The sequence below is a fragment of the Oncorhynchus keta genome, chromosome 5 (assembly GCF_023373465.1).
Source record: "Oncorhynchus keta strain PuntledgeMale-10-30-2019 chromosome 5, Oket_V2, whole genome shotgun sequence".
Classification (NCBI taxonomy): Eukaryota; Metazoa; Chordata; class Actinopteri; order Salmoniformes; family Salmonidae; genus Oncorhynchus; species Oncorhynchus keta.
The window spans coordinates 27,116,976-27,178,119 of NC_068425.1; the positions used below are offsets into that span (position 1 = coordinate 27,116,976).

The 61,144-nt window shown below is 44.4% G+C and overlaps 2 protein-coding genes and 1 long non-coding RNA gene across 3 annotated transcripts; 1 reads left to right on the forward strand and 2 right to left on the reverse strand.

The window, feature by feature from the left end:
* Positions 1-4,315: 4,315 nt before the first annotated feature.
* On the reverse strand, positions 4,316-36,295 carry LOC118377828 (calcium-binding mitochondrial carrier protein SCaMC-3-like). Its single transcript, XM_035764769.2, has 10 exons — positions 35,284-36,295; positions 17,215-17,338; positions 16,413-16,500; positions 16,204-16,315; positions 15,740-15,898; positions 15,396-15,548; positions 14,821-14,934; positions 14,512-14,679; positions 13,521-13,671; positions 4,316-11,844 (listed from the first exon to the last, which is right to left on the reverse strand). Exons 1-10 carry the CDS (start codon positions 35,500-35,502, stop codon positions 11,663-11,665), a joined length of 1,470 nt encoding a protein of 489 aa, XP_035620662.1. The 5' UTR covers positions 35,503-36,295; the 3' UTR covers positions 4,316-11,662.
* LOC118377829 (uncharacterized) lies at positions 27,872-29,406 on the reverse strand. Its single transcript, XR_004824336.2, has 2 exons — positions 28,666-29,406; positions 27,872-28,417 (listed from the first exon to the last, which is right to left on the reverse strand). It is a non-coding gene; the product is annotated as an uncharacterized LOC118377829 (long non-coding RNA).
* LOC127930338 (uncharacterized) lies at positions 34,008-39,672 on the forward strand. Its single transcript, XM_052520008.1, has 3 exons — positions 34,008-34,136; positions 37,457-38,779; positions 39,321-39,672. Exons 2-3 carry the CDS (start codon positions 38,373-38,375, stop codon positions 39,670-39,672), a joined length of 759 nt encoding a protein of 252 aa, XP_052375968.1. The 5' UTR covers positions 34,008-34,136; positions 37,457-38,372.
* Positions 39,673-61,144: the final 21,472 nt, after the last annotated feature.

The window sequence follows — 61,144 nt, forward strand, 5'->3', positions numbered from 1 at the left end:
GTCTCCAACTTAACAAAACAATGTAAGTTAAAGACTACAATTAAGGCAGTGGCTCATATGTAACTGTCCAAGCATTAGATACATCTGTCAGGTATGTGTAGGTGGCTGCAAGGGAGTCAGGCGCAGGAGAGCAGGTATTTGGTAGCACACAGAGCCTTTTATTCAGGCAAACCAAAAGCACACGGCACAATGAACACGAAATATTAAAAAACGGGTATATATATGTAACGGTTTTCTAGGTGTGAAGGAGAGTCAGACCAAAATGCAGCGTGTAGATTGCGATCCATGTTTAATAAACAACGTAAACACAAATAAACAAACACTACAAAACAAAGAATGTAAATAACAAAAGGAAAACCGAAACAGCCTATACTTGTGTCAACTAACACAGCGACAGGAACAAAGACACTAAGGACAATCACCCACGACAAACTCAAAGAATATGGCTGCCTAAATATGGTTCCCAATCAGAGACAACGATAAACACCTGCCTCTGATTGAGAACCACTCCAGACAGCCATAGACTTTGCTAGATACCCACTAAGCTACAATCCCAATACCAACACCAAAACCCCAAGACAAAACACACCACAATACAAAAACCCATGCCACACCCTGGCCTGACCCAATACATAAAGATAAACACAAAATACTTCGACCAGGGCGTGACAGAACCATGGTGGCGGCTCTGGCGCGGGATGTGGACCCCACTCAGTCAATGTCTTAGTCCCCTCTCCTCGCGTCCCTGGATAGTCCACCCTCGCCGCCGACCATGGCCTAGTAGTCCTCACCCAGAACCCCACTGGACTGAAGGACAGCTCGGGACTGAGGCAGCTCGGGACTGAGGGGAAGCTCGGGAGTGAGAGAAAGCTCGGGAGTGAGAGAAAGCTCGGGAGTGAGAGAAAGCTCGGGAGTGAGAGAAAGCTCGGGAGTGAGAGAAAGCTCAGGAGTGAGAGAAAGCTCAGGAGTGAGAGGAAGCTCAAGAGTGAGAGGAAGCTCAGGAGTGAGAGGAAGCTCAGGAGTGAGAGGAAGCTCAGGAGTGAGAGGAAGCTCAGGAGTGAGAGGAAGCTCAGGAGTGAGAGGAAGCTCAGGCAGGTAGATAGATCTACCAGATCCTGGCTGGCTGGTGGTCTCAGCAGATCCTGGCTGACTGGCAGATCCTGGCTGACTGGCGGATCCTGGCCGACTGGCTGATCCTGGCCGACTGGCAGTTCTGGCAGATCTGGAAGAGTCTGGCTGACTGGCGGATCTGGAAGAGTCTGGCTGACTGGCAGATCTGGAAGAGGCTGGCTGACTGGCGGATCTGGAAGAGGCTGGCTGACTGGCGGATCCTGGCAGACTGAAAGATCTGGCTGCTCCATGCCGACTGGTGGCTCTGGCTGCTCCACGCTGACTGGCGGCTCTGGCTGCTCCATGTAGGCTGACGGCTCTGGCGGCTTCTTACAGACTAGCAGCTCTGGCGGCTCCGTGCAGACTGACAGCTCCTTGCAGACTGGCAGCTCCTTGCAGACTGGCAGCTCCTTGCAGACTGGCAGCTCCTTGCAGACTGACAGCTCCTTGCAGACTGACAGCTCTGGCTGCTTCATGCAGACTGACATCTCTGGCTGCTTCATGCAGACTGACATCTCTGGCTGCTCCATGCAGACTGACACCTCTGGCTGCTTCATGCAGACTGACATCTCTGTCTGCTCCATGCAGACTGACAGCTCTGTCTGCTCCATGCAGGCTGGCAGCTCTGGCTGCGCTGGACAGACAGGAGACTCCAGCAGCGCTGTAGAGGAGGAAGGCTCTGGCTGCGCTGAACAGGCGGGAGACTCCAGCAGCGCAGGAGAGGAGAAAGGCTCCGGCAGCGCTGGAGAGGCGAGGCGCACTGTAGGCCTGATGCGTGGTGCTGGCACTGGTGGTACTGAAACAAGGACACGCACAGGAAGCCTGGTGCGGGGAACTGCTACCGGAGGGCTGGGGTGTAGAGGTGGTACTGGAGCTCTTGAGCACCGAACCCGTCCAACCTTACCTGGTTGAATGCTCTCGGTCGCCCTGCCAGTGTGGCGAGGTGGAATAGCCCGCACTGGGCTATGCAGGCGAACCGGAGACACCGAGCGCAAGGCTGGTGCCATGTAAGCCGGCCCAAGGAGACGCACTGGGGACCAGATGCGTAGAGCCGGCTTCATGGCATTTGGCTCGACGCTTAATCTAGCCCGGCCGATACGCGGAGCTGGAATATACCGCACCGGGCTATGCACCAGCACTGGGGACACCGTGCGCACCACAGCATAACACGGTGCCTGCCCGGTCTCTCTAGCCCCCCGGTAAGCACAGGGAGTTTGCGCAGGTCTCTTACCTGGCATAGCCATACTCCCTGTGAGCCCCCCCACCAATACATTTTTGGGGCTGACTCTCAGGCTTCCATCCGCGTCGCCGTGCTTGCTTCGCCAACCTCATTCTCCTGTAACCTTCCGCGTACTGCTCCATCGAATCCCAGGCGGGCTCCGGCACGCTCCCTGGGTCGACCTTCCACCTGTCTATCTCCTCCCAAGAAGTATAGTCCATACTGTCCTCCTCTTTGGGCTGCTCCTGTTGCCTCTTCTCCTGCTGCACCTTTGGGCGGCTACACTCCCCTGGTTTAGCCCAGGGTCCTCTCCCGTCGAGGATTTCCTCCCATGTCCAGAAATCCTTATTGCGTATCTCCTCTTTGGGCTGCTCCTGCCTGTTGACACGCTGCTTGGTCCGTTTGTGGTGGGTGATTCTGTAACGGTTTTCTAGGTGTGAAGGAGAGTCGGACCAAAATGCAGCGTGTAGATTGCGATCCATGTTTAATAAACAACGTAAACACGAATAAACACAAACACTACAAAACAAAGAACGTAAATAACGAAATGAAAACCGAAACAGCCTATACTTGTGTCAACTAACACAGCGACAGGAACAAAGACACTAAGGACAATCACCCATGACAAACTCAAAGAATATGGCTGCCTAAATATGGTTCCCAATCAGAGACAACAATAAACACCTGCCTCTGATTGAGAACCTCTCCAGACAGCCATAGACTTTGCTAGATACCCCACTAAGCTACAATCCCAATACCAACACCAAAACCCCAAGACAAAACACACCACAATACAAAAACCCCATGCCACACCCTGGCCTGACCCAATACATAAAGATAAACACAAAATACTTCGACCAGGGCGTGACAATATAACCCAGCGCAGCCAGACTAACGTGAGTATACTTCAAAACAGATAAACAATACCACACAAAGACATGGGGGAAACAGAGGGTTAAATACACACAACACATAATGAGGGACAATGAGAACCAGGTGTGTGGGAAAACGAGAAAAAACAAATGGAAAATGAAAAATGGATCGGCGATAGCTAGAAGGCCGGTGACGTCGACCGCCGAACACTACCCGAACAAGGAGAGGCATCGACTTCGGTAGAAGTCGTGACAATCTCCTTTAAATGTTGATATATAGTTGCGTTTTCAACCTAACACAATTCGATATGACTTTTGTAATACAGACTAATGTAACTGTTTTAATTCAACCTTAAAATGAGTAACTCATCCATGGCCACATTTTGCAGGTACTATATCTATAAAAGTCTTATTATGTAATCATAGAATTTCAAGATGGCAGGCAAAGGTTGAAGGTGGAGATCCACAATATAAATATCTGCACTAAATCTCGAACAGCATTGATCCCTTGTAATTATGTACTTTTAATGTAACCTCAACTGCAATTCAGGTCATTTGGTTGTGCTATTAGATGAAGCACAGTGATATCACATTGCTGTATAAATACAAAATATCTGACATTGTGTTTCCATTTCAACTTTGTTGTCCCTTTAAATGGTTGAAAGTGCAGTGATAACACATTTAGATGACAACTAAACCAAAAATCCCACATTGTTTTTCCATTAGAATTTGGTTGTGCTTCTAGATGGTTGAATGCATAGTGATAACACATTGTGAATTCAACAAACTTCTGGCTCTCTTTTTGAGTGGGACAATAATGGTTGAAATCTCATTGATCTCATCCAAAAATTACCCAAATTTTCCACGTTGAAATGACTCAGTGTTGTTGTTCGTGTCGCACTGCCTTGCTTTACCTTGACCAGGTTGCAGTTGTAAATGACAACTTGTTCTCAACTGGCCTACCTGATTAAATAAATACATAAATTAAGTGGTTTGCCCAGTGGGTGAGCACATACAGCAGGTTTTAACATTCTTGTTACATCAATAGAATAAAGCCTATAAGTGGGAAAGGTTTCACAGACAGTGAATGGAAAATGAAAACTGCAAAGAAAAATGACTTGAAAATAGCTTTATTTGTAGCAATTTCAGAATTACAGTATCTGTACCTGTAAGAGTATGTACATCTTATTGGCATATAATGCAGATATACAGTCAGAGATGCACAGGCATCACCTCATGCAATAAAATCCTGAAATTATGTATTTATTTGTAGATATACCATTTGGGCCAACCCAATCCACCACATTCACCAGACAAGGTAAATAGCAATTTCCTTGAAAATAAAAGTGCCATGCGAGCAACCATGCCATGGCTATGCATTTCTATAGACAACAACTACAGTTCTGTATCATTTTCTACACATACACAATAGATCATTTTAGGAATAATACTGATCATAATACTTGTAGAGTATATGTAACGCAGAATTCAATAAACACATTGTAGCAACCCTGAGATACACATACTACGGCCACTGCCAAGAGGGCTAGTCCTCTTGGCACTGCAGCTACAGTAGTGTACATGCCCAGCATGGGAGTTGCTGGTTTCATACCAGACAGAACCAACAACCCCCTGATTTCTATACAATACAGTAGCCCTCAAAATATCAAGCAATGAAAAAAGAAAAAGAAAAGTGCTTTCGCTAGTCTCCCATTTTTTACTTCTTGATACAATCTACGCCCGCATCGATGTCTGTTATGAAGACGACGATTAGATAGTGAATATTATTACTTAGAATAAAAAGGCAGGTAGGGGGTGGTAGGGGGTGGTAGCAGTTATATTCAAAACATATATCCAGCAAATATTTGATATGTTTGTAGAGGAAGTAAATATAATATAGATTCAGGAAGCACAAACTTGTGAACGGAGCAGCAGCCTTAATCACAGCAAGAGCTCCAGAGAACATTAACAACGACAGACTATCTGTCATTAAGCAATTACAACTCATGCAATAAAAACAGAGTGACGGCTAATTTTACTTCATGGCTGTTCGTAAAGTGCAGAGAGAGAACAAATGGATGTTACTGAACAGGAATGACTGTCGACGAGTCAGTGAATGGAAAGGGTTTTCCACCAGTAGCCTTTATAAATGGCATATATTATCATATTATAAAGAAGAGGGTTAGACTGTACAGTTGTATAAAGGGTGTTAATAAGTATAATTATTATGAAAGAGCAATCTAAAGAGCAGTCTAAAGAGCAGTCTATAGACATAAAATACAGTTTGAGTCTAATGTTTTTTTAAATATACTAGCATGCACTAATCATGCCCTACGATGACATATTCTGCAAATTCAAGGCATCCCAACACTAAGAAGCATTCAAGCAAGAATTCAAAGTATTTTGAAAGAAAATATGATCTTAAAATACTCCATGAAGCAAACATTCACAAGCATAGCTTGCAATGTTAATAACATATATTTTTTTTTAAACAATATTACATTTGTTTACTATGGAGGTTACGCTCAAGTCATTTCTTATCTAAAATACAGGAGTTGCTTTCAGTATTTTTCAAGTAAATGCATCACTCATCTGTCATCTCTTAATAACTTCTCTCATCTACCCTTTTCATTCCCTTTTCCCTTTCAATTTCATTTCAAGGAACTACTATCTAAAACTCCTCCCTTTCACGTATTTCCCAACCTGTTAAAAAGTGATACAAGTCTGGCCAAAGAGCCAGCAAAGATATAAAGGCTTAGACAAGATATTTAAAAATGAATCACCAGTTAGTTAGGCAAATAAATGGCTTTCAATAGTCATGATGGACATGATGGTGGAAATCTCATCAGGGAAAGCAAGTCATTGGTTTCCAAATGACAAATAACACGTGTGACATATGAATCAATATGAATCTACGTCAGCAGCAATGTCTGATAGAATCTATGTAATGGTCTTTGCTCATCAGTATGTAACAACACTTAAGCAGCTTATTCAATTTCCTGCTCTAATTTAAACCTATTGACATCCATCAGAGACCATTACTGTATCCCAATACAACGAGGGCAGAGTATGGGTAGCACAATTATATTAATCATATAACTTAACATAGCTTAACATATAACTTAACATAGAATTAAAGGTTAAACTACTTTCTCATTCTAACCCTATATTAAACTACAGCAAAAGTGAATTGTGCCTGGACTATTAAATTATAATGATGATGATGTGCATTTCATAGAATTACATGTAGATGTTTGCATTAGGGTGTCATGGAAAGGTTTGCGGCACTGTCAGATACCTCGATTCATCCTACTGCTTTCAGTATACGCTATTATGAGGTCCACACTATAGTGAGGATTTAGTTAGTTAGGAAACAAACTACTGTAGTGCAAAACCTACTAAATAAATACACAACACAATGGTGTCATGGAGGACAAACATACTTTCTTAATATCCACAACAAAATGGGTTGGCCAAGCCTTAAACTGAGCCCATTCTTTCAGGTCTGATCTTTATCTAACTACCACACATGATGCAGGAGCCATTCTACACAGAACATGGACTAAACGTGCACTCCAGACTGGGAGATAACCTACAGCACATTCACTTCCACCAAGAGCATGGAATTCCTGATTATGACACATTTATTTATTTAAAATCTCTGGCTGCAGGGGCAGTATTGAGTAGCTTGGATGAAAGGTGCCCAAAGGTGCCCAGAGTAAATGGCCTGCTCCTCAGTCTCAGTTGCTTATATATGCATATTCTTATTAGTATTGGATAGAAAACACTCTGAAGTTTCTAAAACTGTTTGAATGATGTCTGTGAGTATAACAGAACTCATATGGCAGGCAAAAACCTGAGAAGAAATCCAAACAGGAAGTGAGAAATCTGAGGTTGGTCGATTTTCAACCCAGGCCCTATTGAATTCACAGTGGGATATGAATGAAGTTGCACTTCCTAGGGCTTCCACTAGATATCAACCGTCTTTAGAAACTTGAATGAGGCTTCTACTGTGTTGTGGGGCTGAATAAGAGCTGAATGAGCCATTCCACATGATATCGAACTCTAGACACAAAGGAATTCTCGGGTTGGAACTTTATTGAAGATTTATGATAAAAACATCCTAATGATTGATTCTATACTAGTTTGAAATGTTTCTCCGACCTGTAATATAACTTTTTGAAGTTTTTGTCCGAAGTAATGCTCGACCTGCACGAGCGTTTGGATTTGTATACCTAACGCGCTAACAAAAGTAGCTACTTGGACATAAATAACAGACATTATCGAATAAATCAAGCATTCATCAAAGGTAAGGGAATATTTATAATGTGATTTCTGGTTTCTGTTGACCCCAACATGGCGGCTAATTAGATTATTTTTCTGAGCGCCATCTCAGATTATTGCATGGTTTGCTTTTTCCGTAAAGTTTTTTTGAAATCTGACATAGCGGTTGCATCAAGGAGAGGTATATCTATTTCTGTTGAATCGATGTGGCTATGCAAAATCACTGGATGTTTTTGGAACTAGTGAACGTAACGCGCCAATGTAAACTCAGATTCTTTTTCTATAAATATGAACTTTATCAAACAAATCATACATGTATTGTGTAACATGAAGTCCTATGAGTGTCATCTGATGAAGATCATCAAAGGTTAGGGATGTACTTTTTGTGACTCCTCTCTTTGGCTAGAAAAATGGCTGTGTTTTTCTGTGGCTTGGTGGTGACCTAACATAGTCGTTTATGGTGCTTTCGCTGTCAAGCCTATTTGAAATCGGACACTGTGGTGGGATTAACAACAAGATTACCTTTAAAACGGTATAAAATACATGCATGTTTGAGGAATTTTAATTATGAGATTTCTGTTGTTTTGAATTTGGCGCCCTGCAGTTTCACTGGCTGTTGTCATATTATCCCGTTAATGGGATTGCAGCCATAAGAAGTTTTAACTAGGCAAGACAGTTAAGAACAAATTCTTATTTACAATGACGGCCTACCCCGGCCAAACCCGTATGACACTGAGCCAATTGTGCACCGCCCAATCACAGCTGGCTGTGATACAGCCTGGAATCCAACCAGGGTCTGTAGTAACACCTCTAGCACTGAGATGCAGTGCCTTAGACTGCTGAGCCACACGGGAACCCATCATAGATGGGTAACTTTCCTTCTAATCAGTAGTGGTGTAAAGTAATTAAGTAAAAATACTTTAAAGTGCTACTTAAGTATTTTTAGGTATCTTAACTTTACTTTACTATTTACATTTTTTACAACTTTTACTTCACTACATTCCTAAAGAAAATGATGTACTTTTTACTCCATACATTTTCCCTAACACACAAAAGCAGGACAGGAAAATTGTCTAATTCACACACTTATCAAGAGAATATCCCTACTGCCTCTGATCTGGTGGACTCACTAAGCACATGCTTTGTTCAGTAATGATGTCTGAGTGTTGGAGCATGCCCCTGGCTATCCATTAAAAAGAAAAGAAAAATGACACCGTCTGATTTGCTTTATATAAGCAATTTAAATTATTTATACTTTAAATTTGATACTTAAGTATATTTAAAACCAAATACATTTGGACTTTTACTCAAGTAGTATTTTACTGGGTGATTTTCACTATACTTTTACTCAAGTATGAAAATTGGGTACTTTTTCCACCACTGCTAATCAGGGACTGATTCAGACCTAGGAAACCAGGTGGGTGAGCTATTGATCTATTAACTACCAGGACAAGATAACTGGCAATAATCCTGATTTTGAGGCCAGGAAGTGTGAATCCCCCAGGACCAGCAGAAGCAAAATAGCCCCATAACATGAAAGACCCACTACCACATTTTAAGTAGGTATGGGGTTATTTTCTGCATATGCATATTTCTTTCAATGCAAAACCCACCACTGGTGTGCGTGGCCAAAGATCTCTATTTTCAAGTCATCTGACCATAGCACTGGTTCAAATCCAAGTGCCAATGCCATTTAACAAACTCCAGGCTATCACGCCCTGACCTTAGTTATCTTTGTTTTCTTTATTATGTTGGTCAGGGTGTGACGAGGGTGGTATGTGTGTTTTTGTCTTGTCTAGGTTTTTTTGTATATCTATAGGGTTTTGGTTTGTCTAGGTAAATGTAGGTCTATGGTGGCCTGAATTGGTTCCCAATCAGAGGCAGCTGTTTATTGTTGTCTCTGATTGGGGATCCTATTTAGGTTGCCATTTTCCATTTTTGGTTTTGTGGATTATTGTCTATGTGTAGTTGCATGTCAGCGTCACGATCGGTTTGTTTAGTGTTCTTTGTTTATTAAAGAAGAATGTATTCTTATCACGCTGCATCTTGTTCTCCTCGTTATGACGAATGTGACACAGGCGTTTACATTTGATGGACGACATGAGAATATAACTCTTTAGCCATGCACACCAGTGCTCGATTTTGCGTGGAAAGAAAGAATGCATATGCAGAAAATAACCCCATACCTACTGTAAAATATGGTGGTGGATATTTCATGTTATGGGGCAATGTTGTTACCAATGGTCCTGGGGCCCTTGTTAAGGTCAACGACATCATGAATTCTACCCAGTACCAGGACATTTTAGCCAAAAACGTGGTTGCCTCTGCTAGGAGGCTGAAACCTAGCTGCAAGTGGATATTCCAGCAAGACGATAACCCCAAGCATACATCAAAAGCCACAAAGAAATGGTTAATTGACCACAAAATCAACATTTTGCAATGACCCTCTCAGTCTCCAGACATGAACCCCATTGAAAACCAGTGGTATGGAGGAATGGTCTAAGATCCCTCCCAATGTGTTCTCCAATCTCATAAAACATTTTGAGAAAAAGGCTCAGTGCCTGAAAGGTAATGAAAACAGGGGTGGCAGTAAATTTGACCCCTTTTTAAAATGTTTTTTTTTTACTTGTTAAAGCAAGAATCCTTAGTTGCTACATCCATTTTTGGACTTATAAATTAATGAGATATACCCATTGATTATTGAAGAATATAATTTATGAATGCCTCATGAGCTTAGTTCAACTGTCGTTCCCCATCAGAACCCAAAATATAAGCTTGTTTTACTCCAATGTTTGTAAACAATGTAAATGTAGAGCCTCAAAACATGGTTAAAACTATCACTTTCATATCATTGATGGTCAGTCCTGACATCCGTAGCTCTGTCTATGAATTTGAGAGTGGTTACATTTCTCCAGGCCCTTCCCCCAGCTTTTTACCAAAAAAGTGTTTGGTTGACCGCTTTGTTATTTAAGGATTCTATCTTTAGACAAAATCTAGTAAAATCGAGTAATTGTCTTAGTATAAAATTATATAATGTTCACATTTTTCGGAGCAGACAATATAGGTCAAAATGTGCATTATTTAGTATGTTTTGCTCATCTTTATCAAGGATCCAATAATTTTGGACCTGATTGAGAGCCACTTGAAATAGGGGAGAAACATTCCCTTTCTAAAAAGTGCAAAGCCATTCATGGACTAGGTTGGAGGAACAGCTCTGTATAAGACCCTGTTTAAGTATCTCTTACAAATGTGTTCAGAATCTTTCCCTTACAAAATACATACTGTATCAATATACAGTACATCATGTAAATGTCAAAGTTTCCTCGTTTAAGAACTTTAGAAAGTCCCCCATTAGAATGTACGTTTTTGAGAATAGCAACTGAAGACAAACAGTGCATGTAATCCAATTCTAATCTCTTGAGATATTGAAATAAAGAGTGGGGTTAGTACTTTGGATTGGTCGTGTTCTAGCAACAGCACACTGTGGAACAACCCCACACATTCTGCTGTGTAGTAAAGAGAGAATACAGAGTACATGTCAAGGTCATTGGAGGAAGATCACTTTATATTCACAAAACATGAAACTGACCTTAGATAAGTGCCTACATATAGGTATACAAACTATACTGTGTGCTTCACTGTGTTTGGTTGGAGGGCAACACGCAGACTTATTGTGGACATGTGACTATAATGGGGTTTACAGCTCATAAACAAAGAGGAAGAATGGCCCAGATTCTGCCGAGACACACACACTCCCTCTCTCTCTCTCTCTCTCTCTCTCTCTCTCTCTCTCTCTCTCTCTCTCTCTCTTCCACTTTCTCTCTCGCTCTCATTCCTCTCTCGCTCTCATTCCTCTCTCTTGCTCTCACACCTCCTCCTCCTAATCTGTCTCGGACACAGACGTTTCTTACAGACATCAGCTCAGCCTGATAGCAGACTCTTCCCTCTTTCTTAATGACGGTACAGCATCATTGAGGGGCTGAGGGGCAGAGAGATTCAAACAGTGAGTATATCTGTCTAGCTAGGTGTAAACGGGAAGCTTCCTGAATGTGTATGAAAAGGGTGGACTATCTGTCTTCTGTCCCTCAATCCTCTGCTGTCTTCCTCTCCATCTTGAAATCCAAGAGCTGCACTCTATATCCCTCCCTCTCTTTCTTCTGCCTCTCACTTCCTCTCTCTACGATTTCACACCCAGAGCCTTCTTCATGTGTTCGTATACCACGTACGAGATGCTGACAGCAGGAATGACCTTCAGGAAGTTGGGGGCGATGCCGCGGTAGAGCCCAGGTACCCCGTCATGTGATATGATGTGCTTGAACTGACCGACCATGGACAGCTTGGGCCCGCCCTCAGTGGAGGCTGGTGGAAAGAGTGAAAGACAGCGAAAACGTCTGTTGTTCAGTTCAGTTATATCTGTTAGATAGCTATTAATAGATAGGGGAAAGGGGGATACCTAGTCAGTTATACAACTGAATGAATTCAACTCTGTTTGGAACAGTAATACAGTGCCTTCGGAAAGTATTTTTTCCACATTTTGTTACGTTACAGCCTTATCCTCAAATTGATTCAGTTGTATTTTTCCCTCATCAATCTACACACAATACCCCAGAATGACAAAGCAAAAACAGGTTTTTAGAAATTGTTGCTAATTTATACAAATAGAAAACAAAAATATCACATTTACATTAGTATTCAGACCCTTTACTCAGGACTTTGTTGAAACACCTTTGGCAGCGATTACAGTATTGTGTCTTCTTGGGTATGATGCTACAAGCTTGGCACACCTGTATTTGGGGAGTTTCTCCCATTCTTCTCTGCAGATGCTCTCAAGCTCTGTTAGGTTGGATGGGGAGCTTTGCTAAACAGCTATTTTCAGGTCTCTCCAGAGATGTTAGATCGGATTCAAATCCGGGCTCTGACTGGGCCACTCAAGGCCATTCAGAGACTTGTCCCGAAGCCACTCCTGCGTTGTCTTGGCTGTGTGCTTAGGGTCGTTGTCCTGTTAGTAGGTAAACCTTCGCCCCAGTCTGAGGTCCTGAGAGTTCTGAAACAGGTTTTCATCAAGGATCTCATGAAGGTACGTGGTCAAGGTACTCTGTTAATCTTTTCCTGGATCCTGATTAGTCTCCCAGTCCCTGCAGCTGAAAAACAAAGATCCCCACAGCATGATGCTGCCACCACCATGCTTCACCGTAGGGATGGTGTCAGGTTTCCTCCAGACATGACGCTTGGCATTCAGGCCAAAGAGTTCAATCTTGGTTTCATCAGACAAGATAATCTTGTTTCTCATTGTCTGAGAGACTTTAGGTGCCTTTTGGCAAACTCCAAGCGGGCTGTCATGTGCCTTTTACTGAGGAGTGGCTTCCATCTGGCCAGTCTACCATAAAGGCGTGATTGGTGGAGTGCTGTAGAGATGGTTGTCCTTCTGGAAGGATCTCCCATTGCCACAGAGGAACTCTGGAGCTCTGTCGTAGTGACTATCGGGTTCTTGGTCACCTCCCACAGACATACACTGTCAACTGTGGGATCTTATATAGACAGGCATGTTCCTTTCCAAATCATGTCCAATCAATTGAATTTACCACAGGTGGACCAATCAAGTTGTAGAAACATCTCAAGGATTATCAATGGAAACATGATGCCCCTGAGCTCAACATCGAGTCTCATAGCAGAGGGTCTGTATACTTATGTAAATAAGGTATTTCTGTGTTTATTTTTAATACGTGCAAAAATGTCTAACAACCTGTTTTTGCTTTGTCATTATGGGGTACTGTGTGTAGATTGCTGAAGATAATTTTTTATTAAATCCATTTTAGAAGGCTGTAACGTAACAAACTGGATAAAGTCAAGGGGTCTGAATACTTTCCGAAGGCACTGTAGATATAGGGTAATAGGTTGACATAGTAGGTAGTAATTCATTTGTTATAGATGATGTTATAGAATGTAATAGAATCTATATTATCTATTGTAATATCATCTATGTTATGTAGTAAGGTAGAAGGTATAATTGCAGTTCAGTTGTACACCAGTCTCACCCTGGGCCTGCATGCGTGTTCTAATGAGAGCCAGGGGGTAGGAGGCCAGTTGTCCACAGGTACTAGACACAGTACCACAGCCCAGCAGTACCAACACCCCCGGGTCAGCAGAGCCCTTACTGTACCGCTGGAGCCAGGCATTCTTCAGAGTCTGAGATGGAAAGGGGGAGGGGACGAGAGAGAAGAGGAGGGGAAAGAAAAAATAAACAGAGAGGAGAAAGAAGAGGTGTAGAGGGGTGAGAGTGGAAACGAGAGAGGACTACGGGAAGGGATAGATTGGCCACATTGTTAATTTGACAGATATTTTATTCCATAAAAAAATGAGGACGTAGTAAAAGTGAAACTCAAAGTTCACTTAAACACATAAAAGTCATTTTTACGAGAGAGCTGAGCAACAGTAACAGCAGCATACATACTGACTGGCATTCCCCTGAGTACAAGGGACAGGGCCAGTGATGAGGTTTAGCCTTCCCAGAAAACATCAAACACAGCTGGCAGGCACGCAGGTAGGCAGGCAGACACACACACACACACACACACACACATAGGCCCCATTTAGTTGACTGGTCGATAGCTTGGTCGATAGGCTGTTGGTCGACATGTATTTTTTTTATGGCAGACGAGACACTTGACTGACTCGTGCCTGTCTCAGTGGACTAAAACATCCTATTACTGGCAATTTCAGGAGTGTACCGGCAGAATCTACGAAGGCTAGCAGCAGCAGGAGGAGGGTCGAGAACAGATTTTTTTCTTCTGGTTATCTTGATCTCTGGCTCCCTCTTGAGTGATTTGTGTGTCTTAATTATTTCATCAAGCAGTGCGCTTAAAGCATCAGACAAGCTCAGTGCATATAGTTGATTTTATTAAAACATATAAAGGTGTGTCTATATATGGAAATATACGTTTAAAAATGTACAGTCAAGCAAGATTTTTTATTTTTTTTCCAGGGACAGCCCTACTCTCTCACACACACACACTTTCTCACACACACCTCATAGACGGCCAGGTCTATGCCAGCATACGGTATGATGCCAAGTGTGTTGGGCACGTAGCCCCTGTAGAAGGCTCGCACCCCCTCCTTCCTCAGGATCTGATGGGCACAGTCTACAATGCCAGAGTACTGGCCAGTCTTCCTCAGGGTCAGACGAGTCTTCAGCACCTGGGAAGTGAGAGAGGGAGGAGAAAGGGGAAATAGAGTGGGTGTACAAGGAAGAGAAGGCAAATAAGGGTAAAGTCCTATGTTTCTTTATTCAATAAAAAGTCTGTCTATCTTTCTGTCGGTCTGTCTCCCCTCACTCACCTCCATAGGGTAGATGATGGTTTGTGCAGTGGCTCCAGCCAGAGAGCCAGCGATGAACCTCTCCTGCACCCGCAGAGTACCTGCTTCATTTCTGCCCCGGATCAACCACTTGATCTAAGATGGAGGAGTCAGGGGAGACAGGGGGAGAGGAGAGACAGGCAGGTGGAAGAGAGGCAGGGATATATAGGGATTAAGGGGTGAGGGGGATAGATTGTGGGAGGTGGGAGAGGCAGGGATAAAAAGTGAGGGGGAGGTTGGGGGGAGATGGGGGTGAGGGGGGAATATGTGAGTCACACTGGGGTGGAGGAGAGTCAGAGACACAACACGTAGAGGTGTGGGTGTGTCTGACAGGGTGAGAAACAGAGTGTGTGTGTGAGCAACATTTCACACCTCAGTGTGGGTGTGTGACTCCTTCATTCCTATGCTTCACTAATGACTACCCCATACACCAGAAATTATTTACAGATGTGTGGATCAGTGTTCTCCTTACATTGGTCCATAATAAATCCAAATCAACCTCTGGGACCTCTTACAGCCACATTTGTGTACAGGTGCGTACAGTCCTCTTCCTTCACCTGTTCGTAGGCCATGAACTTGATGGCAGACTCTGGGGCTATTTTGAGAACGTTGATGCCGTTGCCCCTCCAGAGGGCTCGTACACCCCCCTCCTGGACCATCCCCCTCAGCCCCGTCCACAGGTTGATCCCCCTAGAGCTGGAGCCATGCACCTAGAGAGACAGCATTGTCAGTAACTCTAATAACATTCAGTACATCAGGGGTGGCTAACCCTCCTCCTGGAGAGCTACTGGATGTGCAGGCTTTTGTTCCAGCCCTGCTCTAGCACACCTAATTCCACTAATCAGCACTGCACTGACCTCTAACCTCTGAGCCTGTAGTAAACACAACAGTAACCCTTCACCTGTAGGAAGACCTTGAGACGGTCGAGGGGGGCGGTTCCTGTACGTGAAACCGCCCCTGCCATCGCCCCGGCAACCAGCTGCCTCCACACTACCCCCGACTGGCGCTCTTGTTGGGAAAACTCTGGAGGCACTGTCATGTGCTCTCCGATGTCAAACATCTGAGAAATCACAGAGAAACACAGGTCAGTGAAATAAACTTGATTGACATCCAGAACTATCTGTATATTACATGATCCCTTCTCTAAGGTTTCCAAACTAAAATTCCTGGATAAAGCATCAGAAACAATGTAAACTATATAACATAGTACGAGAAAACAGTCACAGTTGTAATGAATTAGTTTCTATAGCTAATCTGTAATAATTGAAAATTCCATGTAATGATATCTGTGCTACTTCATGTCAAGCAAAGATCTAAACCGTCAAGTGTAGAGATAGAAGTCATATATAGGCAGTACTGACTGACCAGAGAATGTTTCCAGTAGTGGGCGATGCCCTCTATGTTGTGAAGAGGGTTAAACAGGAAGTGATCTCGCCACTCATTCCAGTTGATAGTCATAGTGCCGTCCCTGTCCATACTGAGAGATCACACAGAGCAGTGTCAACACATGCACGCACGCACACACACACACACAACATAAACACACACACACACACATGCTTACAAACACACACCTCTGTAGTATTTTGATGGCGTGTTCTGTGGACACCTCCAGTCCCAGGTTGTGCAGCGACTGTTGAATCTCCCCGACATCAATGCGCCCTGCGTAAACAGTGAATCTCATCAGTGCCCACAATATGTAATATGTACCTCCAGGCATACAGTACAGTTAGAGCACAGTGATGTGTGTGTGTGGCTACTTTGTGAACTCCATGCATTAATTTGGTATGATACTAAATACCATTTATGCAGTCATACCACACATTCAGATAAATTACCATACCAGTGCAATGTGACATAGAATGCTCTGTGCATGTATGAACAATTTAAACAGTGTTTTGCGAGTGAAAGGACATTGTATCCAAATGGCCCCCCTACATATGTCTACTTATGTGTGTTTAGATCAAACTTGGTTCAAATACATGATTATCTAAGCAATAAGGCCCGAGGGGGTGTGGTATATGGCCAACATAACACAGCTAAGGGCTGTTCTTAGCACGACACAACACGGAGTGCCTGGATACAGCCCTTAGCCGTGGTATATTGGCCATCTACCACAAACCCCCCGAGATGCCTTACTACTATTTTAAACTGGTTACCAACTCAATTAGAGCAGTAAAAATAGACGTTTTGTCATACCAATCAGCATTCAGGCCTCGAACCACCCAGTTTATAATGTTATTTAAATACTTATTTTCTGTGTGTGTGAATGCATTAACTGTAAGTCGCTCTGGATAAGAATGTCTGCTAAATGACTAAAATGTCAAATGTAAATGTGTATGCATGTGCGTGTGTGAGTGAGGTGGCCATGCCGACCGTCATGGTTGCGGTCCAGTGTGTGGAACATGAGCCGCAGTTCCTTCTCGTGGGCCCACAGGTACTGAGAGAACTCCTCAAAGTCCAGCAAGCCATCATGGTTGGTGTCACTCTCACGCACTATCTGCAGGAGTAGGATAAAAGGGGTAAAAGGGGTAAAAATAGCAGATAGGGAGGGGGTGAAGGGTCAAACAGTGTAGGGGACATGGGGTGAAGGGTCAAACAGTGTAGGGGACAGGGGGTGAGAGAGAGGTTGAGGGGGATGTGACAAGGTGAAAAGGTGTGGGGTGGGTTGGGGCCAGGGGTGAGATTTAGGTTAAGGTGATAGTTTGAGGGGGTGAGAGGTAAAGTGAAGGGAAGAAGCAGGAAGGAGTTTGTGAGAAATGACAACAAAGCCTATCATTATTTTACAAGGTCATAACCTGCAAACATAAAACAATCAGCAGAACTGTTCTATATTCATCCTCTCTAGTGCTTCCTCAAACAAGGAGAGGAAGAAAGGAAGAAAGAGAGAGGGAGAGAAAGAGAGAATAGAGTGAGAACAAGAGTGAGAAAGAAAGAGCGAGAGAATAGTATAGAGAGAGAGCAAGAGAGCGAGAGTGAGAGATATTATATTATTATTACTATTTTGACCTCGTCATAATCCGCTTCACTCCTGTGCCCAGTGTCCAGTTAATCTTCAGTAACAATCACATGCTACTGGAATCTGACCTGAACTAATGCACTTGACCAACACACACACACACACACACACACACACACACACACACACACACACACACACACACACACACACACACACACACACACACACACACACACACACACACACACACAGAAAGGAGAGATTTGCTCAATCTTGGCAGCAACGTTTTCAGAATCTTGTCTAAGCCTATCAGGGGGTTCTTTCTGAGTCTGTCCGTCTTGTATTTTTCATGAATAAATCCACGATGAATAAGCAGTTCAAGAATCCACATAATCCTTGACATTGTTAATGAGATAGCGGGGAGGATTTGCATATTCTCATGAAATTCAAATGAGACTATCCTACTTATCCTGCCACTTATCCTAACCATTTCAACTTTCTGTTAGGTATAAATGCTTGAATTGTAATTCTAAGTGTAGCTGATGGAAGCTGTCTGTATAACACATGACAAGCATAACTTTAAGTATGGCTTTGAATTGGCCCCCTCCTCCATGGCACAAATATAATCAGAGCAAAGTCTATTTAAGCATTGCCAGACAAATACATCCTGGTCTAGAGGGATATTGCCTGTGGTGTCTGAAAACTCCCAGAGGAGATTTGAAGGACAAGCACAGCTGTGGGTGATGATGCTTAGCTAAACTAGCCTACTATTTGAGTGTGGAGATAATGCTAAACTAATCTCCTGCATGGCTGGGGAGGGATGATGCTTAGCTAAACTAGCCTACTATTTGAGTGTGGAGATAATGCTAAACTAATCTGCTGCATGGCTGGGGAGGGATGATGCTTAGCTAAACTAGCCTACTATTTGAGTGTGGAGATAATGCTAAACTAATCTGCTGCATGGCTGGGGAGGGATGATGCTTAGCTAAACTAGCCTACTATTTGAGTGTGGAGATAATGCTAAACTAATCTGCTGCATGGCTGGGGAGGGATGATGCTATGTGAAAGGAGTGATGCTAAACTAAACTACTGACTGTGGTGGAGTGATCTCCTAAACTAATTTCCTTTATGCTAATCTAAATGACTGATTAGCTGTAACCTGAGGAGTGCTATCTGTGTGCTTCTGTGTGAGTGTTACTTAAAGCAAGTGCACTATCACCTACAGTGCCCTCAGAAAGTATTCATACCCCTTGACTTATTTTGTTGTGCTACAGCCTGAATTCAAAATGGATTCAATTGATTGTTTTCTCTCACGTATCTACATACAATACCCCATAATGACAAAGTAAAAACTCATCACTGAATCAATGCATGTTAGAATCCCCTTTGGCAGCGATTACAGCTGTGAGTCTTTCTGGGTAAGTCTCTAAGAGCTTTGCACCCTGGATTGTACAGTATTTGCTATAGATTTTCAAGCCGATTTAAGTCAAAACTGTAACTAAGCCACTCACAAACATTCAATGTTGTCTTAATAACCAACTCTAGTGTATATTTGGCTTTGTGTTTTAGGTTATTGTCCGGCTGAAAGGGGAATTTGCCTCCCAGTGTCTGTTGGAAAGTAGACTGAACCAGGTTTTCCTTTAGGATTCTGCCTGTGCTTAGCTCTTTAAAAAACAAACATTTTACTGAACCAGGAAAAGCCCATTGAGACCTAGAGTCTCTTTTTCAATGGAGACCTGGCCAAGAAGGCAGCAACAATCAATACATTACATAATTAAAACATACAACAACATGATCCAGCCTAATAAAAGCATTTACACTCCTCTGTAACAGTCTCCCATCAATATTTTAAATCCATTCAGTGGCACTAACATATCTAGATGAAACATGGATTGTAGACTATTCCATGCCTCTGGTGCACAAGAAGAGAAGGCAGAAGACTTGCCTAATACTGTGAATATCCTGGGGACTTTAAGTAGCAACCACCTAGCAGACCGGGTATGGTAACTGCTGGTGGTGAAGGAGACCAGACTACAGAGGTAAAGAGGGAGTTTACCCAAAAGGGCTTTGCAGATAAACACATACGAATGTATCTTTCTGCGCATGTAAATGAGGTCCAACCTACCATTTGGTACAAGGTGCAATGGTGGATGAGTGACTTGGCATTTGTAATAAAGCGCAAGGATGCATGATAAACAGAGGCCAGTCTCTGTAATGTATATACACCATAATCAATTATGGAGAAAAGAGAGAAAAGCGGCGTGAACAAGCATCTTTCTAGTCATAAGTGGGAAGTAAGCCTTATTACGAAAATAAAAACACAATTTCAATTTAAGCTTTGTCACAAGATTGTCCACATGAACTTTAAAGGACAACTTGTCATCCAACCAAATACCTAGGTGTTTGTAGGATGACACTAATTCAATGGATAAGCCACCAGATGTGACAATGCTAATGTTCTCTGGCAGAGTTCTAGCTCTGGTAAAGGTCATGAATTTTTTTTTTTTGTATATCCAAGACCAGTTTGAGACCATACAGGGAGGCCTGCAGTGGCTGAAAAGCAGTCTGGAGCTCTTCAACAGCCTGAACCAGAGAAGGAGCACATGAGTATATGACTGTATCATCTACATATAGATGTAACTTTGCTGGTTGCATCCCATTTCCCAAATCATTAATACAAATTCAGAACAACACAGGAGCTAAAATGGAACCCTGAGGCACACCTCTATTAATCTCAAGAAAGCTAGACTTGTGATTGTCAGTATATACACATTGTGTTCTGTCAGAAAGATAGTTCTAGCTAGCAACAGTTCATGGTCAACTGAATCAAATGCCTTTGATAAATCCACAAACAGAGCAGCACAACGTTGCTTTTTATCAAGTCCATTAATGATGTCGTTTGCCACTGCCATAGCTGCAGTTGTAGTGTTGTGCCCCGATCTAAAGCTCAGTAAGTTCTTTTCAATTAAGAAGTTTTTTAACTGTGAGTTCACTAGGGATTCATAGACTTTGGCCAGGATAGGGAGTTTAGAGATAGGACGATAGCATCTGATGGATCTCCACCCTTCAGCAGTAGGAGGACATAAGCTGATTCCAAATGCTGGGTATGGAATTGGTCAAGAGACAAGAGACTCAAGTTGAAATTGTGAGCCACAGGTTCAGTAATAACACCAGATTCTATCTTTAAGAGGTAGGGGTCCAGGTTGTCTGGACCGGCAGACTTTTTAGTGTCTATTGCCTTATAGACCTCAGTATAAGAAACAGACTCAAAGTTAAAATGATTCACATGAGGGCCTATATCATAGTTGACTGTAACAGAACTTACATTAGAGGCCTGGGCCCCATCATTATCAAACACTGAACCAGCAGATATGAAGTGCTTGTTAAAACCCCTACAATATGGGCTTTATCCTTCACTTCATTAGAATCCATCATTAAATGGTCAGGAAGGCCAGAGGATACGTTAGAACCTGACACTGATTTGATTCGCTTCCAGAACTTGGTAGGGTTGTTTAGGTTCTCTGTGACTGCATCTAAATAGTCATCTGATATTGACTTCCTGATCAATCCTGTGCATTTGTTTCTTAGCTTGAGCCCAAGAGATATTTCTCTTTCTAATTAATTCTGCCAAGTTATCTGAAAACCAGGGATTGTCCCTTCCACTGATTCTAACTTCTTCACAGGGGCATGCTTATCACAAATCGACACACATTTCATAGAAAAATTGTCCCAGACAGTGTCACCATCGGGAATCAGATTTACTTGCTTGCTCATCAAACTGTCTAAAATGTATTTTAAAAATATAACGGGGTTTGGCTTTGGTCCTTCTTGTATTTCTAACACAAGAAAATGCACAGTGATCACTGACATCATTACAGAATGCCCCAGTCGATGTGTATTTGTGAGGGCTCTATTCCATTTCATTTTATCTTAAAAAACTCCCCAGTCCTTGCCGATGACAAGCATTCCCATAACATAATGCAGCCACCACCATGCTTTAAAATGTGAAGAGTGGTACTCGGTTATGTGTTGTGTTGGATTTGTCCCAAACCTAATGCTTTTGTATTGAGGGCATAAAGTTGATTTCTTTGCAATTTTTTTTGCAGTTTAACTTTAGTGCCTTATTTCAAAAAGGATGCATTTTTTGTTCTATTTTTATTCTGTACAGGCTTCCTTCTTTTCACTCTGTCATTTAGGTTAGTATTGTAGAATAACTACAATGTTGTTGATCCATCCTCAGTTTACACCTGTCACAGCCATTAAACTCTGTCACTTTTTTAAATCACCACTTTTCTCATGGTGAAATCCATGAGTGGTTTCATTCCTCACGGCAACTAGGTTAGGAAAGACGCCTGTATCTTTGTTGTGACTGTCTGTATTGATACACCATCCAAAGGGTAATTAATAACTTCACCATGCTCAAAGTGTTATTAATAACTTCACCATGCTCAAAGTGTTATTCAATGTCTGCTTTGTTTTACCCATCTACCAATAGGTGCCCTTCTTTGCGAGGTATTGGAAAACCTCCCTGGTCTTGTGTTTGAGTCAATGTTTGAAATTCACTGCTCGACTGAGGGACCTTAGAGATAATTGTGTGTGTGGGGTATAGAGATGAGGTAATCATTCAAAAATCATGTTAAACACTATTTTTGCATACATAGTAAGTCCATGCAACTTATTATGTGACTTGTTAGGCACAGTTTTACTCTTGAACATTATGACATTATGGGGTATTGTGTGTGGGCCAGTGAAACAAAATCTTAATGTAACCATTTTAAATTCAGGCTGTAACAAAACAAAATGCGGAAAAAGTCTAGGGCTGTGAATACTTTCTGAAGGCACTGTATGTGTCACTGCCGGCCATGAAAGTCCAGTCGGTGTGGTAGGAAAGGGTCAGGCGTAGATGGAAAAATCTACCAGCCGCTCAAATGTTTTTACCAGCCAAATTATATTTGGGCCATAATTACACCATGACATAATTACAAAATGTTCACAATTATTTTCTCTCACTTTAGCTCAAATAATGGACACCATTGATTTCAAGAAATGTTGCATAATTTTTAATGTGGTTGCATCATATTTCTGTGCATACTTTGCAATGAAGCTTGCATCAATGCATACTTCAAATGATGTACAAACAGAGTACGTATTCGAGAAGTGACCTCTGTGCTTCGTTTCGCATAGTTTGATTTGGACTCATACTCCGACCCTCCCGTGCTCCAATTTACATGCTCAGTGCATGGTAGTACACATTTTGAGAAACACCCATTGAATCTGGCGAGGCTCTCTGGCTCTACTAGGCTATGTGGCTCTATTGGGCTATGTTGCTCTACTGGGCAATGTGGCTCTACTGGGCAATGTGGCTCTACTGGGCTCTGTGGCTCTACTGGGCTATGTGGCTCTATTGGGCTCTCTGGCTCTACTGGGCTATGTGGCTCTATTGGGCTCTGTGGCTCTACTGGGCTCTGTGGCTCTACTGGGCTCTGTGGCTCTACTAGGCTATGTGGCTCTATTGGGCTCCGTGGCGCTACTGGGCTCCGTGGCGCTACTGGGCTCTCTGGCTTTACTAGGCTCTGTGGCTCTACTGGGCTCTGTGGTTCTACTGGGCTCTGTGGTTCTACTGGGCTCTGGCTCTACTGGGCTCTGTGGTTCTACTGGGCTCTCTGGCTCTACTGGGCTATGTGGCTCTATTGGGCTCTGTGGCTCTACTGGGCTCTGTGGCTCTACTGGGCTCTGTGGGGAGTTTTCTAATCGGTTTACGCACACCACAGATTTTTTTTATGTAAAGAGAAATCCACAATCATTAACTACTATCATAACCATATTATCTGGACTGAATGGAAAATGTCCTGCAAAAGGGATGACTTCAGTAGTCATAAATCCAGCCATTCTGCCAGCCAGGCTGAGTTGAACTCATGACATTGTGCAGATGTGCATTAACACAGTAGTATCCCAAATCCCTGGTGATGACAGTTTAAGCTAGAGGACTGTTTCGCTAGCACAGACTGAATTATGTCTCGAGATTCATTTGATGGCATTGAGGAGTTTACCACATCAGTCACCGGCTTCATTAATGAGTGCATCGACAACATTTTCCCCACTTGACCGTATGTACATCGTCCTGTTTTAATGCCTTGCCTGTTTGATGGTTCATTGGAGGGCGTAGCAGGATTTCTTATAAGCGTCATGATTGGTGTCCCGCTCCTTGAAAGCGGCAGCTCTAGCCTTTAGCTCAGTGCAGATGTTGACTGTAATCCATGGCTTCCGGTCAGGATAAGTTTGAATCCTAGAAGAAAACCCAGTGACGCAAGCCTACCAGACTAGCTAACTATGCTCGCTTTGAGGCAAGCAACACTAAACTATGCATGAGTGTACCAGCTGTTCTGGATGACTGTGTGATCACACTCTCTGTAGCAGATGTAAGACCTTTAAACAGATTAACATTCACAAGGCCGCAGGGCCAGATGGATTACCAGGACACGTACTCAGAGCATGGGATGACCAGCTGGCAAGTGGCTTCACTGACATTTTCAACCTCTCCCTGACCCAGTCTGTAATACATCCATGTTTCAAGTGGACCCCCATAGCCCCTGTGCCCAGGAACTCCATTTTAACCTGTCTAAATTACTATCGCTCTGTAACACTCACATCTGTAGCCATAAAATGCTTTGAAAGGCTGGTCATGTCTCACATCAACACCATCATCCCAGACACCTTGGACCCCCTCCAATCCGTATACCACCCCAACAGATCCACAGCTCAGGCTGTCTCTATTGCACTTGACACTGCCCTTTCCCACCTGGACAAGAAGAACACCTATGTAAGAATGCTATAAATTGACTCCAGCTCAGCCTTCAACACCATAGTGCACTCCAAGCTCATCACTAAGCTAAGGACACTGTGACTGAACATCTGTCTCTGCAACTGGATCCTGGACTTCCTGAAGGGCCACCCCCGGGTGGTGAGGGTAGGCAACAACACATTCGCCACTCCCTGTTCACCCACGACTCCCACACCGCCATTAAGTCTGCCGATGACATGACGGTGATACCCAATGCCTGATCCCCAATGATCGCCTGATCACCAATGATGATGAGACTGCCTATAGGGAGGAGGTCAGAGACCTGGGAGTGTGGCGCCAGGACAACAACCTCTCCCTCAATGTCTACAAGACAAAGGAGCTGATCGTGGGCTTATGGAAATGGAGAGCCGAGCACGCCCCGTTCACATCGACAGGACTGTAGTGGAGCGAGTCGAAAGCTGCAAGTTCCTCGGTGTCCACGTCACTAAGGATCATGGTCCACACACACCAACACAGTTGTGAAGAGGGCACGACTACGCTTCTTCCCCCTCAGGAGGCTGAAAAGATTTGCCATGGGCAGTCAGATCCTCTGAAGGTTCTACAGCTGCACCATTTAGAGCATATTGACTGGCTGTATCACCGCTTGGTATGGCAACTGCTCAGCAACTGACCACAAGGCGCTAAAGAAGGTAGTGCGAACGGCCCAGTACATCACTGGGGCCGAGCTCCCTGCCATCCAGGACCTCTATACCAGGCGATGTCAGAGGAAGGCTGTAGAAGAAGGACTCCAGCCAACCGTCATAGACTGTTCTCTCTGCTACCGCATGGAAAGTGGTACTGATGCACCAAGTCTGGAACCAACAGGACCCTGAACAGCTTCTACCCACAAGCTATAAATAGTTAGTCCGGGTAGCTATTTGATGAACTATTTAACTATCTGCATTGACCCTTTTTGCACGAACTGTTTTGACACATCACATACGTTGCTGCTACTGTTTATTATCTATCACTTTTTTCCTAGTTACAGTAGATGTACACATCTACCTCAATGACCTCGTACCCCTGCACATCGACTCTGTACTGGTACCCCATGTACATAGCCAAGTTATCCTTACTCATTGTGTATTTATTACTACTTTTTCTTTCTCTCTGCATTGTTGGAAAAGGACCTGTAACTAAGCATTTCACAGTTAGTCTACACCTGTTGTTTACAAAGCATTTTACAAATAAAATTTGATTTGAAGACTGAGGGTAAGATGTGTGTGGTGTGTGTGTGTGTGTGTGTGTGTGTGTGTGTGTGCACGCCAGACACTGATATTAAGGTCAGGCGGGGTCAGGGCAGCACCAGGTTTGTGTTACAGTCATACCTTTAAAATATTCATTCAGGAAAGTGTTTCCTGTCATGTACTGGGACAAGCAGATCAGAAAAGCATGCATCAGTATTGTGTTTAAGCAACAGAGTTTTCAGATAGCACTGGTGACAGGCACCTTGAGTTGGAGGGATGTGTGAAAATAGCACTGGTTAATGTTGTGTTGTTTTGAGTTAGAGAGAGCAAGTGGAGTTTTGAAATAGGTCCCAGATGTCTGGGTAATGGAGCACTGATCCAGTGCTGCTGATCCAATCTCTGCTGTTCCGCCTGTGGCTATGGAAAACTGACCTATTCACTGGACGTGCTACCTTGTCCCGGACCTGCTGATTCGTCTCCCTCCCCCGCCCCCTCAACCTCTCTCAACCTCTAAATGCTCTGCTATGAAAAGCCAACTGACATTTATGCCTGAGGTTGCACCTTCTATAACCACTGCTCTCTCTTATTTGACCCTGCTGGTCATCTATGGGTTTCTGTATAAGCACTTTGTGACAACTGCTGATGTTAAAAGGGCTTTATAAATACATTTGAATGAGCACTCTCTTCCAAGGAACTCTTTTAATATCTGTAGTAAAATGCCTCTCACTGCCTGTAGAACACTCTGCCTGCTTCTCCTGTGACATCACAGGGTCAAAATAGAGCACTGAGACACCGGCTAGACTGGACCATAGCTCATAGTACAGGCAGTTGAAGACTTGATATGAGAGGCCTATACACTCGGAATAAGTGAAGCAGGTTATAGTTCCTGTTCATTGTACTAGTAGGCTACAAACAAATATACTTGTTTATAGTAAACACAGGAACTACACAGTTGCCTATGTCAGTGCTTCTCAAACTGGAGTCCACTAGGTACTGAAGGGGTCCACGACAAGATCAACCATTTATTTTACATCATTTTTTAATAAATATATATTTTTAAATCCCTAACTGAAAAACAATGTATTTTATATATTTTTTCCACAGTGCTGTTATTACAAAACTACCACTAACATCATCATCACAAAGGGAAAACAACATTTTGTTCAAATACTGTACCTAACGCAAAAATTCTGAAATGTTAGTAAGAGATATACATCTTTCAAATGATTTGCCACAGAGTGGCAAAGTGGTCTAAGGCACTGCATCTCAGTGCAAGAGGCGTTACTACAGTCTCTGTTTCGAATCCAGGCTGTATCACATCCGGCCGTGATTGGAAGTCTCATAGGGCGGCGCACAACTGGCCCAGCGTTGTCCAGGTTTGGCCGGGGTAGGCCGTCACTGTAAATAACAATTTGTTCTTAACTGACTTGCCTAGTTAAATAAAGGTTCAATTAAGACATGTATAATAATAAAGTGCTCTGTACGTCATTGAAAATGCCTTTGAATGACCGAAACATCACCCATAACATTTTGACACTATTAAAATGCTCAGAATTAAAGAAATTGTACCCTTTCTCCCATCTCTAACTATCAGGAAGCCCGACAGAACAGGCTGAGTGGGCGGGGAGCTTATATTATGAGCTCGCCTTGAATGACAGCTCTTTGAAACACCCTTATGGTCGTTGCCAGGTAACAAGGTAAACAATGGGCCACATGTCAATGATGACCAGGTAAACAATGGGCCACATGTCATTCTGACCCTAAATAGTATTCCTCAACCCATTTTCTCTGCAAAATGTTCTCAACAGAGCTGATAATGGACTGTTAGATATCAGTCAAACAGCAGCAATACACAATTGCATTTATATTGTTTCGTAACTAATCATTGTTCACTGATACACTTCTTCAGCAGAATTAGTCAAGTCTGAGTCCCCCTAGAAGCTTCGACATAAGGGAATGTACATGAAAACAGCATACAATAAGTGTACTGGACAATTGATTGGTGCCTCTGCATTAGCATTATAAATGACAATATGTTCAGAATTGTATGTATTGATCAAACATTTATTTGTTAATTTACATTAGGCAAGCATATCTGAAATATTGATCAACATGGACATTCATGAGAAATAATGGTGAGACATCATTTGACATAAAAAAATAAAAATAGAGCCATAAGCCGCAATATAGGCAACCGGCTGCCCTACAGTGTACAGGACCCCATTGATTCTTACAATTTGTAACTCTCATCTCCCGTCCAAATGTTAGAAAAAATTATATAAAAGAAAATGTGATATCATATAAATTACTTAGACTTTGGGAAATGCAACCAACTACAGAGATTGATGGGACGGGATCGGGAGAGAAGGGGGACCCATGTACCCCGCTTCAATCAAGCAGACTTCAGTCACCCACTTGTCTTCAGTCACCCCGAAGATTGAAGCTGGAGACAAAACCAGGTATGGCCTTCTCCTTGTCAGGCCTCTCACACTGGGCAGACGGGTTCTGGGATGGACAGCTCGCGCATCTTCCCCACATACGGCACTGGATCAAGGGTGACCTTGTTGAAGAGGAGATCCAGGAGCCTGTCTATGTAGCATGTAAGGGTTTTGAAAAGGGAAATGTTTGTTAAATGGGTAGTGAAATTCACTGTTCTGAGTTATGACGTTATCATTTTGTTGATGTAGTGATCTACTCATTCTACAATGTGTTTTCTGGTGTTTTTGAAGTACTAATTTTGAAATATGCAATGTTTAGTGAACTTTTCAATATTTGTATTTGGAATTTGTGTGTGCCTGAAATGTTCAATTGAATGGAATTGAATAATTATGACTTACAGTATTGTTGGGTGTGTCTTCACGGGCTTTACAGTATATCCCCCCTTCTTTGGTCTGTCTTCACTTGATCTGTCTTCATGGGCTTTACAGCATATCCCCCCTTCTTTGGTTTGTCTTCACTTGATCTGTCTTCACGGGCTTTACAGCATATCCCCCCTTCTTTGGTTTGTCTTCACGGGCTTTACAGCATATCCCCCCTGCTTTGGTTTGTCTTCACGGGCTTTACAGCATATCCCCCCTTCTTTGGTTTGTCTTCACTTGATCTGTCTTCATGGGCTTTACAGCATATCCCCCCTTCTTTGGTTTGTCTTCACTTGATTTGTCTTCATGGGCTTTACAGCATATCCCCCCTTCTTTGGTTTGTCTTCACTTGATCTGTCTTCATGGGCTTTACAGCATATCCCCCCTTCTTTGGTTTGTCTTCACTTGATTTGTCTTCAGGGGCTTTACAGTATATTCCCCCTTCTTTGGTCTGTCTTCAGTTGATCTGTCTTCACAGGCTTTACAGCGTAGCCCCCTTCTTTGGTTTGTCTTCACGGGCTTTACAGCATATCCCCCTTCTTTGGTCTGTCTTCACTTGATCTGTCTTCACGGGCTTTACAGCATATCCCCCCTGCTTTGGTTTGTCTTCACGGGCTTTACAGCATATCCCCCCTTCTTTGGTTTGTCTTCACTTGATCTGTCTTCATGGGCTTTACAGCATATCCCCCCTTCTTTGGTTTGTCTTCACGGGCTTTACAGCATATCTTTGGTTTGTCTTCACGGGCTTTACAGCATATCCCCCTTCTTTGGTTTGTTTTCACGGGCTTTACAGCATATCCCCCCTTCTTTGGTTTGTCTTCACTTGATCTGTCTTCATGGGCTTTACAGCATATCCCCCCTTCTTTGGTTTGTTTTCACGGGCTTTACAGCATATCCCCCCTTCTTTGGTTTGTCTTCACTTGATCTGTCTTCATGGGCTTTACAGCATATCCCCCCTTCTTTGGTTTGTTTTCACGGGCTTTACAGCATATCCCCCCTTCTTTGGTTTGTCTTCACTTGATCTGTCTTCATGGGCTTTACAGCATATCCCCCCTGCTTTGGTTTGTCTTCACGGGCTTTACAGCATATCCCCCCTTCTTTGGTTTGTCTTCACTTGATCTGTCTTCATGGGCTTTACAGCATATCCCCCCTTCTTTGGTTTGTTTTCACGGGCTTTACAGCATATCCCCCCTTCTTTGGTTTGTCTTCACTTGATCTGTCTTCATGGGCTTTACAGCATATCCCCCCTTCTTTGGTCTGTCTTCACTTGATCTGTCTTCACGGGCTTTACAGCATATCCCCCCTTCTTTGGTTTGTCTTCACGGGCTTTACAGCATATCCCCCCTTCTTTGGTTTGTCTTCACTTGATCTGTCTTCATGGGCTTTACAACATATCCCCCCTTCTTTGGTTTGTCTTCACTTGATCTGTCTTCATGGGCTTTACAACATATCCCCCCTTCTTTGGTTTGTCTTCACGGGCTTCACAGCATATCCCCCCTTCTTTGGTTTGTCTTCACTTGATCTGTCTTCATGGGCTTTACAGCATATCCCCCCTTCTTTGGTTTGTCTTCACGGGCTTTACAGCATATCCCCCCTTCTTTGGTTTGTCTTCACGGGCTTTACAGCATATCCCCCCTTCTTTGGTTTGTCATCACTTGATTTGTCTTCACGGGCTTTACAGCATATCCCCCCTTCTTTGGTTTGTCATCACTTGATTTGTCTTCACAGGCTTTACAGCATATCCCCCCTTCTTTGGTTTGTCTTCACGGGCTTTACAGCATAACCCCCTTCTTTGGTTTGTCTTCACTTGATCTGTCTTCACGGGCTTCACAGCATATCCCCCCTTCTTTGGTTTGTCTTCACTTGATCTGTCTTCATGGGCTTTACAGCATATCCCCCCTTCTTTGGTTTGTCTTCACGGGCTTTACAGCATATCCCCCTTCTTTGGTTTGTCTTCACGGGCTTTACAGCATATCCCCCCTTCTTTGGTTTGTCTTCACGGGCTTTACAGCATATCCCCCCTTCTTTGGTTTGTCATCACTTGATTTGTCTTCACAGGCTTTACAGCATATCCCCCCTTCTTTGGTTTGTCTTCACGGGCTTTACAGCATATCCCCCTTCTTTGGTTTGTCTTCACGGGCTTTACAGCATATCCCCCCTTCTTTGGTTTGTCTTCACGGGCTTTACAGCATATCCCCCCTTCTTTGGTTTGTCTTCACTTGATCTGTCTTCACGGGCTTCACAGCATATCCCCCCTTCTTTGGTTTGTCTTCACTTGATCTGTCTTCATGGGCTTTACAGCATATCCCCCCTTCTTTGGTCTGTCTTCACTTGATCTGTCTTCATGGGCTTTACAGCATATCCCCCCTTCTTTGGTTTGTCTTCACTTGATTTGTCTTCACGGGCTTTACAGCATATCCCCCCTTCTTTGGTCTGTCTTCACTTGATCTGTCTTCATGGGCTTTACAGCATATCCCCCCTTCTTTGGTTTGTCTTCACTTGATCTGTCTTCACAGGCTCTACAGCATATCCCCCCTTCTTTGGTCTGTCTTCACATGCTTTACATCATATCCCCCTTATGTGGTCTGTCTTCACAGGCTTTACAGCATATCCCCCCTTATTTGGTCTGTATTCACAGGCTTTACAGCATATCCCCCCTTCTTTGGTCTGTCTTCACATGCTTTACAGCATATCCCCCCTTATTTGGTCTGTCTTTACAGGCTTTACAGCATATCCACCCTTATTTGGTCGGTCTTTACAGCATATCCCCCCTTATTTGGTCTGTCTTCACAGGCTTTACAGCATATCCCCCCTTATTTGGTCTGTCTTCACAGGCTTTACAGCATATCCCCCTTCTTTGGTTTGTCTTCACGGGCTTTACAGCATATCCCCCCTTCTTTGGTTTGTCTTCACTTGATCTGTCTTCACGGGCTTTACAGCATATCCCCCCTTCTTTGGTTTGTCATCACTTGATTTGTCTTCACGGGCTTTACAGCATATCCCCCTTCTTTGGTTTGTCATCACTTGATCTGTCTTCACAGGCTTCACAGCATATCCCCCCTTCTTTGGTCTGTCTTCACTTGATCTGTCTTCACGGGCTTTACAGCATATCCCCCTTTCTTTGGTCTGTCTTCACTTGATCTGTCTTCACGGGCTTTACAGCATATCCCCCTTATTTGGTTTGTCTTCACGGGCTTTACAGCATATCCCCCCTTCTTTGGTTTGTCTTCACTTGATCTGTCTTCATGGGCTTTACAGCATATCCCCCCTTCTTTGGTTTGTCTTCACTTGATCTGTCTTCATGGGCTTTACAGCATATCCCCCCTTCTTTGGTTTGTCTTCACTTGATCTGTCTTCACAGGCTCTACAGCATATCCACCCTTCTTGTTTCTGTCTTCACTTGATCTATCTTCACGGGCTTCACGGCATATCCCCCCTTCTTTGGTCTGTCTTCACTTGATCTGTCTTCATGGGCTTTACAGCATATCCCCCCTTCTTTGGTTTGTCTTCACTTGATCTGTCTTCACGGGCTTTACAGCATATCCCCCTTTCTTTGGTCTGTCTTCACTTGATCTGTCTTCACGGGCTTTACAGCATATCCCCCTTATTTGGTTTGTATTCACGGGCTTTACAGCATATCCCCCCTTCTTTGGTTTGTCTTCACTTGATCTGTCTTCACAGGCTCTACAGCATATCCCCCCTTCTTGTTTCTGTCTTCACATGCTTTACAGCATATCCCCCCTTCTTTGGTCTGTCTTCACATGCTTTACAGCATATCCCCCCTTATTTGGTCTGTCTTTACAGGCTTTACAGCATATCCACCCTTATTTGGTCGGTCTTTACAGCATATCCCCCCTTATTTGGTCTGTCTTCACAGGCTTTACAGCATATCCCCCCTTATTTGGTCTGTCTTCACAGGCTTTACAGCATATCCCCCCTTATTTGGTCTGTCTTCACAGGCTTTACAACATATCCCCCCTTATTTGGTCTGTCTTCACAGGCTTTACAACATATCCCCCCTTATTTGGTCTGTCTTCACATGCTTTACAGCATATCCCCCCTTCTTTGGTCTGTCTTCGCATGCTTTACAGCATATCCCCCCTTATTTGGTCTGTCTTTACAGGCTTTACAGCATATCCCCCTTATGTGGTCTCTCTTTACAGGCTTTACAGCATATCCCCCCTTATTTGGTCTGTCTTTACAGGCTTTACAGCATATCCCCCCTTATTTGGTCTGTCTTCACATGCTTTACAACATATCCCCCCTTATTTGGTCTGTCTTCACATGCTTCACAGCATATCCCCCCTTCTTTGGTCTGTCTTCACATGCTTTACAGCATATCCCCCCTTATGTGGTCTGTCTTCACAGGCTTTACAGCATATCCCCCCTTATTTGGTCTGTCTTCACAGGCTTTACAGCATATCCCCCCTTATTTGGTCTGTCTTTACAGGCTTTACAGCATATCCACCCTTATTTGGTCAGTCTTTACAGCATATCCCCCCTTATTTGGTCTGTCTTCACAGGCTTTACAGCATATCCCCCCTTATTTGGTCTGTCTTCACATGCTTTACAGCATATCCCCCCTTCTTTGGTCTGTCTTCACATGCTTTACAGCATATCCCCCCTTATTTGGTCTGTCTTTACAGGCTTTACAGCATATCCCCCCTTATTTGGTCTGTCTTTACAGGCTTTACAGCATATCCCCCCTTATTTGGTCTGTCTTCACATGCTTTACAACATATCCCCCCTTATTTGGTCTGTCTTCACAGGCTTTACAACATATCCCCCCTTGCCTTGGGAAATCTGATTTTGTATCATGGCATTACTGCTGCGGTGGTTGTCTGGAAAGATGTGCAAACCGAGTAGATGTTGAATTTTCTAAAATGTAGATCATTAGAGCCCCAATGACACAAGCTACAGCAAATATAAGACATAATAATTGAATGGCAGAATATAATTTTCAGGGGTAAATTACAAATACTATACACACCAGAACTCCTTTTGTGGACAACATTCCTTCATTTCAGCTGTTTGCTGTCAGTTCTTAGACTCAATGTAGGGGGTTTAGGGATGGAAGAACAAAAACCATATAGTGACAATCAGCTGTGATGCAGAAAATATACCGTCAAAGTAGCCACAGTTACAGCCACCGTGTCAGACTCATACTTACATTATGGTCAGTGCTTGCAAGATAAACTGATCCACTGTCAATGATGGTTCAGCATCCATCTTCATGATTAGCTTCCTGGCAAGACACATCAAATGTTCTCCCCAATTTATAAAGCAACTTCGCTCTAAATGTGCACTGCACACGGGTGTTATGATCCTGTCCAGCAGAAATAAAAATCAGCCACTGCTTACGGATGTCTTCATTCTTCAGGAAATAGTGTAATGTTAAATTATCACTATGGCATCCAGTCACAACACGGTGTGTTTTTTCTGGCATTATGGTAAGTAGCTTGCTAGTTATAAGTTACAACACAGATGAAAAGTTGAGTTACCAGTATCGTTCTGCCACGTTCTACTTGAGCTATTTATGGTTTGTAAACAAAGCCGTATGATGCGAACATGTGATGGCGGTTTTAAGGAGTTACATATTTAAATTAGTTAAGATTATAAGACGCTACTGTATAACATTTACAGCCCTACTTAGCATTGCATAGGGGCAGCAGGTAGCCTAGTGGTTAAAGCGTTGGCCCGTAACCGAAAAGTTGCTGGATTGAATCCCCGAGTTGACAAGGTCGTTCTGTTCCTGAACAAGCCACTGTTCCCCGGTAGGCTGTCATTGTAAATTAGAATATGTTCTAAACTGACCTACCTAGTTAAATAAAGACAGAAATAATCCCCGAATTCAAGTGTTTGACATGAGGGAGGGGACCAGTAACTTCATGATCAACTTAGTTAATGTACAGTCATTTTTTCACTGGTTTCATCCAAATATCCTCAAATGTTATGAAACACACGATGTTCACTGTTCGGACCTTTAACAGAAAAACTATTTTTTTTATATGTGTTGTTTAAACGTTAAGAAATGTAGAGCAGATGTCACAACAACCGATTACACAAATTTACACAAATCTGGCCAAGGGGTCTGTGGAAGAAGTTGGTGCAATACAGTACAATACAATATTATTAATCCACAGTATACCCTTAGACACACAAACGGGCCTGGGAGGCTCACAGGGATCCACAGTACTCCATCAATTACCCAGTTTTCAACTAAAACTTATTGTATTCCATCCAATTGTTGTTTACATTTTACTTTCCATGACTGAAGTATTGGTTAGTCTGGCCATGCATGGAACTGCAGCAGTCATGAAACTTCTTGTATGCTATTTTTTACCTCACTCTAAAGTCTGAGTTGTGTTCGGATTTTGAGGGGGTCCCTGGTGAATTTGCTATCAGAAAAAAAAGTTTAGGAACCCCTGGCCTATGTCAGACATACTGTATGATCAGTTTGTGTTGTTTGACAGGACATAATCGTTTTACTCCTTACTCAGCCAAGAACACACACACACAATTAATGTGCCATGCAGGCTATAATTCAAGGGATACACATTTCTATTGGAATAACCCCAAAATCACTATTCCTCTCACCTCCTCCGCGTCACTGCGAAGTAAACCGCGGGCAGCGAGTCCTATCCTCAGCTCGTTGATGTCGACTTTACCGTCTTTATTGAGGTCCAGTTGGTCGAACAGTTCGGCCCATCTCTCTCGCGTTTCTGGTTCCCTCCCAGGGTCCGACACACCTTTGTCTTGTTCTTGACAGCGAGCCCGGGTCCAACCAAAGCAGAACCGAGCCCTGCCTTCGCCCATGTGAATTGTAGACTTGTGCAATCCTGGTGGTGGTGGCTATTACCCCAACCTGCTGCCGCGAAGCAGGCGTAGAAAATTAAAGGAGTGCTTTTTGTTCTAATGACTCCCAGTGGGTATCGTTACGATAGCCTACCTATTCAAATCCCGGAACCATGGTATATCGAAATGGCACGATAGCCTTACTGAAATAACTGATGTTCTCCGTCGGTCTCGTTACCGAGGCACCGGTTTCATATACCGAGTCGTTGCAGAGAATGTCAGTACACCGGGCGCGGTGTAAACTCTCGGTGCCTGTAATATTAATCCCCGTATCCGTTACGTATCTCGTGACATCGGCGATGATTAAATCCATGAACTAATTCAAATGAATTAGTCTGTTGGTCAGGGGACTGGCTCTGCCTTTTGGATAGGCAGTGAGTCCCCCATGCAACGAAGCGAACCAAGCTCCCTGTTTTTCTTTATATTTTACCACAGCTACAGCTTTGTGTATGCATGTAGGATACCGGGTGTAATTTCTATGCTGTCATCTCTGACAACGCGCTCAATGCGGTGTTTGTGTGCGAGTGTTCGTGAGAGAAAGAGTTCCCTTTTACCTTGAAAGGTTCGAAGTTAGAACAGAGTGCGAGTGGTTAGGTGTAGCTGTAGGAGAAGAAGCCTAACAAAAATCATCCACTTTCACCTCTGCAGGTCCATCCTCCCCTCCTCTCTTGTAAGATTATGATGCTTCCTTCTGTTCATTACATAGCCGTTATCATTATTGCAGCTGCTCATATCACACACACACACACACACACACACACACACACACACACACACACACACACACACACACACACACACACACACACACACACACACACACACACACACACACACACACACACAGCATCAAATCCCTCAAACTATAATTGTAATCTAGCCTCTACCACACAACAGGCTACCACCGTATCCTTAGTCCTAATCACTTGATGGATATTTCATTCAACTGAATTCCGAATTTGTAATGCAGGAACATTAATGTGATCTCCATTTTCACAGTGAAAGTAAAGGGTGCTGTTGGCTGCCCCATCCCCATTGAACCCATTGATAGGCTCTTATTGGGTATTAGTAGATACATAATGGGGTTTGCACGCCGTGACGCGCATCTGGCGCACTGTGACGGAAACCGCCCGGTCAGCATGCATGGGATATGAGAGATTATGCAGAGACAGTGGGAGGGAGGCTCATGACACAGTTCTAAAAATGTTGACATGGACCAGTAGTGGCTCAATAAAACCAAAGTGGACTACGAGATTCTCTCTCTCCCCCTCTCCACCAGTGGCATGTCCAGAATATTTTGAATGGGGTAGCCAAGATGGGGCACAAACCCAGTTAAGTGGGGCCATACCATTTTGAACCTTAATTGATGCAAGATGGATATTTTCAATATAATTACGATGGTTCAACACATTAAATACTTCAGCTTAGGCACATTCTCTACTTCAAATAAATCATAAATCAATTCCAAAAGTTTTGTTACAGTGTTTGCATTAAAATATAAGGGTATTAGCATACAACTAATTAAACAGCAGCAGTACAATAACATGCAAGGCTTTATACAGGGGGTACCAGTACAGAGTCAATGTGTTGGGGTACCGGTTAGTCTAGGTTATTGAGGTAATATGTACATGTAGTCAAACAAATCACTTTAAAGTAGGTTAAGTAGGTCACCTGCTCACATTAGTCTACTCCAAAATAAGTCCAGCATCCGACCAGTGCACTGTGCACATGCCATTTGAATGGTAAGGGACATCTATTACAAACACCACAAGTGTAATGAAATTCAGCCGACAAAGTGGCACGTAATTCATGGCTGCCAAGGGAAGCCAGGATTCCCAAAAAATATGAACAATTAAAAAAAGGGAAAAACGTATTTATCATTCTTGTCTATCTGTGTTTCATAATTTTCCACCAGTTCACAAGAAGCTGAATCTATTTCACCAGAGAAAGCATCCGATCGAGACAAACAGCTCTCCTCTTGTCACGACTTCCGCCGAAGTCGGTCCCTCTCCTTGTTCGGGCGGCGGAAGACGGCACCGGCCTTCTGGCCATCGCCAATCTACTTTTCATTTTGCATTTGATTTGTCTTTGTCTTACACACCTGGTTTCAATCCCCCAATTACTTGTTCATTATTTAACCCTCTGTTCCCCCATGTTTGTTTGTGAGTAATGTTTATTGTATTGCGGTCCGTTTTTGTGGCCTTGTATTTATTACATTGTGTATTGTGATATATTTGAGTAAAAAGGCTTTCATTACTCACATCTGCTGTCCTGCGCCTGACTCATCTCACCATCTACACACAGACGATTTACAGAATGACTCACCTGCTAATGGAGTCAGCAGGAGCAGACGCCCTCCCTGTGGCGGTAGAGGAGCGCGTCCAGAAGCACGCCACCATGTTGCAACGTCTGGGCACCGCCATGGATCGCATGCTGCAGACGATGGATCATTGGGAGAGAGGAGGAGGTCATCCAGCGCCTCAACCAGCCCCACTACAGTAGGCCCCACTGTCCACCCCTCCTTCACCTGGTCGCAGCGGGATTCGACACGCGCTCCTGAGGGAGTATGATGGGACGGCTGCCGTATGCCAGGGGATCCTACTACAGCTGGAGCTCTACCTGGCAACCATCCACCCGGCTCCTTCGGGACATGAGAGCGTGTCCGCCCTCGTCACTCAGGCAAAGCCCTGGAGTAGTCCAACGCCGTATGGAGTGAAGGAGATACGGCGTTGGACCGTTACATAGAGTTCACCCGTCGCATTTGGGAAGTTTTCAACCACACGTCTGAGGGTCGAGCGGCGGGTGAACGTCTGTTCCACCTAAGGCAGGGGATGAGGAGCGAGCAGGATTTTGCTTTGGACTTCCCGACCGTGGCCGCCAGCGTGGGATGGAACGACAGGGCCCTGATCGATCACTACTGGTGCAGTCTGCGTGAGGATGTTGTTCGGGAGTTGGCCTCCCGAGACACCACCCTCACATTGGACCAGCTGGTGGATCTGTCCATCCGGCTGGACAACCTGCTGACTGCCCGTGGACTTTCAGATCGGGACGTGTCAGGTCCATCCCCAGCACTTCTGCTCCGACGCCCATGGAGCTGGGAGGTGCAGCACTTAGGGCGACCGGAGGAGGGGCCATTCCCTAAACCATCTGTGGCCGCAGAGGGCACACTGCTGGTCGGTGCTGGGGAGGTTCCTCAGGGAGTCGAGGCAGCAGGCAAGGCACTATCGTGTCACCCCAGGTGAGTCAGCACCAGGCTCACCCAGAGCCCTCTGTTGCTCACATGTATGTGTTTATTTAATTTCCTGAGTTTTCCCCGCATTCCCAGCATAAGGCTCTCGTAGATTCAGGCGCAGCTGGGAATTTTATTTGAACGTTAATTTGCTCATAGTTTAGGTATCCCCCTTGTTCCTGTGGATATGCCCTTCCCTGTGCATGCACTAGATAGTCGACCATTAGGGTCAGTGCTGATAAGGGAGGCCACCGCTCCACTAGACATGGTTACGCAGGAGGGTCACAAGGACAGAATCAGTCTCTTCCTTATTGATTCTCCTGCGTTTCCTGTGGTGCTGGACCTACCCTGGTTGGCCTGTCATGACCCCACTATTTATTGGCAACAGAGGGCTCTCAGGGGGTGGTCACGAGAGTGCTCAGGGAGGTGTGTAAGAGTTTCCATCGGTGCGACTACGGTGGAAAGTCAAGACCAGGTCTCCACCGTGCGCATCCCCTCAGCTTCCCCCAGATTACCGTATTAATCCCTCGTTCCATGTGTCTCTCCTCAGGCCGGTGGTGGCTGGTCCACTCCAGGAGTCTGAGGTGCGGGAGGTTCCTCCGCCCACTCTGGACATCGAGGGGGCCCCGGCGTATGCTGTTCAAGGCATCCTGGACTTGAGCCATCAGGCAAGGGGCCTTCAGTACCTCGTGGAGTGGGAGAGGTACGGTCCGGAGGAGAGATGCTGGGTGCCGGTGGAGGACGTCTTGGACCCTTCGTTCCTGCGGGAGTTCCACCGTCTCCATTCGGATCGCCCTGCGCCTCGTCCTCCGGGTTGTCCCCGAGGTCGGTGTCGGCGCGCTGCTGGGGGGGGTACTGTCACGTCGGGCGGCATTTGGAGGTCGCCGTCACCGGCCTTCTAGCCATCGCCGATTCACTTTCATTTTCATTTTCCATTTGTTTTGTCTTTGTCTTACACACCTTTCAATCCCCCAATTACTTGTTCATTATTTAACCCTCTGTTCCCCCAGGTTTGTTTGTGAGTAATTGTTTATTGTATTGCGGTCCGTATTTGTGTCCTTGTATTTATTATGACGTGTATTGTGATATATTTGAGTAAAGTTGCTTTCATTACTCATATCTGCTGTCCTGCGCCTGACTCATCTCACCAGCTACACACAGACACTTACACCTCTGTCATAGTATCTGTAGCATTTACATTTACATTTAAGTCATTTAGCAGACGCTCTTATCCAGAGCGACTTACAAATTGGTGCATTCACCTTATGACATCCAGTGGAACAGACACTTTACAATAGTGCATCTAAATCTTTTAAGGGGGGGGGGGGTGAGAAGGATTACTTTATCCTATCCTAGGTATTCCTTAAAGAGGTGGGGTTTCAGGTGTCTCCGGAAGGTGGTGATTGACTCCGCTGTCCTGGCGTCGTGAGGGAGTTTGTTCCACCATTGGGGAGCCAGAGCAGCGAACAGTTTTGACTGGGCTGAGCGGGAACTGTACTTCCTCAGTGGTAGGGAGGCGAGCAGGCCAGAGGTGGATGAACGCAGTGCCCTTGTTTGGGTGTAGGGCCTGATCAGAGCCTGGAGGTACTGAGGTGCCGTTCCCCTCACAGCTCCGTAGGCAAGCACCATGGTCTTGTAGCGGATGCGAGCTTCAACTGGAAGCCAATGGAGAGAGCGGAGGAGCGGGGTGACGTGAGAGAACTTAGGATGGTTGAACACCAGACGGGCTGCAGCGTTCTAGATGAGTTGTAGGGGTTTAATGGCACAGGCAGGGAGCCCAGCCAACAGCGAGTTGCAGTAATCCAGACGGGAGATGACAAGTGCCTGGATTAGGACCTGCGCCGCTTCCTGTGTGAGGCAGGGTCGTACTCTGTAGCGAAATGCTTTCTCTGGTGAGATGGATGAGTCTTGCTGTCGGTGTGCGTCTTCGTCAAAACTATCAATATTTTCAGAGGCCAATCAAATTCTAGGTGGGTTCGTGGCCACACAGGCAACCCCCTCTCTCTCCACGTCTCTCTATCTCTCTCTCGCTCTCTTTCTCTCCCACACACACATGCACAGAGGGTATCACCTTATGAACAGCTTGATGTGACTGTCTGCAGTTGCCATAGTCCTCTGATCTCTTTCCTTACCAGAACAGCCATTAAACCATGGGCCTCTCTGTGAAATGAAGTCTCATTTTATCCTACAGTAGTGTATTAGAGTGTAGGACATATATTGCTATATTATAATATCCCAGACTTTTTGATTGCACAGGTGCAATTTAGAACCTGAAAGGGTTAGTCGGCTGTCCCCATAGGACAACCCATTGGAGAACCCCTTTCGATTCCAGGGACAACCCTTTTGGTTCTAGTTAGAACCTTTTTGGGTTCCATATAGAACCCTTTTCACAGAGGGTTCGACATGGAACCCAAAAAGATTCCAGCAGGAACCTATAAAGATTCTATCTGTAACTAAAAAGGTTTCTCCTATGGAGACAGCCAAAGAACCCTTTTGGAACCCTTTTTTTCAAGGAGTGTAGACTGTAAGATCAGCTGGTATTAAGTTGGTGTACCTGAGCAAAAGATTAAACAAGGAAAACCAGATACCATCTAGCTAATATGTAAGTACGGATTTGATTAGATAAAATGAAACATCACCATCTGCAATACTTTAGCAGTGTGATAACTGTGATGAATAGCAGCCTTGATAGCAGGAAATCAGTCGGCCTTACTGGCACGGACTTGTTGTGTTCCATCATCACTGAGGCAACTCTCCAGTCCCACAACAATGGCCTTCTCCCCCTCTAGAGTCAAGGGTACATCTCAATAGTCTCAAGTGGCCTTCTCTCCTTTCCTTCTGCTGAACTTCTCTTGAGCTAATCTGTGCATCTCAATTGTTTATAGCGGCTTTCTCTCCTCGTCGTATTTCTCGGCACCGTGGTGAAAGTGCATGATAGGTGCGATAAAATACCTGGTGGACATCCATTATATACAAAAGCTTTCACCAATCCTGTCCATAGATTCAGTGTAAATGAAAGGGAGGAGATGAGGAAAGGCAGCCACTTTAGCCTGTTGAGATTCATCCTAAACCTGAATAGAGCTTCACCCCGAGGCTCTGGCAACGATCGTGACTACACCATGAGGAGTGAGGACTGCTGAGGACTGCTGCTCTGAAGCGAAGCACCGAAGAACAGACTCACGCCTCGGTGAGCAGCAATGCATGTGGACATAACTAACTATTTTCATAGAAGTGTTTTAATTTGGAGTTTACTGGACTCCAGTGTAAATTGTTTTCTCGGTTGCTATGGTGCCATTGAGGTGGATTGTTGTACGCTGTCAGGGGTGAGTTTGGTCAAATGCACAGAGACACACGCACACTTCACACACGCACGCACGCACGCACGCACGCACGCACGCACGCACGCACGCACGCACGCACGCACGCACGCACGCACGCACGCACGCACGCACACACACACACACACACACACACACACACACACACACACACACACACACACACACACACACACACACACACACACACACACACACACACACACACACACACACACACACACACAGAGGTTGTGTGGTGGGCGTGCAGAGAGTGTGCTTTGGATCTGCATATCAAACAGCAGGTCATGGCTAGTTCCTTCGTGGCTAAGGAGTAAATTGTGGTAAGACACATTTGTTCAGTGTATTTCATGGTTCCCTGGCTCCAAGAAATTTGGTAACCAGCCTGCTACCGCATTTGAATGAGATTGGATTGGAAAGTGAGTGCGATTACAACTGTAATCCTCTTGGGGTCCCTAAAGTATGGCAAACTGCTAAGAACCAACAGTGTTCAGATGATGGAATGAATGCAGTTGGCCCAGTCACGGACCAGGATGTCTTGCTCCCAGGCAGACTAAATAACTTTTTTGCCCGCTTTGAGGACAATACAGTGCCACTGACACGGCTGCAACGAAAACATGCGGACTCTCCTTCACTGCAGCCGAGGTGAGTAAGACATTTAAACGTGTTAACGCTCGCAAGGCTGCAGGCCCAGACGGCATCCCCAGCCGCGCCCTCAGAGCATGCGCAGACCAGCTGGCCGGTGTGTTTACGGACATATTCAATCCCTATACCAGTCTGCTGTTCCCACATGCTTCAAGAGGGCCACCATTGTTCCTGTTCCCAAGAAAGCTAAGGTAACTGAGCTAAACGACTACCGCCCCGTAGCACTCACTTCCGTCATCATGAAGTGCTTTGAGAGACTAGTCAAGGACCATATCACGTCCACCCTACCTGACACCCTAGAACCACTCCAATTTGCTTACCGCCCAAATAGGTCCACAGACGATGCTATCTCAACCACACTGCACACTGCCCTAACCCATCTGGACAAGAGGAATACCTATGTGAGAATGCTGTTCATCGACTACAGCTCGGCATTCAACACCATAGTACCCTCCCAGCTCGTCATCAAGCTCGAGACCCTGGGTCTCGACCCCGCCCTGTGCAACTGGGTACTGGATTTCCTGACGGGCCGCCCCCAGGTGGTGAGGGTAGGCAACAACATCTCCACCCCGCTGATCCTCAACACTGGGGCCCCACAAGGGTGCATTCTGAGCCCTCTCCTGTACTCCCTGTTCACCCACGACTGCGTGGCCACGCACGCCTCCAACTTAATCATCAAGTTTGCGGACGACACAACAGTGGTAGGCTTGATTACCAACAACGACGAGACGGCCTACAGGGAGGAGGTGAGGGCCCTCAGAGTGTGGTGTCAGGAAAATAACCTCACACTCAACGTCAACAAAACTAAGGAGATGATTGTGGACTTCAGGAAACAGCAGAGGGAACACCCCCCTATCCACATCGATGGAAAAGTAGTGGAGAGGGTAGCAAGTTCCTTGGCATACACATCACAGACAAACTGAATTTGTCCACTCACACAAACAGCATCGTGAAGAAGGCGCAGCAGCGCCTCTTCAACCTCAGAAGGCTGAAGAAATTCAGCTTGTCACCAAAAGCACTCACAAACATCTACAGATGCACAATCGAGAGCATCCTGGCGGGCTGTATCACCGCCTGGTACGGCAACCGCTCCACCCACAACCGTAAGGCTCTCCAGAGGGTAGTGAGGTCTGCACAACGCATCACCGGGGGCAAACTACCTGCCCTCCAGGACACCTACACCACCCGATGTTACAGGAAGGCCATAAAGATCATCAAGGACATCAACCACCCGAGCCACTGCCTGTTCACCCCGCTATCATCCTGAAGGCGAGGTCAGTACAGGTGCATCAAAGCTGGGATCGAGAGACTGAAAAACAGCTTCTATCTCAAGGCCATCAGACTGTTAAACAGCCACCACTAACATTGAGTGGCTGCTGCCAATACACTGACACTGACACTGACTCAACTCCAGCCACTTTAATAATGGGAATTGATGGGAAATTATGTAAATATATCACTAGCCACTTTAAACAATGCTACCTTATATAATGTTACATACCCTACATTATTAATCTCATATGCATACGTATATACTGTACTCTATATCATCGACTGCATCCTTATGTAATACATGTATCACTAGCCACTTTAACTATGCCACTTCTCATTCATCTCATATGTATATACTGTACTCGATACCATCTACTGTATCTTGCCTATGCTGCTCTGTACCATCACTCATTCATATATCTTTATGTACATATTCTTTATCCCCTTACACTGTGTATAAGACAGTAGTTTTGGAATTGTTAGTTAGATTACTTGTTGGTTATTACTGCATTGTCGGAACTAGAAGCACAAGCATTTCGCTACTCTCGCATTAACATCTGCTAACCATGTGTATGTGACAAATAACATTTGATTTGATTTATATTACATTGAGCCTAATTCACTCAGAGTAGTGTTTAATAACTTCCTCTTGCTCAGATAAGACTACAATATGCTAACTGATATTCTCTTCTCGTTCTTCTGACTGCTCCGTCCACTTTCTTCACAGTGCTTATTTATTATGAACTCATTATAACGTTTCTCCCTTTATTGTTAGTCGCTATATTCCTCTCCCTTTCTTGCTCTCTCCTTCTCTTTTTGAGTCTCTTCCATTATTATTTTCACCATTTTCTGTTACTTTTCCCATCTCTCTCTCTTTCCCTCTCCCTCACTCATTCATTCTCTTTGTTTATCTTGCTGTCATGGACACAAATGAATGGCTCTCTGTCTTTCTATGTAGAGTGTGAGCCAGTGTGTGATCACAGCACACCTCTCCACACTCCAATGACCCCCTGGGTGCATAGTATATAAAGCCATCCCACTGTGCTCTACAGCAATGGCCAGCTAGCATGTGGTCATATACAAATACAGATTCAAACATACCGTTATACACATACAAATGGACACACACACACACACACACACACACACACACACACACACACACACACACACACACACACACACACACACACACACACACACACACACACACACACACACACACACACACACACACACACACATAACAGTCCTGTTCATACACATAAAGGTATCTCACGGTGCTTTAGATGATTGGCCATCTGTCAGCAGGAGGGTGAGTGGTGTTGATTTTGGGGTTCCTAGGGGCAACCGCTATTCATCAACATTACTACCAACTGAACAGACAGACACAATGACACACAGACTCAAAATCATCACCACCAACATTATTGCAGTCATCATCAATATCACTATAATTATTTTTAGCATTATAATTATCAACATCGCCATCATTCTAATATTTATTTTTAACCAAATCCCCATTATTATGGGCTACAGTTTAACCATAACCTACACTGAACAAAAATATAAATGCAACATCTAAAGTTTTGGACCTATGATTCATGAGCTGAAATAAAAGATCCCAGAAATGCACAAAAAGCTTATTTGTCTCAAGCTTTGTGAACAAATTTGTTTACATCCCTGTTAGAGAGCATTTCTCCTTTGCTAAGATAATCCATCCACCTGATAGGCGTGGCATATCAAGAAGCTGACCAAACAGGATAATCAAACCAACAGGTGCACCTTGTGCTGGGGACAATAAAAGGCCACTCTAAAATGTGAAGTTATGTCACACAACACAATGCCACAGATGTCTCAAGTTCTGAGGGAGCGTCCAATTGTGTCCACCAGAGATGTTGCCAGATAATTACATTTTAATTTCTCTACCATAAGCTCTACCTCCACCATTGTTCTAGAGAATTTGTCAGGACGTCCCAACCGGCCTCACAACCGCAGACGTGTATGGCGTTGTGTGGGTGAGCAGTTTGTTGATGTCAATGTTGTGAACAGTGTGCACCATGGTGGTGGTGGTGTTATGGGGAGGCATAAGCTACGGACTATGAACACAATTGCATTTTATCGATGGAAATTTAAATGCTCAAAAATAAGGTATCTGTGACCAACAGATGCACATCTGTATTCCAAGTCAAGTGAAATCCATAGATTAGGGCCTATTGCATTTATTTCAATTGACTGACTTCCTCATATGAACTCTAACTCAGTTAAATCAATGAAATTGTTGTATGTTGCGTTATTATTTTTGTTCAGTATACATATCGTGGCATGTCACACTTGTGAATTCAGTTGCCATCTGTCCTTTTTAAGAGCCTTTCCATGGGACATTATAGTGAATGTGTGTGTTTGTAGCCTATTGCGTACATTAGAACCCTAGCTGAGATGAGATGGCGCCGGAGAGGATGGCTGCTGTTTTATTTGCTCTTAACCAATTGTGCTAATTTGTTCGTTTTTTTGCATTGTTTGTAACTTACTTTGTACATAATGTTTCAGTCTCTTATGACTGAAAAGAGCTTCTGGACATCAGAATATCGATTACTCACCTTGAATTGGACAAATACTTTTTCTTTAATGAGTCGGACTGGAAGGATATACTCCAAACACTCGAACAAGCCCTCATCCCATCCCTGTCATTCGTTGGAGAAAGAAAAATATTTTGCGGAAAGAAATTGGGGTGTGTTGTGAGGAGCAGGCAACGAGTGGCTAATCTGCCTTTGCCATCCGTACTGTTAGCCAACGTTACATCTCTGGAAAATAAATGGGATTAACTGAATGTATGTATAAAAACATGTAATATCTTATGTTTCACGAGTCACGGCTGAACGACGACATTATTAACCTACAGCTGGCAGGTTATACACTCTATCGGCAGTGTCACAAACGTATGTATAGGTGGCAGGGAAGTCAGGCGCAGGAGAATAAACTTGGTAAATGGAGTAATTTAATCAAACAAAACATGACTCCAAAACCATAAATACAAATTAAACAAACTGGATAGGAGGACCGTCACGCACCAAATACAAACAACACGAAACTGAAACAAGAAACAATCTCTGACAAAGACATGATCGGGAAACAGAGGGTTAAATACACAACAGGTAATGAATGGAATTGAAATCAGGTGTGTAGGAAGACAAGACAAAACCAATGGAAAATGAAAAATTGATCAATGATGGCTAGAAGACCGGTGACATCGACCGCCGAGCACCACCCGAACAAGGAGAGGCATCGACTTTGGCAGAAGTTGTGACAGGCAGGATAGAACAGCAGCCTCTGGTAAGACATGGGGCGGTGGCCTATGTATATTTCTAAACAACAGCTGGTGCACAATATCTAAGGGAGTCTCAAAGTTTTGCTCGCCTTGGGTGGAATATCTCATGATAACCTGTAGACCACACTATCTACATAGAGAGTTTTCATCTGTATTTTTCGTAGCTGCCTACATACCACCACAGACCGAGGCAGGCACTAAAACCGCACTCAATGAACAGTTTACCGCCATAAGCAAACAGGAAAACGCTCATCCAGAGGCGGCACTCCTAGTGGCCGGGGACTTTAATGCAGGGAAAATTAAATCAGTTTCACCTCATTTCATACAGCATCTTAAATGTGCAGCCAGAGGGAAAAAAAACTCTAGACCACCTTCACTCCACACACAGAGATGTGCACAAAGCTCTCCCTCGCCCTCCATTTGGAAAATCTGACCATAATTCTTTCCTCCTGATTCCTGCTTACAAGCAATAATTAAAGTAGGAAGCACCAGTGACTCGGGCGATAAATTATTACAGACTACAAAGGGAAGCACAGCCGAGAGCTGCCCAGTGACACGAGCCTACCAGACAAGCTAAACAACTTCTATGCTCGCTTTGAGGCAAGTAACAGTGAAACATGCATGAGAGCATCCGCTGTTCCGGACGACTGTGTGATCACACTCTCCGCAGCCAATGTGAATAAGAGCTTTAAACAGGTCAACATTCACAAGGCCACAGGGCCAGACGGGTTACCAGGACGTGTACTCCGAGCATGTGCTGACCAACTGGAAAGTGTCTTCTTTGACATTTTCAACCTCTCGCTGTCTGAGTCAGTAATACCAATATGTTTCAAGCAGACCAAGCCTAGTCCCCGTGCCCAAGGATACTAAGGTAAACTGCCAAAATGACTACCGACCTGTGCACTCACGTCTGTAGCCATGAAATGCTTTGAAAGGCTGGTCGTGGCTCACATCAACACCATTATCCCAGAAACCCTAGACCCACTCCAATTTGCATACCGCACCAACAGATTCACAGATGATGCAATCTTTATTGCAGTCCACACTGCCCTTTCACACCTGGACAAAAGGAACACCTACAGTGGGGCAAAAAAGTATTTAGTCAGCCACCAATTGTGCAAGTTCTCCCAATTAAAAAGATGAGAGAGGCCTGTAATTTTCATCATAGGTACACTTCAACTATGACAGACAAAATGAGAAAAAAATCCAGAAAATCACATTGTAGGATTTTTGAATGAATTTCTTTGCAAATTATGGTGGAAAATAAGTATTTGGTCAATAACAAAAGTTTATCTCAATACTTTGTTATATACCCTTTGTTGGCAATGACAGAGGTCAAATGTTTTCTGTTAGTCTTCACAAGGTTTTCACACACTGTTGCTGGTATTTTGGCCCATTCCTCCATGCAGATCTCCTCTAGAGCAGTGATGTTTTGGGGCTGTTGCTGGGCAACACAGACTTTCAACTCCCTCCAAAGATTTTCTATGGGGTTGAGATCTGGAGACTGGCTAGGCCACTCCAGGACCTTGAAATGCTTCTTACGAAGCCACTCCTTTGTTGCCCAGGCGGTGTGTTTGGGATCATTGTCATGCTGAAAGACCCAGCCACGTTTCATCTTCAATGCCCTTGCTGATGGAAGGAGGTTTGCACTCAAAATCTCACGATACATGGCCCCATTCATTCTTTCCATTACACGGATCAGTCGTCCTGGTCCCTTTGCAGAAAAACAGCCCCAAAGCATGATGTTTCCACCCCCATGCTTCACAGTAGGTAATGTGTTCTTTGGATGCAAGTCAGCATTCATTGTCCTCCAAACACGACGATTTGAGTTTTTACCCAAATGTTATTTTTTGGTTTCATCTGACCATATGACATTCTCCCAATCTTCTTCTGGATAATCCAAATGCTCTCTAGCCAACTTCAGACGGGCCTGGACCTGTACTGGCTTAAGCAGGGGCACACGTCTGGCACTGCAGGATTTGAGTCCTTGGCGACGTAGTGTGTTACTGATGGTAGGCTTTGTTACTTTTGTCCCAGCTCTCTGCAAGTCATTCACAAGGTCCCCCCGTGTGGTTCTGGGATTTGTGCTCACAGTTCTTGTGATCATTTTGACCCCACGGGTGAGATTTTGCGTGGAGCCCCAGATCGAGGGAGATTATCAGTGGTCTTGTATGTCTTCCATTTCCTAATAATTGCTCCCACAGTTGATTTCTTCAAACCAAGCTGCTTACCTATTGCAGATTCAGTCTTCCCAACCTGGTGCAGGTCTACAATGTTGTTTCTGGTGTCCTTTGACAGCTCTTTGGTCTTGGCCATAGTGGAGTTTGGAGTATGACTCTTTGAGGTTGTGAACAGGTGTCTTTTATACTAATAACAACTTCAAACAGGTGCCATTAATACAGGTAACGAGTGGAGGACAGAGGAGTCTCTTGAAGAAGAAGTTACAGGTCTGTGAGAGCCAGAAATCTTGCTTGTTTGTAGGTGACCAAATACTTATTTTCCACCATAATTTGCAAATAAATTAATTAAAAATCCTACAATGTGATTTTCTGGATTTTTTTTCTCCTCATTTTGTCTGTCATAGTTGAAGTGTACCTATGATGAAAATTACAGGCCTCTCTCATATTTTTAAGTGGGAGAACTTGCACAATTGGTGGCTGACTAATTACTTTTTGCCCCATTGTATGTGAGAATGCTATTCATTGACTACAGCTCAGCATTCAACACCATATTGCCCTCAAAGCTCATGGGACCCTGGGACTAAACACCTCCCTCTGCAACTGGGTCCTGGACTTCCTGACGGGCCGCCCCAAGTTGTTAAAGGTAGGTAACAATCACATCCGTCACGCTGATCCTCAACATGGGGGCCCATCAGGGGCTCTGTCCCCTCCTGTACTCTCTGTTCACTCATGACTGCATGACCAGGCACGACTCCAACACCATCATTAAGTTTGCCAATGACACAAAAATGGTAGGCCTGATCACCAACAACGATGAGACAGCCTATTGGGAGGAGGTCAGAGACCTGACCGTGTGGTGCAAGGACAACAACCTCTCCCTCAACGGGATCAAGACAAAGGAGATGATTGTGGACTACAGGAAAAGGAGGACCGATCACACCCCCATTGATATAAAACATGTCATGATTTATAAAACAAACTCACGAATTATAAGAAATACACCAGAATTACTCAAACACGTGCATGAATTGATATAAAACATGCTCATGATTGATAAAACGAGCTCACAAATTGTAAAACGTTCCCAAGAGGCTAGGGAGACAATATAAACCACCATCACCATTCCCAAATAGTGACCAACAGGAATACACACAACATTGTTGGTTAAGTGCTTTTAAGTAAGCATTTCACAGTATTGTATTCGGAGCATGTGACAAATAACATTTAATTTGATTTTGAACACAAAGACACAACACAAAGACACACAATACACATGCAAGTTCTGCTTTCCAAGGTAAGAATGTGTAGGCTATTCCATTGAACTTTCCATCTGTTATCTATTGAAAACTCCTCAAAAAGCAGTTAAGGTTCTTATTTCAGATTCATATCATCACCAACGTTAGCTAATGTTAGCTAGATTAGCTAAGGGCTGGCTAGCTAGTTATCTAGCTAGCCTAGCTAAATCGGTGCCAAACGTAATGCTAGCCATGTGCTATTTTTGGAACAGTAACTCAGCTATTCCCTCATGTCCACATTGATGAATTGTGGTAAATTGTTATCAATGTTAGCTATTCATAATGTTAGCCAGGTGGAGCATGTTGTTATATGGTTGTATGGAGCCACTGCAGCCATTTTGGAATGGCAGTGTCAGCCAATCAGCTCCTTTGTTGTTCTACACAATATGCCATACCAAAATGGCTGTTGTGGGTAACTGATAGCTAGCATCAGTTTTCCAGGTAAACTAGCAGTACTTCAATCTTCTCGGTGTAGCAGTGTGGATACAGGTCAAATTTGGAGTACAGTAGCATATCCCATCCCTGCTTTGAGGCACTTTTCTGACCCATATCTCGTGCTGGCTCCACGGTGTCTTAATGTAACCATGATTGTGTTCAAACCTCAGTGCAGCTCAGTGTAAACAAGCAAAGCGGCAGTGTCAATATCTTCTGGCAAGGGCTAACCCAGCTAGTTTCTTATGTCTGATGTAATTATTATTATTAATATTTAAATGTTTTATTTAACCTTTATTTAACTAGGCAAGTCAGTTAAGAACAAATTCTTCTTTACAATGACAGCCTACACCTTGTGCACCGCCCTACGTGACTCCCAATCACGGCCGGTTGTGTTACAGCCTGGATCATGGACACGTTTAATGTTTTTAACATATTTTCTGTTTGTTTTTGATTTATTAGGATCGCCATCGGCGATAGCTAGTCTTACTGAGGTCTGACACATAACAAAAAAGACATTCCAGACAAAAAAAGACTTTACAATTTACATACATTTAAAAACATGAACATGTAGTGTTTGTGTGTGCGCGCAGCTATCAGTTACACATGTAAGTACTTACAGTACACACAACAAATGGTTCACAGGAGGGAGAGGTGTTGTGCCGTGAGGTTTTGCTTTATTTGTTTTTTTAAATCCAGGGTTGCTGTTCAATTGTGCTAGATAAGGTGGAAGGTTGTTCCATGCACTCATGGCTCTGTATCATACTGTACTTTCCTGGGGACTGTGAAAAAAAAGGTGCACCAGTTTGTGTCAAGAACTGAAACGCTCCTGGGTTTTTCACGCTCAACATTTTCCTGTGTGTATCAACAATGGTCCACCACCCAAAGGACATCCAGACAACTTCACACAACTGTGGGAAGCATTGGAATCAACATGGGCCAGCATCCCTGTGGAACTTATTTTGACACCTTGTAGAGTCCATGCCCCGACGAATTGGGGCTGTTCTGAGGGCAAAGGGGTGTGGGGTTTAGGAAGGTGTTCTCAATGTGTTCTTAGTGAAATTCATTACGTTGCAGATTGTAAAATACATTTTTGATGTAACAGCATACTAATCAGCTACCAATATATATATGTTTTATAATATATAACTGTCTTGTATAGGCTACATGAACCTGCATGACATGAGCCGTCCTCACGCTCTCTCCCAGCTATGATAGAACATTGTTGAGTGTAAAACCAGTCTATTAATGCCAAATAATACAGTCAGTCCACCCTCACAACACAAAAAATAGATAGATAGTACCTGTCGGCCAGCCGGTCAGATAGGACCAGTCAGCCGGAAAGATAGGACTGGTCGGCCATCCGGTCATATTGGACTGGTCGGCCATCCGGTCATATTGGACTGGTCGGTCATCCGGTCATATTGGACTGGTCGGCCATCCGGTCATATTGGACTGGTCGGCCATCCGGTCATATTGGACTGGTCGGCCATCCGGTCATATTGGACTGGTCGGCCATCCGGTCATATTGGACTGGTCGGCCATCCGGTCATATTGGACTGGTCGGCCGGACACATGGGACAGGTTGGCCAGACAGATGGGACCGGTCAGCCAGATAAGACCAGTCGGCCGGCCAAATAGGACATTTACATTTACATTTACATTTAAGTCATTTAGCAGACGCTCTTATCCAGAGCGACTTACAAATTGGTGCATTCACCTTATGACATCCGACTAGTCCTGGTTGAGGCACCAGTCGGCTGGTTGGCCAGATGGGACAGGTCGGCCGGCCAGCTAGAACTAGTCGGCCAGCCAGCTAGAACTAGTCGGCCAGCCAGATTGAACCAGTCGGCCAGCCAGATAGGACCAGCATTTGACTGGCCAGATAGTACCAGTCAGCCGGCCGGCCAGAAAGGACCAGTCTGTTCAGCCGGCCAGATAGTACCAGTCGGCCGTCCAGATGGGATTTGTCCAGATGGGATTTGTCCTTCTGTAGCTCAGTTGGTAGAGCATGGCGCTTGTAACGCCAGGGTAGTGGGTTCGATCCCCGGGACCACCCATACGTAGAATGTATGCACACATGACTGTAAGTCGCTTTGGATAAAAGCGTCTGCTAAATGGCATATATTTATTTATATTTTGTCGACCGGCAGGCCAGATATGGTCAGCCGGCTGACATGTATACACATACCGCACAAACACAACCATACACACATACCTCAACATTAGCTTGGAATGCTATTTTGCTGTGTGTGTGTGATTTCACCTTTATTAGCTGTTTGCTCTCACACTGCCTTTCCAGAGAGTCCAGCTTCATACCAGCACTGCCAATCCCTTTATCAGTCTTAAACAGCCCACTGCAGAGAGAGAGAGAGAGAGACTGGAGAGGGAGGGTGAGCGAGATGGAATAAGAGAGGAAGAAAGGGAAAGTCATACAAACAAACAATCAAAAAAACAGAGACAGACAAAGATCCACAAATATGAAAGTATTACAGAAAGAGAAGACAGCTACTGACACAGAGAAACAACAGTCAAAACGGCAGACGCCAGTTAGAATGTCAATTGAGTTACAAAGAGATAAACTCACACACCCTTTTTGAACAACCTAAACTGGATGCCTTCGGACTGGATGACTCTTAAATCTACGGCGAGTTCGTTTGATGTCCAGCTTAAAATCCTCACTGAGCTCTGGGTTGAAGGGGTGGAGGGGGGCAAAACAACAAAATGAGGAGGTAATGCCAGATGAGGATAGAGAAAAAAATAGGATAAAACAAGAATAAATAGAGATATGAGCGAGGAAGGAGTAATGACAGATGGATAGAAGAGTAGGGATTCAAAAACCTCAAACAGAACTGTCTTAAGGAGACTAGCATCACTGGGAAAACAATGCGCGTAAGGGTGTGTTGGAGTGTTTGAGGAGTGTTATAGATCAGGTACCTGGACAGGTAGTGTTTGAGGAGTGTTATAGAGCAGGTACCTGGACAGGTAGTGTTTGAGGAGTGTTATAGAGCAGCTCCCTGGACAGGTAGTGTTTGAGGAGTGTTATAGATCAGGTACCTGGACAGGTAGTGTTTGAGGAGTGTTATAGATCAGGTACCTGGACAGGTAGTGTTTGAGGAGTGTTATAGATCAGGTACCTGGACAGGTAGTGTTTGAGGAGTGTTATAGAGCAGGTACCTGGACAGGTAGTGTTTGAGGAGTGTTATAGATCAGGTACCTGGACAGGTAGTGTTTGAGTGTTATAGTGTTATAGATCAGGTACCTGGACAGGTAGTGTTTGAGGAGTGTTATAGAGCAGGTACCTGGACAGGTATTGTTTGAGGAGTGTTATAGATCAGGTACCTGGACAGGTAGTGTTTGAGGAGGAGTGTTATAGATCAGGTACCTGGACAGGTAGTGTTTGAGGAGTGTTATAGAGCAGGTACCTGGACAGGAGTGTTTAGTGTTTGAGGAGTGTTATAGAGCAGCTCCCTGGACAGGTAGTGTTTGAGGAGTGTTATAGATCAGGTACCTGGACAGGTAGTGTTTGAGGAGTGTTATAGAGCAGGTACCTGGACAGGTAGTGTTTGAGGAGTGTTATAGATCAGGTACCTGGACAGGTAGTGTTTTGAAGTAGTGTTTGAGGAGTGTTATAGAGCATGTACCTGGACAGGTAGTGTTTGAGGAGTGTTATAGAGCAGGTACCTGGACAGGTAGTGTTTGAGGAGTGTTATAGAGCATGTACCTGGACAGGTAGTGTTTGAGGAGTGTTATAGATCAGGTACCTAGACAGGTAGTGTTTGAGGAGTGTTATAGAGCAGGTACCTAGACAGGTAGTGTTTGAGGAGTGTTATAGATCAGGTACCTGGACAGGTAGTGTTTGAGGAGTGTTATAGAGCATGTACCTGGACAGGTAGTGTTTGAGAAGTGTTATAGAGAAGGTACCTGGACAGGTAGTGTTTGAGGGGTGTTATAGATCAGGTACCTGGACAGGTAGTGTTTGAGGAGTGTTATAGAGCAGGTACCTAGACAGGTAGTGTTTGAGGAGTGTTATAGAGCAGGTACCTGGACAGGTAGTGTTTGAGGAGTGTTATAGAGCAGGTACCTGGACAGGTAGTGTTTGAGGAGTGTTATAGATCAGGTACCTGGACAGGTAGTGTTTGAGGAGTGTTATAGAGCATGTAACTGGACAGGTAGTGTTTGAGAAGTGTTATAGAGAAGGTACCTGGACAGGTAGTGTTTGAGGAGTGTTATAGAGCAGCTCCCTGGACAGGTAGTGTTTGAGGAGTGTTATAGAGCAGGTACCTGGACAAGTAGTGTTTGAGGAGTGTTATAGAGCAGGTACCTGGACAGGTAGTGTTTGAGGAGTGTTATAGAGCAGCTCCCTGGACAGGTAGTGTTTGAGGAGTGTTATAGAGCAGGTACCTGGACAAGTAGTGTTTGAGGAGTGTTATAGATCAGGTACCTGGACAGATAGTGTTTGAGGAGTGTTATAGAGCAGGTACCTGGACAAGTAGTGTTTGAGGAGTGTTATAGATCAGGTACCTGGACAGATAGTGTTTGAGGAGTGTTATAGAGCAGGTACCTGGACAGGTAGTGTTTGAGGAGTGTTATAGAGCAGGTACCTGGACAGGTAGTGTTTGAGGAGTGTTATAGATCAGGTACCTAGACAGGTAGTGTTTGAGGAGTGTTATAGATCAGGTACCTGGACAGGTAGTGTTTGAGGAGTGTTATAGAGCAGGTACCTGGACAGGTAGTGTTTGAGAAGTGTTATAGATCAGGTACCTGGACAGGTAGTGTTTGAGGAGTGTTATAGATCAGGTACCTAGACAGGTAGTGTTTGAGGAGTGTTATAGATCAGGTACCTGGACAGGTAGTGTTTGAGGAGTGTTATAGATCAGGTACCTGGACAGGTAGTGTTTGAGGAGTGTTATAGATCAGGTACCTGGACAGGTAGTGTTTGAGGAGTGTTATGGATCAGGTACCTGGACAGGTAGTGTTTGAGGAGTGTTATAGAGCAGGTACCTGGACAGGTAGTGTTTGAGGAGTGTTATAGAGCAGCTCCTTGGACAGGTAGTGTTTGAGGAGTGTTATAGATCAGGTACCTGGACAGGTAGTGTTTGAGGAGTGTTATAGATCAGGTACCTGGACAGGTAGTGTTTGAGGAGTGTTATAGATCAGGTACCTGGACAGGTAGTGTTTGAGGAGTGTTATAGATCAGGTACCTGGACAGGTAGTGTTTGAGGAGTGTTATAGAGCAGGTACCTGGACAGATAGTGTTTGAGGAGTGTTATAGAGCAGCTCCCTGGACAGGTAGTGTTTGAGGAGTGTTATAGAGCATGTACCTGGACAGGTAGTGTTTGAGGAGTGTTATAGATCAGGTACCTGGACAGGTAGTGTTTGAAGAGTGTTATAGAGCATGTACCTGGACAGGTAGTGTTTGAGGAGTGTTATAGAGCAGGTACCTGGACAGGTAGTGTTTGAGGAGTGTTATAGAGCATGTACCTGGACAGGTGAGTGTTATAGATCAGGTACCTGGACAGGTAGTGTTTGAGGAGTGTTATAGAGCAGGTACCTAGACAGGTAGTGTTTGAGGAGTGTTATAGATCAGGTACCTGGACAGGTAGTGTTTGAGGAGTGTTATAGAGCATGTACCTGGACAGGTAGTGTTTGAGAGTGTTATAGAAGGTACCTGGACAGGTAGTGTTTGAGGGTGTTATAGATCAGGTACCTGGACAGGTAGTGTTTGAGGAGTGTTATAGAGCAGGTACCTGGACAGGTAGTGTTTGAGGAGTGTTATAGAGCAGGTACCTGGACAGGTAGTGTTTGAGGAGTGTTATAGAGCAGGTACCTGGACAGGTAGTGTTTGAGGAGTGTTATAGATCAGGTACCTGGACAGGTAGTGTTTGAGGAGTGTTATAGAGCATGTACCTGGACAGGTAGTGTTTGAGAAGTGTTATAGAGAAGGTACCTGGACAGGTAGTGTTTGAGGAGTGTTATAGAGCAGCTCCCTGGACAGGTAGTGTTTGAGGAGTGTTATAGAGCAGGTACCTGGACAGGTAGTGTTTGAGGAGTGTTATAGAGCAGGTACCTGGACAGGTAGTGTTTGAGGAGTGTTATAGAGCAGGTACCTGGACAGGTAGTGTTTGAGGAGTGTTATAGGTACCTCAGAGTGTTATAGATCAGGTACCTGGACAGGTAGTGTTTGAGGAGTGTTATAGAGCAGGTACCTGGACAGGTAGTGTTTGAGGAGTGTTATAGAGCAGGTACCTGGACAGGTAGTGTTTGAGGAGTGTTATAGAGCAGGTACCTGGACAGGTAGTGTTTGAGGAGTGTTATAGATCAGGTACCTAGACAGGTATAGTGTTTGAGGAGTGTTATAGATCAGGTACCTGGACAGGTAGTGTTTGAGGAGTGTTATAGAGCAGGTACCTGGACAGGTAGTGTTTGAGAAGTGTTATAGATCAGGTACCTGGACAGGTAGTGTTTGAGGAGTGTTATAGATCAGGTACCTAGACAGGTAGTGTTTGAGGAGTGTTATAGATCAGGTACCTGGACAGGTAGTGTTTGAGGAGTGTTATAGATCAGGTACCTGGACAGTGTTTGAGGAGTGTTATTCAGGTACCTGGACAGGTAGTGTTTGAGGAGTGTTATGGATCAGGTACCTGGACAGGTAGTGTTTGAGGAGTGTTATAGAGCAGGTACCTGGACAGGTAGTGTTTGAGGAGTGTTATAGAGCAGCTCCTTGGACAGGTAGTGTTTGAGGAGTGTTATAGATCAGGTACCTGGACAGGTAGTGTTTGAGGAGTGTTATAGATCAGGTACCTGGACAGGTAGTGTTTGAGGAGTGTTATAGATCAGGTACCTAGACAGATAGTGTTTGAGGAGTGTTATAGATCAGGTACCTGGACAGGTAGTGTTTGAGGAGTGTTATATAGCAGGTACCTGGACAGGTAGTGTTTGGGGAGTGTTATAGAGCAGGTACCTGGACAGGTAGTGTTTGAGGAGTGTTATAGAGCAGGTACCTGGACAGGTAGTGTTTGAGGAGTGTTATAGAGCAGCTACCTGGACAGGTAGTGTTTGAGGAGTGTTATAGATCAGGTACCTGGACAGGTAGTGTTTGAGGAGTGTTATAGAGCAGGTACCTGGACAGGTAGTGTTTGAGGAGTGTTATAGATCAGGTACCTGGACAGGTAGTGTTTGAGGAGTGTTATAGAGCAGGTACCTGGACAGGTAGTGTTTGAGGAGTGTTATGGATCAGGTACCTGGACAGGTAGTGTTTGAGGAGTGTTATATAGCAGGTACCTGGACAGGTAGTGTTTGAGGAGTGTTATAGATCAGGTACCTGGACAGGTAGTGTTTGAGGAGTGTTATAGAGCAGGTACCTGACAGGTAGTGTTTGAGGAGTGTTATAGAGCAGCTCCCTGGACAGGTAGTGTTTGAGGAGTGTTATAGAGCAGGTACCTGGACAGGTAGTGTTTGAGGAGTGTTATAGAGCAGGTACCTGGACAGGTAGTGTTTGAGGAGTGTTATAGATCAGGTACCTGGACAGGTAGTGTTTGAGGAGTGTTATAGATCAGGTACCTGGACAGGTAGTGTTTGAGGAGTGTTATAGAGCAGCTCCCTGGACAGGTAGTGTTTGAGAAGTTCTAAATAGCAGGTACCTGGACAGGTAGTGTTTGAGGAGTGTTATAGAGCAGGTACCTGGACAGGTAGTGTTTGAGGAGTGTTATAGAGCAGCTCCTGGACAGGTAGTGTTTGAGGAGTGTTATAGATCAGGTACCTGGACAGGTAGTGTTTGAGGAGTGTTATAGAGCATGTACCTGGACAGGTAGTGTTTGAGGAGTGTTATAGATCAGGTACCTGGACAGGTAGTGTTTGAGGAGTGTTATAGAGCAGGTACCTGGACAGGTAGTGTTTGAGGAGTGTTATGGATCAGGTACCTGGACAGGTAGTGTTTGAGGAGTGTTATAGCAGGTACCTGGACAGGTAGTGTTTGAGGAGTGTTATAGATCAGGTACCTGGACAGGTAGTGTTTGAGGAGTGTTATAGAGCAGGTACCTGGACAGGTAGTGTTTGAGGAGTGTTATAGAGCAGCTCCCTGGACAGGTAGTGTTTGAGGAGTGTTATAGAGCAGGTACCTGGACAGGTAGTGTTTGAGGAGTGTTATAGAGCAGGTACCTGGACAGGTAGTGTTTGAGGAGTGTTATAGATCAGGTACCTGGACAGGTAGTGTTTGAGGAGTGTTATAGATCAGGTACCTGGACAGGTAGTGTTTGAGGAGTGTTATAGAGCAGCTCCCTGGACAGGTAGTGTTTGAGGAGTGTTATAGAGCAGGTACCTGGACAGGTAGTGTTTGAGGAGTGTTATAGAGCAGGTACCTGGACAGGTAGTGTTTGAGGAGTGTTATAGATCAGGTACCTGGACAGGTAGTGTTTGAGGAGTGTTATAGAGCATGTAACTGGACAGGTAGTGTTTGAGAAGTGTTAGCAGGTACCTGGACAGGTAGTGTTTGAGGAGTGTTATAGAGCAGGTACCTGGACAGGTAGTGTTTGAGGAGTGTTATAGATCAGGTACCTGGACAGGTAGTGTTTGAGGAGTGTTATAGAGCAGGTACCTGGACAGGTAGTGTTTGAGGAGTGTTATAGATCAGGTACCTGGACAGGTAGTGTTTGAGGAGTGTTATAGAGCAGGTACCTGGACAGGTAGTGTTTGAGGAGTGTTATGGATCAGGTACCTGGACAGGTAGTGTTTGAGGAGTGTTATATAGCAGGTACCTGGACAGGTAGTGTTTGAGGAGTGTTATAGATCAGGTACCTGGACAGGTAGTGTTTGAGGAGTGTTATAGAGCAGGTACCTGGACAGGTAGTGTTTGAGGAGTGTTATAGAGCAGCTCCCTGGACAGGTAGTGTTTGAGGAGTGTTATAGAGCAGGTACCTGGACAGGTAGTGTTTGAGGAGTGTTATAGAGCAGGTACCTGGACAGGTAGTGTTTGAGGAGTGTTATAGATCAGGTACCTGGACAGGTAGTGTTTGAGGAGTGTTATAGATCAGGTACCTGGACAGGTAGTGTTTGAGGAGTGTTATAGAGCAGCTCCCTGGACAGGTAGTGTTTGAGAAGTTCTAAATAGCAGGTACCTGGACAGGTAGTGTTTGAGGAGTGTTATAGAGCAGGTACCTGGACAGGTAGTGTTTGAGGAGTGTTATAGAGCAGCTCCTTGGACAGGTAGTGTTTGAGGAGTGTTATAGATCAGGTACCTGGACAGGTAGTGTTTGAGGAGTGTTATAGAGCATGTACCTGGACAGGTAGTGTTTGAGGAGTGTTATAGAGCAGGTACCTGGACAGGTAGTGTTTGAGGAGTGTTATAGAGCAGGTACCTGGACAGGTAGTGTTTGAGGAGTGTTATGGATCAGGTACCTGGACAGGTAGTGTTTGAGGAGTGTTATATAGCAGGTACCTGGACAGGTAGTGTTTGAGGAGTGTTATAGATCAGGTACCTGGACAGGTAGTGTTTGAGGAGTGTTATAGAGCAGGTACCTGGACAGGTAGTGTTTGAGGAGTGTTATAGAGCAGCTCCCTGGACAGGTAGTGTTTGAGGAGTGTTATAGAGCAGGTACCTGGACAGGTAGTGTTTGAGGAGTGTTATAGAGCAGGTACCTGGACAGGTAGTGTTTGAGGAGTGTTATAGATCAGGTACCTGGACAGGTAGTGTTTGAGGAGTGTTATAGATCAGGTACCTGGACAGGTAGTGTTTGAGGAGTGTTATAGAGCAGCTCCCTGGACAGGTAGTGTTTGAGGAGTGTTATAGAGCAGGTACCTGGACAGGTAGTGTTTGAGGAGTGTTATAGAGCAGGTACCTGGACAGGTAGTGTTTGAGAAGTGCTAAATAGCAGGTACCTGGACAG

Coding starts and splice junctions, on each gene's coding strand:
- LOC118377828 (XM_035764769.2), bottom strand. CDS start 35,502: ATGGGCGAAGGCAGGGCTCGGTTCTGCTTTGGTTGGACCCGGGCTCGC. Junction 14,935..15,395: donor AGTTCATGGCCTACGAACAG/GTGAAGGAAGAG, acceptor CCTCCATCTTAG/ATCAAGTGGTTGATCCGGGG. Junction 13,672..14,511: donor TAGACCTGGCCGTCTATGAG/GTGTGTGTGAGA, acceptor TTTCCATCTCAG/ACTCTGAAGAATGCCTGGCT.
- LOC127930338 (XM_052520008.1), top strand. CDS start 38,373: ATGAGGAGCGAGCAGGATTTTGCTTTGGACTTCCCGACCGTGGCCGCC. Junction 38,780..39,320: donor GCACTATCGTGTCACCCCAG/GTGAGTCAGCAC, acceptor GTCTCTCCTCAG/GCCGGTGGTGGCTGGTCCAC.